Source organism: Aristolochia californica, unplaced genomic scaffold (assembly GCF_029961685.1).
Source record: "Aristolochia californica isolate CCGP_79_NKW_82.1479 unplaced genomic scaffold, dmAriCali1.0.hap1 SCAF_9, whole genome shotgun sequence".
NCBI lineage: Eukaryota > Viridiplantae > Streptophyta > Magnoliopsida > Piperales > Aristolochiaceae > Aristolochia > Aristolochia californica.
The window spans coordinates 4235706-4306290 of NW_027182290.1; the positions used below are offsets into that span (position 1 = coordinate 4235706).

A 70585-nucleotide genomic window follows, 5' to 3' on the forward strand; every position below is an offset into this window, starting at 1 on the left:
TTAAATGGCAAACTGAAGGCAATAACTGCCTACTTCACTGAGGTCCGGAACCAGGAAGCAAGAAGTGAAAGTTGATGCTCATGTAAGCATCTGTCCTCAACCACTAATATGTAATATCTCTATTCGACATGATTTATAATGTATGATGTGGTCATTAAGTTATTTGATTTTTTTCTTCATCAGATCAGAGAATCTAGTGGAAGAGCTAAAGTACTGGTATTTAATATTCTTAAAATAACAATAGTAATAATAATTAAATAATAAGCATAAAAAGGTAAAAAAATCACTGTAATATCTATACATTTGATTAAACAGTGAAGATGAAATTTAATTGAAATACTAAACCCAAAATAGATAAATCATGGATAGAAATTGAATTTAATTAGAAGATAAACCATTTAAATCAGAAAATCGATCTTCTTCTTTTAAAAAAAACAATTATTTTGTTTTCTTTTTCAATCAGAATTAGATTCTTCACTAAATAGAATACTTGGTTAGTCTGGTTGGCATTTCACCTTCCTCCCAACAGTAGAGAACTCAGGCGGGAAGACAACCCACCATGCCTCACATGAGAGTCACACTGGTTATTTTCATTTAACTTTAATTTTTTTTAGTTTAATATATATTTAAATATTTATTATTTAATATTTTTATTTTAATGTTTGGGCACACTAAAAAAAATTAATATTACATTTTGATGGTTGTCCCATAAATTGGGCCTACTACAAAAAAAAGACTTCAAAACTTGTCTCCAAGGGGGTACATGTAGACATGGAAACTTGATTGTCAAATTTTTTTACATCGATGGCTAAAACACGGAGGAATTCGCCAAATTCTTGCCTCGAAATCACAACAAGCAAATGGTTCTTGTCGTCATTTTGTCGTAACTCGAGCTTGCCATATGTAAGTAGGAGACTAAAATTCTCTTCTAATTGCTAAATGAAAATTACTCAAAGAACCTGACCCAAGTTAGACAAAAGTTTTCCAAATTTGCAATGGAGATCACTAAAGACAAGACCAAAAAATCACTTAGTAAATTTTTTTTGTGCAATCTTATCGTAAACGATTGCATCGGTTTCATAGACTGACCTATTTTATTGTTTACATATATTATTGTGGTCTTGGGTTAAGTACATATGCCTTCCGCTCCTAATAGGCTAGTCTTTTAGATAGTATTAACTAGGTGTTTAACATTTGGTATAAGAGAGGGGCCTACGTCACGAGTTCCACTCCCAATAGGCGCGAGATATCGCACTGCCCGGATGCAAAGGATTATGTCCACATCGCCATTGTTAGGCCATTGTGGTCGTTGGCTTGTGACGTTGGGTGTCTTGTTGTGGTCCTGGGTTAAGTACTTACGTCTTTCGTTCCTAATAGGCCGGTTTTTTAGATAATATTGACTACATGCTTAACATATATATATATACGACTATATGCCTTTATATTGAACTATTGATGTTATATATTTATTTAGAATGTAAAGATGTTTCCACGTTTTTAGAATTTTTATATTATATATGCATATCAAATTAAAATCTTATTACTGGACCCGGTCTAGTCACCAGGTCAGTGACCGGGTCGGGTTTCTAACCTTTCAGAAGAAACTAGTTATTTATTTATTATTATTATTTTAAATGACCATCAACCCAGTCTGACCGGGTTAGACCGAAATAGGCCATCCATGTGATTGATTTAATGGCCGACTCGGTTCCAACAACATAAATCCCCAGCCACCGCTTTCTTCTTGTGCTAGGGTTTTTGTTAGCGACGCTGCTACTGTTTTTGCTCGGTAATGGCATCTCAAGAAGCAGTGCCCACGATCTCCATGGAGATTGAAACAGGATCCCAAACCGGTACTGCACTGCCGCCAGCAAAGCCTAAGTTCGAGCCCCTTAAAGCTCACGATATCTCCGATGGGAAAGTTCAGTTTCGGAAAGTTTCAGTCCCTCCTCACCGTTTTACGCCACTGAAGAAAGCCTGGATGGAAATCTATACTCCTGTGTACGAGCAGATGAAAATTGATATACGTATGAATCTCAAGGTATTGACATTACTGTTCTTCTTTTGCTTCTCTATTGCCATTACACTTTTCTTCATGCTTCCTTTTATTGTTCCCCTTAATTTTTCTTTTTAGGTGTTTGAAATTCGGGTTGGTTCGTTTTTACTTTGTGCAGAAGAGTCAGGGTCTTTTTTAAACTTGGATTTTAGTATCAGAATCTCTGGTAGCAGGAACTACTAGGTTATTTGGTGGTTAGAAACTGGACTTCAGCTTCTAGAGTGTTTTACTAAGTTTGCAATACAAAAGCATGTCCTGCAAGTTGCAATGTTATATCTGCGACTGATGGAGGCTATAACTTGTTATCTATTTTTTCACTTGAAAAGATTTAGTCAAGTCCACTTAATACTTGTATAATATCAGCTGGGGGAAGCTTTACCTAGATTCGTTCATACTGTATAGGCCCATTAACTTGTTGGTTTTGCATACCTACTTTGTAGCAGATGGTTCTTAAGCATGTTAGACATGCTATTGTCTAGGATTCAACTAACCAGCTGTAACAAGGAGGGAATTAGTGTGGATTGGGTTTTTGGCTCAATGGTCACATTGGATGGTTTATAGTGTGAGATTTCAGTTCAAGTCTCACAAGGGAAAAGGGGTGTAGTGTGTGTGGAATCAGCAATAAAAAAGAAGAGGGAATTAGTGTGTTTGGAAGTGAAATCTGTAAAATTCTATTACCTGCCATAGTGCCAATGTTTTTATGTGAGTGGAAGTTATATAACAAGTATTTTTTATTCCATGTGGGATACAAAATCCATTATATGTGATAGAAAATGGGCTTCCAGAATATAGGGAGGACTTCTCTGATTCCATTTTCTTTTGTTCTCTTACTCTTTTTCCCATCATTTTGATTTTCTTTATTTTCTCTTTTTTTTATCTCTGTCCATCAATTTCTGAGAACACACTTTCACTGGAATTCGTGAGAAGTAAAATTCTACATCTTGGTGTTGAAGTCCAAAATCTATATCTCAGTGTCAGAATTTCAAGATAAGTGAGCCAATGTGAATGAGTCAATCTTTGAAAATGATTTAGTCAATTTAACATTTCTATAATGTCAACTGTATTAGCTTATTTGTGTCAGAGAAGTTCAACCTAGATCTAAGCCTATTAACTTGTTGATCTTGTATACCTACTTGTAGCAGATGCTTCTTAAGCCTGTCAGACATGCTTCTATCTAGTTCAACCTAGATCAGTGCTTAGGCCTATTAACGTGTTGGTCTTATTTACCTACTTGTAGCAGATGGTTCTTAAGCCTGTCAGACATGCTTCTATCTAGGATCCAACTAATCAACTGTAATAAAGAGGGAATTAAGTGTAGATTGGGTGTTTGGCTGAATGGTCACATGGGAGGGTTCAGAATTTGAGGTTCCATGTGCAAGTCTCTACAGGGGAAAGGGGTGTAGTGCACTGGGCTCAACATTAAAAAAGAAGAGGGGGATTAGTGTGATAGGAATTGGAATTCTCAAAAGTTCTTTTACCTGCCATAGTGCTAATGTTTAGGTGAGTGAAGTTATATAACACACATTTTTTTATTACATGTGGAATACAATTTCCATTCTATGTGAAAGAAAATAGACTTCCAGAATATAGGGAGGGCTTCTCTTATTTTATATCTTTGTTTTTTCTTTTTCTTTTTATCTTTTTCCATCATGAATGGTAATTTCTGTGAACACAGTGTCACTGGAATTTGTGAAAAATAAAATGCTAAATCCTGGTATTAAAGTCCAAAAGCTATATCTGAGTGTCAGAATTCGAGACATGCATAATGTGAATGAGTCTAATTTTAGGAGCATTTAGGCTGGTTTGGCAGCCTAAAGTTCAAAAGTCCAAAATGGTATTCACTGGGGATTGCGGATTCTCTGTGACTTCTGTATGTACACCTTTACTTGACGGATGAACCTTTTATGTACACTATGCTAGTATCGTAGAGAAGTCCAGCTAATTTTAGTCAGGAATTTGTAGGAAGATTTGCTGGAGTATACAAGAGTTCAGAGCATTGCATGTTGACTTTTTTTATTTTTATTTTTTGAGTTTTGATTACACATGCACGTGTGCTTGTTCAAGACTTGAACCCAAGACCTGCTGGATTATGTTACCGACTTTGGTTCATAATCTTTTCTTACTTGGTCCTTGCTGTATAAGAGAAAAGATTTATTTTTGAGTGAGCCATGGTTAAAATAGTGATAGAAAGAGGTTCTAAGAGCTTAAGTGTGTAAACTCATGTACTACACAAGGGACTTGAAGGACTAAACAGTTGCTACCGTGAAGCTATTGTTGGATGTTGCATTACAGGGCGTGTATGTGCCAATAGGAAACCTTAAAAATGACTAGAGGAAAAATTTCTGTTTGAGCAAAATTTCCTAGCGCTTGTGCCATTTTTGGGGATGAGAAATTTTTTCACCTGATTCGTCTTTGACTTATGAAAATGTTAAAAAAATAGGGAAATGAGTTTTCTATTGTGCAATAGGAAACAATGGGAAAAGTAAACTAAGAAGCACTAATGTGGTTCTAGGTCACTCAGCTCTGACCCTAATATTTTATTTTATCATATTTCTAAATTATTTATTTTCTTCTAGTGTAGACACAAATACCATAATTAATTCTGATGCTGTTTCTTATGGTAGAACAAATGCAAGAAAACTGGTTAAAGGAGTTTTTTCCATTAAGAAAAATTTCCAGTGAGAAAATTGGTCAAAGTAAAATAATTTTCCCCATTATTTTGATTCCCTATAACGGCATAAATGGTCCCTTGATTGCAAAAGTAGCTGTTTAATCTGTTTAATGTCTTGACACTTAGTTTCTTTAGTTTGTGCTTGCAACTTGGCATCTGTACTGGTGTCCTTCTCGAACATTGTTATTGTTAATACTATATTTGATGTATATCGTGGTGGATGAAAGAACGAAAGACTTGTAGCTTGAAGTACAATTTTTGACATTATCGTAGTCATTTCTTCTCAAAGTACCATTTTGCTTTCAATCTGCATTTTTACTTTTTATCTAAATTCTCATTGTGTTTCGAAATTTCGGAAAACCAGGCTAGAAAGGTGGAACTAAAGACTAAATCAGACACACCTGACATCAGTAACCTGCAGAAAAGTGCCGACTTTGTCCATGCATTCATGCTTGGTTTTGATATCATTGACGCAGTTGCACTTCTACGTTTGGACGACCTCTATGTGGATTCTTTTGAGATCAAAGATGTGAAGACACTTAAAGGCGAACATCTCTCTCGCGCAATTGGCAGGCTATCTGGCAAAGGTGGAAAGACCAAGTTTGCTATAGAGAACTCCACAAGAACCCGAATTGTGATAGCGGATACAAAGATTCACATACTAGGTTCTTTCTTGAATATCAAGGTAGCTAGAGATTCTCTCTGTAGCCTCATCCTTGGATCGCCAGCAGGTAAGGTCTATTCAAAACTCAGGGCTGTTACTGCTAGATTGGCGGAAAATTTTTGATTTTCCAATTTTTTTACACTTTCGTTAAGTTTTTTGTTATATGTTTGATTTACTATGAACGAGAATTCAGGTTAAATTACTGCAAGTGAAAAAAAAAGATTTGTCTCTGTCTATACCAATTACTAAAGCAATGGAACAATCTCATGAAAAAAGTTGGGTCTTATTTACCATGAGAATGATGCTCCTAGTGAAGCTAAGTCGGTATGCTCTTACTAAAAAACCTTAATTGGACCTCAGTTGAGAAAAACTAAAAATAGTTAAAATTCTTTCTCTGTGATTTTCCTCTAAGAGCCTATTTGTGCATTGAATAAGTAAAAGTGGCTTCGAAAGTGTTAGTGTGTTGTGTAAGTGGAGAGTGAAAGTATACAGGAAATTCACTTTCACTCACTAACTGAAAAACTGAGTGGTCGTTTGACGTTCAATTTGATTTTAATAAAAATATTCATATTTATTTATTATATTCATGATTTTTAATAATATATTAAATTATTAATTTAAAAGTAATAATTAAGATATCGTAAAAGTAAGAATTTAATTAAGTATACATTATAAAAGTAACCATGTTTGATTAGGTATATTATTTTTTATTTTTAATTAATTTATTTTTTATTAAAAAATTAAATAAATATCTTAATAAATTTAAATACATTAAAGTATTTTATTAATAAACTCATTCTCTATTTTCCACTAAATTTTTCATCATGCACATTAATACAAAAAAATATTTTACAATACATTTTATATTAAATACACTAATGCAAAAAATATAATTTATTTTTTACTAAATAATTTCACTTTCATTTTCACTTTACACTAACCCCTCCTAATATAAATGTGACAATTAATAATACAAGTGAACCCCCGAGGTTTTTCAAAGGCTTGACAACCTCTGGGCCATGATATCATTAGAATGTTATCATAAGTAACCAGTAATCAAACACCCTAACACACTGACAAATTGACTCTATTGACTATTACTCATGCTGAGGCAAGTCATCTGACCATTGAGATGATTGGTCTTCTTCCCATGTGCCCTCCATGACTGGGGCTTTGCGCGGACAATGCGTCGTGCTCCTGCGAATTACTCGCGTGCTGTCCCCAGTCAAATACTCTAGCAGAGGCTGTCCTGTTTTTTTAATGGATCACTCCGGCTACAATTAGTTATTCCTCTCTTAATAATATATACAAGTCAAACTTATTATGGTTCAACGTAACATCATTGGCGGGCAGTTGACCTAATCCCCATCATTAAGCATGGAGTTATCTCTTCATTAGATTACGACTCGTGACCCAGCGACTGTCACAACTCGCAGGGAATCCGAGGTCTGGTGAGTGGTGACTCGCTTAAGGCGGGTCCCACCTGCAAAATACTGGATAATTGAACTTTTTTTGTCATTACTCTAAAGACAAGTGACCGGTCAATGTGGGCCCTGTACTGGTCTATACGTTAGAAAATTATTAGTCCGCCAGCTGTCCTTATCTGGAGACCCCTCACATGCCAAAACAAAATCAGCTGTAACTGTTGCACAACCGAAGCGAACTAATTTTTGTGACTAAATTACCCTCATAAAGGTTTTTTCTCTTTACGAAGTATAAGGACATTTTTGGCAAATTCTCAAAAGCTGATGAAGGAGAGAAGATGAGCGGTGGATGCTACAAGACACAAAGAGAAGCGTCTGATTGAGACGCCCTACCATTGAGTTTGCGGGGCCGTAGCGACGTGGCGGTAGCGGAGACATCCCCGCGAAATCCGCAGCGTTCTCTGACGGCTGACGCCGACACGACCCACGGGTTCGAGGTGTCTTTTCATTTCAATGCGCTACATATGGTGGGCCAGGTGCTCTCGACGGTCGTCCGAGTCGGTTTTTGATAAACCTGACCCAGCCTCGAATATTTTGGAACTTATTCACATGGTTAATTTCTTTTTAATTTAAATTATTTCAAAAAATGATTTTAAAATACCATACTATAATTCTTTCATTTATACTCTTATTTATTATCATAGGAGGTTCAAATTAGATAAATTTTTATTATTTATAATTATAAAATAAATAACATAGTATAATTAACAATACTGAAATAATTGGTAATTATTTTATATAATGTTTTTATAAGAAAAATTAGATACTTGCTTGATTGGTTCAGCTTCCAATCCCTCTATGGAAGTGGTTGAACCGGTTCAGAATTGGGTTGGTTCTCTCAAACATTGAACCCGACTACGTTACCGAGAAGCAATTAGTAAACCAACTTTACAGGTTTTGGGCGGTGATGGCCGTACAGCGTCTGGGTGAGACGTATGTCATTAGACCAACAGCCGGTCATCCAAATCTATCACCCGCCATTGCAGCTGGCTTTCGGTGCTTAAAAGGAAGCAAACCGCTTTCTGCAAAGGGAACGCGAATCGCTTTCTCCATATGTGATCGCTGTAAATGCGAAGAACCCGAGGATGCGAGGTTATAGTGGCATTCCAGAACAAAAGTTGTCGAGACCGGGTTTTAGAGCTCGAGACGACAGCCCGGATTCTGTCATCTTCGCGCAGGGATCGACTTTTAGCCTCTTCTCCTCTGCTTCCGGAAGTGGCGGTCGCTGCTCCTTCGGATCCGACCTCCATGACCATGAATCTCTCGTTTCGGAGCTTTCCAAGGTAATCTTTCTCAAGGCTGAAGATGCGTTGGCTCTACGGCTGGTGACGCATGCAGAGAGAGTTTGGCTTTCTTTTCTTGAGAGGGAAGGATTTTTAATCACAACATTTTTCGGGAACGGAATCTGCATTATCTGAGATAATGAGGTATTCTCGGTTTCAGTCGCTTGAAATGGATTAAGTTTGAGGAAGTCTATTGTCAAGTTTTGAAGGAGCCCTTCTTAGAGGTTTTACCCATAAAAGTCACTCTTTGTGTATTTTTGGTCGTTTTGTTGGCTCAGTAGTCAGTACTTCGGCTCCGGACGCTAGACATTTTTCTAGCTTCTGAAATTTCTTGCTTATCCAATGTGTTGATGCTTTACTCGAGCATTACGAGCTTTATCAGTTTTACCTTGACCTTTTGAGGTCGTCCTACCTTTGCAATTTTGGTCGTGCAATCCTACACAAAGAAGTTTTTGCTGGCCCTGATTGAGCTGAAGGAAAATTAACTGTCCTTGCAAATGTAGTTTTACAGATTCATGTTTCTTGGTAGGAATTCTCCGATCTAAATGCATTTCCCAGTTCACCATTCGGACGTGGAGACAATGCCTGGGATTTGTAATTTTCAATAATTTGTAGTTTTGTGCTTTTGACATTTGACGTTTTAAGCGAAATCGCGTGCATGTTGCTGGAGCAGAATTTCTATTTTGTGTATTTTCCAAAAGAAAAGAGAAACTTGATTCTTGCAGATGGGCAGCGACAAATCGTGTTTTGGCCGGGACGGTCCATCCAAATCTCTCTGCATAGCTAGCACTTTCGACCTTTCTTTCTATGGATTCCGTATGGTTCAGTTTTTTAACTGATTCTAATGCTGTAACATCTCAACGATCTAAAGTCTCTCGATTTGATTCAGCATTTGTCAGGACGTGATCTCCCGGGTTCATGTGGTCCAGATCTAGATCCCAGAAGAGCCTCAACGCATAGCAATAGCAACCCTATCAAGAATCAGGAGAAAAGACAAGGTACGGTGTTGCAATGAAAATGAAGAAGCTTTTAAATTTCTTTCAGGTTTCATTCCCGTTGGTATTTTAGTTCATTCACTTTTCTTGTCAAATGTCTTCAGAAGAAGACGAAGAAGACAAAGATTCGGCGACAAATACATTTTCTGATGCTCTTAAAGGTACCGAATGCGAAAGCCTAAATTTCGAGATTTCCATCTCTAACCCTGACTCTTCATTCTTCTTCAGAATGCAAAAACAGGCGACAGAAATCTGAATCTCAACCTCCTAAGAAACATGAGAGGCGAAGACCCGCTTCACTAGATCTTAATGGTCGAGTTGTTGATGCCCCGATTTCTTCTCCAAGGTTCACATTCATGAAGAAAACATCCGGGAATTCGCGTAGATCTGGGACTTTTCCAAGCCCTGGAACACCTAATTACCGTGGCAGTGGAGCACTTCAGAAAGGTTGGAGCTCAGAACGTGTGCCGTTACCAGCGAACTATAACCGTCGTTATGCAAGCTTTGCGCCATTGCCATTCAACAATGGAAAGAGCTTACCATCAAAATGGGAAGATGCAGAGAAGTGGATTTTTAGTCCAGCAACTGGAGATGGAGGCAGTAGGCCTTCTATGGCTCCACCACCTCAGCGACGTCCCAAGTCAAAGAGTGGACCACTTGGCCCACCAGGCTATGCTTATTATGCAGCGGCATCTCCTTTAATGATGCCAGTATTTGATGGTGGGAGGGTTGGAAACTTTCTGGGCAACTCGCCTTTCTCTGCTGGTGTTTTGAGCATGGAACCAATGGCCGGGAGGGTCTGTTGTGGGACTGGTGGAGAGGGAGTATCATATGGTGGGCTTGCAGAGCCTTCTATAGCACGTTCAGCCAGTGTGCATGGGTGGTCGGATCTATCAACTCCAGCATCTCTGCCTAGTTCACAAGGTACATGGTTCTTCCTTTTGTTTTTTACATCTGCCCCTATGTTTTCAGATGTTTAAGAAATAAAAAAGTGGATATTGCACAGTCATCCTCTTATATTCGCTGCTCTTGTTATATGTTCTTTTTTGTTTATTTTATAATACGGGTAAAACAATCACTGTAGAGTTTGTTATTCTCTTTTTTTTTTTTTTCAGTTTTTGGTATTTCTTTTTTGGCCATTGTGAGCTCCAATAGGATTGTGAATAGGTCCAACCAATTCAAAGTCTTTATCAGCTTTTTCCATTTTCAAATACAAGCGAGAAGGTAACAGCTGAACATGAATTTGATATGTAAAGTTTGAACTCTCACTTGATCATGGGAGGGACAGTTTTTTTTTTTTATTAATTTTTTTTATTTGGGGCATGGATGACAAATTAAGCTGTTATGGAGGACAGAGTAAGCTGTTATTGTCACTTGAGACATAATTTTCAGTAGCTTCATAAATATTCTAATAATTGTGTTTGAAAGATATGGGCAACTTCTTGAACAGCCAGGCGTGGTTGATGGCTTGCTTGGAAATGGAAGGGTTTAGGGTTTAGTTGCCCACGACACTTTAGTGCAAGGGCAGGTACCGAAGTGCCATGTTGAGGATCTTTTTGGTTTTTTCTCCTGCTCCACATAGGGGTGTTGTGGACCAGACACTGCTATGATGCTTGATGTTGCTGTAGGAGATTCTCTTGTGAGAAGTAGAAAAAGTTTAGTTGTATTATTTCCTTGGCTATGTCTCTCATTTAGGCAAGGGCAGCTTAGACATCCTTACTGTGGGCCCTTCACATGGTTTATGTTAAGCAACAATAGATTTGAGGTAAAACATTTTTCTCATTCTTGCAACTGAAGAGAGATAGGTCTCCCTTTTCTGTTGGCTCCTGGAGGCATGAAGAATATAATGTGTTTCCTAGATAAATCTAGTATTCATTAATGTGCTTTTTGCTTTCTTTCATTTGATCTTTTTTTTTTTCTTTTCTAATCTCTTGTATGCATAACCACTTGTTGTTTTCTTTCCCCTGTAAACGAAATATTCTTCTTATTGAGCTTCAAAGGAAAAAAGTGATTTCTGTCACACTGGTATACCTTTGGTTTGTTCTTTAACTTCAAACGGTTACTCCTAGAACAAAACAAAGGTATGCCTGTGATGACATAAAACACTTTTTTCCTTTGAAGCTCGATGAGAAGGATATTTCATACATTCTGACCCATGAAGAATTGCTATGACAAACACAATTTGCAACTGATGTGGTTTTTCTGAAAAAGGAGAACAGTTTTTATGCATGACACAGATGTACATAGTTTTCTTGTCTGTCTTACCTGTTTTATTTGTTACTATGATATCTTTGACACAGATGAGAAATTTGATGGGACGAGAGATGCTGCGACCATGATCTCTCCTGCTGTCTCAAGAAGGGACATGGCGACTCAAATGAGCCCTGAGGGGAGTGGGCATTCATCTCCCAAAGAAGCTCTTCATTCTCCTTCACCTTCCTCGGCATTCCCCATCACAGAGTTGCAGAATCATAACTCGTTAAAATTGGAAGTTAGGGATGTGCAGGTCGATGATTGTGTCACCATGACTAGGTGGTCTAAGAAAAATGTGTCACGCAGGCTGGATAAGAGCTTATCCAACATTGGGGAGTGGAGGAGGAAGGTTGCAGAGACTCGCTGTTCTGCTTGGGATGTTTCAGAAACAGCTAAATCAATCTCCAAGTAAGTGATATCTCAGTGTTTTTCTATTTTTTAAATTTAACTTAAATGAGCAGGAAATTAGGGATTCATGTATTGATGAAGTGGAAGGGAACTCCGCTATTGTCATCTGCTGGTTCTGAAAGAAATCATTTCCTCGCTGAAGGCTTATTTGATCAAATCTTGGACCTCCCTCTGTCTTGGACAGTACAGTGGAAACATACCCCAAGAATGGGTGATATCCTATCAGATGCATCTCTCTCCTTTGAGCATCTTTCTCTCCATCAATCCCTGCCATTGTAAAGGAGAGCATCTTGCTATCCTTTATGTGTGTATTTTATACCTTGTGATCAGCTTCAGCCTATAGCAGTAAAAGCTTACACTATTCTCAAACAAGAAGTTAGCTGTTCCCAACTGAATTCTACGGATTTATTGGGTTTTTCTGCTTCGTTAAGGTTCAAGAGGGAGGAAGCAAAGATCACAGCTTGGGAGAACTTACAGAAAGCAAAAGCAGAAGCTGAGATACGGAAACTGGAGGTTCTTTCTAGGCTTCACGATATCATTTACCTGTACCTTTTTTGTAGTTGTCCACTGATTTATTTTGGTGTAACTCGTCCAGATGAAACTAGAGAAGATCAGAACTTCGTCAATGGATAAGATCATGAACAAGCTTAGATCTGCTCAAAGAAAAGCACAAGAGATGCGTACTTCCGCATCAGCTACTCAGGCAAATCAGGTCGCCAGGTCTGAGAGGGTTATATCTTTCCGCAAAGCTGGCCAGATTGGTTCGTTAAGTGGATGCTTCACTTGCCATGCATTTTAGTGCCAATCCTCACCTTGCGCCATCTTGATCTAGTAAGTAGCACGATTTCATGGCTTCTGATGTTTGGATCTGTCCAATTCAGATATGTTTTTTTTCCTAAAGACCTGTGCTTTGCATGCCCATGGCAAAAAGGGGCTGGATATGAATGATCAGACGTCCGATCATGTGAATCTCAGGCTTTTCTTGCGCACTGGATGCAAGGCGTAAAAAATTACGGCGAGAATCTGGGTCAGGACGAGTGAAATCAGAGTTTCTTGATATCAACGATCCAGTTTTTGGTTTGTGGAGATTTAGATAGGGTTTAGGCCTCTTGAATACAGGCGTGAGAATTTCAATAATGTACAGCGGCGTCTTGAAGGGCCATTTCAAATAAATGATGATCGTCTTACCTCTTATGGTGTTTGAGCTACTCTTCGTTCCTGAAAAAAAATGCCGGCGAGCAGTGCCTGCCTTCGACAAGCGCTACATGGGGACAGCGCTCCAATGAGAATTTCACTCTGCCTTGTTGATTTGTACCTCAAAAGGAATCCCTCCTGTTGGGTAGCTGTTTGATTGGGTATGATTGCGTCAGGTTAAACTCGAGTTATTGAGTTGTTGGCATTATTTATGTTTTTTCTGAAAATAATTACAGAATGAAAAAAATTAATGTTAGGTAAGGGCGCACCATCAAAATGGTGTTTTCAAGGTGGTATGACATCGAAGTCATCAGAGAGATCTGGTGGCAACAACACTCACAAGGCCTAAAAACACGAACCTGGTACGAAACAACCAAAGCAGCTGTTGTGGCCCAGGTCAGTGCACACAGGTGAGCAGCAATGTGTTGTTTATCTCTAGGTTTCTATACATAGGATCAAGTTCTTGAAAGTGAAAAGTGATTATGGGATTCTCAAGATCTAAAACATAAGTACATTAATTCTATGGTAATGTTACCTAAGTAATAATACTTATATGCATTTACTCAAGTATTGTGCTTTTTAACTCACCTATTAGCTCTTACGATATAAGTAAGGCTAATGACAATATGAGTCTGATTTGTCCAAACCAAGAGATTTTCAAGAATGCATCTAAAGTAGCCAACCGTCTGAGATATGATAATAAATCCAATTTCGGGATATAAGGGATCTGATTTTGAATTTGAATAAGAGAGGATTTGTCTTACTTATGTGGCAAATTCTTATTGGTTCATATAAGATTGGGATAATGGTGGCTTATCCTTTATTTGCTTATAAATATGCCTTGAAAATTAGATGTATTCATTTTCAAATTCGTATAAAAAATACCCCATTTCTGGCAAAGCTCTTTTCTCTTCATTTTGGTTTGATTTCTAGTTGAAACTAGTTCGTATGCTGAAGCTTTAGTATCAGATCTTAGCCCAATTGGTATCATAGAATCGAGTTAACCATGGTCACTTGACATTGAAAGTTACTCCCAAAAAATATAAAAAAGTCTCTAAAAAGAATCCCATTCAACTTCTTTTGAATCTAAGCTCGATAAAAAGTGGAATTTCAATGTTCGAGTTCGGAGGAGAAGATTCAAGAGGTGGTGGATGTTTGACAATATAGCTTTGAGGTAATTCAAGGGCTAGAAGAAGATGTTTGTAGTACCGTTGTCGTGCTAAAAGCGACAAGAACGGTGATTCTTGAGTGAACCAACCATTCCAAATGGAGAAAAAGGCTTCTACATGAATGAAGATCAAAGTTCTAGAGCCCAAGTCATATAGGGGTATACAAGATTCGAAGGCGATTGGAGAATTTTTTATAGCAAGTTGAGTAGTATTTCAAAGCTCTAAGTTTAAAAAATAATGAAGTAAAAGTTAATACCGCATCTAGGTTTCTCGTTGATGATGTTATCTTGTGGTAAAGAAGAAGAATTGGTGATGCCGAGAACGGGGAAAACTCAATTGAAGATTTCAAATGTGACCTCTTTAATGTTAAGCATTTTCAACATGATCGATGAAAATCAGTTGTTATCTTTTCTTGTGGGACTTCGTCTTTGGGCTGAACAAGAGTTGAGGTGTCGGGAAGTGAAGACACTTGCAACTGTCGAGAAGTTGACAGATTTTGAGAGAAAATTCGATGAAAATGCTGCCACGTTCACGGAGAATAATGAGAATAATGAGAACAATGAGAACAGTAAGAAGTTCTTGGAGACGAACTTCCAAGAAAGACGAACAAAACCATACAAATGGGAAAAAAAAAGAACTACAAAGAAAAAGGTAATCCTAAAAACCGAAAGATTACTTGTTTTCTTTGTGAGAGAGAACAGTTAGTGAAAGACTGTCCAAATAAAAAGAAATTATCAAATACTATCAAAGTGGATGATAAAGTCGGGCAATCAGGTCATGATCATCATGTTGAAGAATGTCGAGTTGGTTCGTTGATGTTGCTCAACTCAATCCAAACAATCGTCGAGAAATCGATAAAAGTTGCTAAATGATGGCAAAACAAAGACTCTTGTTAATATGGGAGCAACCCACAACTTCATTTCAAAGGAAAAACTAAGACAATTGTGCTTAAAGGTAGGAAGTGGAGGATAATCGAATAAACACTGTTTGGGGTGGCAAATCATGTTCGTGTTGTCATTGTCATTGGGAAGTAGGTTGGATTTAGAGTTTTGTTGTAGCTTTTTGGACAATTTTAATGTAATATTTGGGGTGGATATTCTTTGTAAAAATAAGATCTTTGTAATACCCGAAATTATAAGGATTATGGATGAGGATGGACTTTCTATAATTTCTAATGTAGGGGACTATGTAAAGGGGAAAACAACTATATTTTTAGCCTTCCAACTTAAGAAGGGAAACAAACGTTAAATCGCTGATTAAAATATGTTAAATCGGTGATTAAATTTCATATATTTCTTGGAAACATGATTCTTAAAAACCAAACAAGAAAATATGACTTTCTACATACCATATAACATACATCATGCCCATCATGGTACTCAGAACTACGTCAGAAATTACCTTAAGTCGACCATGCACCAGTGCTTTCTGCTAATTTTGGCCAAGTTATAAATGTGGATACTTTTTAATTTGAACAAGCATTTATAACTAATTTTAAGGTACAAGGCAATTAATCTTTGCACCGGACTTTTTAACCTCAAAACTTTTGATAGAAACTAGCATGACATTTCGACACCAGACGTCTCTCTTGAAAACGTTCAGTTTTAGTAATGTTAAATCCAAGTATCATTAGTATTCACATGAGCTCCTACCCACAGAAAAACTAACATCAGCACAGCAAAACCAAAAGAAGAAGAAACAAATCATCCATGAATTGCATTGGCTTTCCGTGCCTGGTCACCCTCGCATAAGCTTTTAAATAGGTATTTCTCATAAACAGTTTTTCTCCAGAGTTACCATAAATCATATAAAATATTTCCAATACTTCAGGAAAAAACTGCAAAAGTAATTCAAATGTTACACTAATCGCCTGTCCACATCAGTCCTAGTGAAGATACAAGAAAATTCAGTAGGCAGATTTGACAGTCACGGGGCCTCAATTAATATGGTCTATACCTCCAATCCATTCTTGAAGGCCTTCCACCTCCAGCACTCCCATACCCAGCTCCCCACTGTCAAAGGAAACAGAAATATTGATCGATCAATTGTGAGGTAGAAAAATGAAAAAAGCAAATGAATAACAATAGTTCAACAGCAGTCTTGATCTGGAAGACATCAAATCGTTTTAGCATGAATATGTTATCAAGTGGAAAACTTTGCTTGAGAGAGTTTCTTGCTAATGTCACATCCATAGAGAAGCCAAATTTACCCACATGGTAAATAATATACTCACATCATCAAAATCTAAGCCCCCATAGAGTCTTCCATAAGTGCGCATTGGACCATATCCTCCGAATGATTCAGTAGCATCCATCATGTAACCCCCACTTGGACCAGGTTCATCCAGTGGTGTAGCTGAATCTATTGCAACCTACATCAGAAAAGAGTCACATCATTTAAGAAACCGTGCCAATAGGAATAAGAATGCAAAATCAAATTAATCTGTAAAAGTGGATGGCAGACAATCTCAAACAATTGGCCTAGTGGCCACATTCTCTGTGGTTGAAGTCTTGTTCATGGTTTCCTGACTCTTGGCTCCTGCACCAACTGAGGCTCTCCAAATTCTGAGTTGGATTGGATTGACAAGTGTAGTGGTGGGGGGTGGGGGGGTGGGGGGGTGGGGGGGCAGTTAATCATAAAACTTAAAAAGTCTTAAAACAGATTTATTAATCTTATGTGCTCAAATGCATCACAACATGTTTTAAAAGTGATTGATTATTAAAACAGTAAAATTTGCAGAGCATGAGCAATTTTTTGCTAAATCACTCAAACAATGAAAGATCGCACACACTTGTTTAAGATGCACAAATGAAGAAATAAACACTGGAAAGGCCCCAACCAAGAGCTTCCAACAGTGACGTAGTGCTGCATCATGCAAATCAAAACCAGTGAAATCAATTCAAGTGTTACATATACTTCAAAGAGGTGGTTCAACAAGACAATGTCAATAACTCCCTTCCTAGTAGGCTACAACTTAAAAATATTTTATGCAGAAACTTTCTCAGACCACTAAATATTAAATGTCATTTCTTTACTTGGGGGAGAATTATTAGGCAGTCTTTCTTAAGCAAAACTTCAGAATGTCATGTGTGATATGATCAAATCATAAACAAATAAATAAAAGCTAATTTGGTAATACAAACCTGCTGTCCACAGATTTCATGAGATCTTCGAGAAACACGATCTGCCACACCATCCTCAGCAAAAGTTACAAAACCAAAACCCCTATGGCCAGTTCTCTTTGGATCCTGATTTAGAAAATCAAACAAAGAACACAAAGAACCATCTCAAAACAAAAGTGTATTATAGGTTCTCCAAGAACCCTTTTTAATGCATATCCATATTTGTATGATTTACCTTTGGAACATACACATCTAAGATGCGACCAAACCTTCCAAAATACTGGCGTAGCTCTTCCACGGTTGCCTCCTGGGGAAGCCTACCAATAAAGATCTTTTTGCCCATTCCACGCATTGGCTCAGAGAGTCCTCCTCCTATACCATAAAATCAATGAAAAACGATTTAATCTCATATACCATAATATAAAATAAAAACTATACCATCTCGCATACCATAAAATCAACAAAAAGTATATACTTTTCTGAAAAAACTTCATGGCATTTCTAAGAAGTATACATTAATAAGGACTTCATAGTGGAGCAATCTTACTTGTAAAAGTGGATCCTGCATGGTCATAGAGGGTGGGAGCACCTACTGCTGCATATCTGGTAGCTGCTGAAATATATGCATTATATGCCCCATAACCACCATGTGAAAATTTGCTAGGCGGCCTCAACTCTTCCTCCTGACATATGTCACATCTTTGTATTAGTTCCCAGCAGTAATATGCTTTAAGCATATTACAGAATCTTTCTCACCGTTGTTCTTTTAAAAAAAACTTTCAAGAAAGGAAGTACTATTTAGCACCAAGTTCAAAATTCACAACAAAATTTTCTTGTATCAGATAAAAATCCTTTTAAAAATTAGGAAAAGATAAAGGATAGACGTTTGTTGCCTTAGGAGTTGCTCTGTCAACAACAATAGTAGAACCTCCCAATTCATGAGTTTCTGACATAATCGAGTCAACAGAATCTGTGACATAAAAAAATAAACATAAATTCCTTCTATGTAACCAAAAGACCAAAGGCAACTATGCCAGATATTAAAACTTGCTATTGTCCATTGCATAGTTAATGTAGCAGAATATTCAGATCCCTACCATGAGAGAGACATACTAAAGCAGATTCAATCCCATCTGGGGTCATAAGAGATGATTTCAGTGATTACTGGCCATGAGAGAGAATCAAGGGTTTTGTTTTAAATAGCTATGAGGCTTGGAATCCCTACCATGAGAGAGACATACTAAAGCAGATTCAATCCCATCTGGATCATAAGAGATGATTTCAGTGATTATTGGCCATGAGAGAGAATCAAGGGTTTTGTTTTAAATAGCTATGAGGCTTGGAAATGTGTCTGTCTCTTCATTGTGCATCTTTCGAAAAAAAAACTCTGCCAATGACTTTTTATATTAAAGATGTCTAGGTCAATGTTCAGGCTCCACCCTGTAAGATGCAATAATAAAAGATTACCACTTTATGTTTCTTTTTCTTTTTCTTTTTCAACTGTACCAGACACCATTGCAGCACTAATCCATTATGATGATCATCATTTTTTGTTCCAACTTCTAGTCCTTTGTATGCTACTAGTCATTTGTATGCTAGATGCATTTATGATATTCATTATAACTTCGACAGTTATGTGTTGAATCCATTATAAGTGGTGGTCAGTGAAGTCTCCGAAAGTTTTTCAGTTAAGTAGTAGAGGAGTTGCCATCTAAACAAAGAAGAAGAGAGATCCAGAAAAATGGTCTAACCAGCAATTTCAAAAGTGATAAACCCAATTCCTCGGTGTGCTTTTGAACCTTGGTCCTGAAAAGCATAGAGCAAATAAAGGCAAATCAGTTGCATCAAATATACACATATATGTGAGTAAAGTTTTACATAAAAAATATTCCACCGGGAACAGTATCAATTTTTTAAGATGATACAACGTCATATATGAGTACAAATTTGTTTTCACATATTTTAGTGAGAGGCATCTTCTACAGACTCTCCCGCACAATCGGACATTTCTATAGTGCCACCCGAACATGGAAATTTACAAACATCCTTTTGAAAAAATTAACAAAAAAAGCACATGTTAGTTCTCCCTCCATAAGTTCAAATAACCCAGGATGTTTACAAGAACCCAAAGCCCAAGCGGAGAAAGCCAGAGGATTTCCGGCCTATCAATCTCGTCACAAGTGCTTACAAGATTATAGCCAGAATATTGGTTCATCGTCAAAAAGTTCTTCTCCCAATAGTTATCCATAGAGGGCAAGGCGCTTTCCTCAAAGGAAGAGAAATTCTAGACTCAACTATGGCTGCTCATGAACTAATTGACCATTTCCGACGCAATAAAGATCCTAGAATTGCTCTGAAGCTAGATCTTGAAAAAGATTTCGACAAAGTGAATTGGATCCTGCTAGATGAGATAATGGAAAAATTGGGTTTTGGCGATCGATGGAGATTCTGGATCAGAAGTTGCGTGGGCTCGGCCTCATATTCTCTTCTCCTTAATGGCTCAGTATGTGGATATTTCAAAGGGACCAAAGGAATTAGACATGGTGATTTGCTCTCCCCACTTCTATTCAATATGATTGGTGAATTCCTATCCGCTATATTTTACTCGGCAAGAAATCTTGGGTGGCTCCCTCCTACTAGTACCAATCAGGCTTTTAATATTCTCATCCTTCAGTATACAGACGATACCATCATATTTGGAATCGGCAACACTGACTGTGGACGAAAGATTAAAGCGGTTTTGGGTCTCTTTGAATTAGCTTCTGGCCAGAAAGTTAATTTGGAAAAAACTTCTCTCATGGGCTTCAATGTTAGCCCTAAGCAACTTACAGAGATGACAAATATATTTGGGTGCACAACAAGCCACCTACCATCAACCTACCTTGGTCTGCCATTATTCAATGGCCGTATATGCAAGAGTCTTTGGAATCCGGTGGTTGAGAAAATTGAATCCCGGCTTGCATCCTAGAAGGGGCGTCTGCTTAAAAGAAGATTTCTATGGAGGGGATCGAGCGATGCCTTCAAATATCATTTGGTCATATGGGATAATGTATGTTTGCCAAAGAATATGGGTGGCTTGGGAATTCAGAAATCTAAGGATATGAATCAAGCGCTGCTTCTAAAATGGCTATGGAAGTTCAATACCCATTCTTCAAATCTTTGGAAGGAAATGGTTCTTGCTAAGCTTGGTGGGGACACTCATCGGTTGATGTCAGGTGGTAATTGAAGAGTTCTAACCTCAAAAAATTTCCAAAATTTTATTCCGCAAGTAGATTCTATGTTGGCAATGGCAAATCACTCAAGTTTTGGGAAGATTTGTGGATGGGGCAAGTGCCATTATAGGTTGCCTTCAGAAGTCTTTTTCTCCTCACATCTCGTAGAGACATATCAATAGCAAAAGCTTTTGAGGGGGGTGGTATGAACCTTCATCCTAGAAGGGGTTTTTCGGATAGTGAGGCACTGGAGGCCAGTCGTTTGATGGACTCAGTTACCTCGGTATCAATGCGTCCTTTGGAGGCAGACAAACTCATTTGGTGGCCAAACAAAAGTGGCACATTCACTATATCATCTGCATATGGCTTCGTAAATGGCTGAAATTCATCTTGGAGGGAGCATGAGATCAATTTCCTATGACATCTATGTACCCCTCCAAAGATAAAATTCTTCATGTGGAGCGCCTGTCAAGGCAGGATTCTCTCGGCAGACGTGCTTAGAAGAAGAGGTCACACCTCAATTGACCCCATGTGCCCATTTTGCAACTCTGAAGTTGAAACCACAAGCCACATTCTACTGCAATGCATATTCTCTTGGAAGGTGTGGAGTTCCATTCTTAGTAGGTTTGGGTTACAATTTTGTATAGCAGCTGATCTACTCTCGTTCAGTAAGTCGCTCACTGGTACCCTTCTGCCTGACCTTGGAAAAATGATACTCTCTGCTTGTGTTAGTGTTAGTTTCATCTCGTGGGGGTTTCAGAATGAGCTCAATCGAAGACGATTTGATGCAAAAAATAAATATGCAGATTGCGTTGCGGACCAAGTGGGGGTCATATATCTACTTGGCTTCTGACTAAGAAATCCTTATCTTCTTTTTTGGGCACCCCTATCCGTGAAAACTGGAGAAATTTGGCTATGATGCACTCTGGGACAAAGATCCCGGTTTTGCAAGAATGGACTCCTCCTGAACCCGATTACCTTAAGTTAAACTTTGATGGCTCGTCTCTTGGTAATCCTGGGATTTCTGGTTTCGGATGAATTATTTCAGATCATTCCGACAATCAGTTTTTATCTTATGCCGGCCCTCTAGACATATCCGACTCTACGTTTGCAGAGCTTCATGGCCTCCTCTCCGATCTCTGCATTTTCAGATACAAATGCAGCTGTCCTCTTCATATCGAAGGAAACTCAAAAGTGGTTATTGGATGGTGTGAGTGTGCATCCATTCCCCCGTGGCGGCATTGAGATACCTTTTGAGAGATTTTAGAAATTACCTCAATTGTATCTTGTATTTGGTCTCACATTCTGAGATCCGCAAATTCGGCAGCAAATGTGCTTGCCAAGCTGGTAGCTACCCTACAATCGCTAGTTGTAAGGGACTTGCTCCCTCAAATCTTGTAATTTTTCTCGTTTTATTAATACATCTTCAAAAAAAAAAAAAAAACCATAACCCATGGAAAAACTTATTATCTCTTAGTCACAACAACATGATCTTTTGGACCTGCTTTTCAACGTAAGCAATTCATCTTAGTTGTAACCCCTACTCGGACAATGGGATAACCTAATAGATCAGTTAACAAGAGTATCCACACAGAAAAGATAGGGCAGTGCAAATATTAAAGAAAAGGCAAATAACTGTTTTAAAGGCATATTACTATTTCTTGACATTCTGCTTTAGGTTAACTAACAGAAAAATATGAAAAAGGAGTTTGCATCATTGTATGTCTCTTGATTATCACAGGGAGAAAACAGTAAATAGCCAAGTTGAAGGATGTGAGCTAATATGATATTCACTATGGGTGTTTTATAAAGGCCAATGATCAAATGTTGCTGGCAAGTAAGAACTTGCTTTGCTTTTCATTGGGACGAGACCATTTCAATAATATTCTTGTTTTCCATCCAGTCAATAAAAAAAAATAACTATAAAACATTGAAGCAACCATGTAAATGACAAATCTTATGATCCTTCCTAACATCCCTGCTGAAGGAGATCCATAGTAATGATTTGGATATCGAGAAGGGATCAGAAATTCTGCAAGAGAACAAGTAACATGAGCATGGGTGACTTTTTTTGAAGTAGTATTGCAGAATTATCAACAGCGTCATTCCATACATCCTCTACCTCTCAAACAACAGGACACATCATACATTACTTGAATATTTAATATCAAAGTTATTGAAGTGCATGTGTGCACAACCCCAAACCTTAGTGAGACCCCAAGTCCAGACACTACAAACCCATGACGTGGCCCTTGAGCTAAAGCATTATGGTGGACTTGTAGCAGCAACCATGCAGTCATACTTTTCCCTCCACTTAGCCAACATTTGATATAAAGAAGGTGCAATCAAAATATATTATGTTGCCAACATGTTTCTCTGCCCTTAAGTTCCTCTAATTCATCTGTTTCCATGTCCTCGCCAAAGTCAACAAGAATTTTCAAACGTAACTCCACATATAGTTGCTTGATACATGAGGTTAGTTAGATGGTGCCCAAAGTATAAACTAAACAAGTACAGAGGAAAGAAACTCAGGTCATGATAATCATAGCAAGGGAACAGCATACAGCTATGATGCAAATGACGGGCACATATAATATTTCACCTTTGGCATATATAGATCTGTAATCTCCCCATATGTCTCGAAATAACTGCACACATTCCAAGATACTGAATTGGTACTTGTCTAACAAGAACTAATGCAACCAAGCACAATAATGTTCTGTTGAATTTTTCACTAATATCACTCAATTACCTTCGGAATGCTGCTTCAGTTATTGAAGGAGGAATTCTAGCAACAAAAATACGAGTGACTTTCTTTGCAGACGACCTCATTTCTTCCTAATTAAATGTAGAAAAGAATATCAATTGTAACTCATAACTGAAAAATAAAAAATGAAAAAATAACAGCACCCCTGCCCTTTAGAGATATACCCTGGGCGTGGCAATTTTCACTTCTAGCATCCTGCTGCCAAGAACATGCTCAGTAGCCAGACAGTTCTGCATAATCAAAATATCAACATTTGTTATGAACAAGTACTTAAAGAGATTCTGTTTGGTAGATTATCTCTTGAAAAAAAGGAATTATTTAAATGGATACTAGAACAAGAATCTTTAAGTTGTCTGCATCATATGTTTCTCAAGGAAGACTCTATCACCACAATAAGCGTTGGACAAGATAACAAAGTTGATGAAATCTTTAACTAAAACAGATACACAAGTTCAGGAATTTAAGCAAGTAATTAAACCTGAAATGAGATAAGAAAGAAAGTGAAAAGAAAAAGGGACAGTAATATCGCATTGGAAAAGTGAGCAAGTGGAAGAAAGCATAATTAGGAAAGAGTGAAGTTCAAGAACACACAAATAGAAAAAAAGGGAGCATTAGAAAAAGTAGGGGCAACAGCATAATCAGAGCACATCGGCAAGTGAAGCAACAGGCACAGCCTCACTGAATAGTGCCATTGAATTTCTCAACCTTTTGACCTAGGATTAGTTGGTTCTACTTCTTCATGAGGGCCTAGAAAGGGGTTGATATCACTCAAAGTTATAACATCATCTTGGCATGGTGGAAGGCATCAGTTACATGCTCATTATTGATAAACCATCGTGAGTTTTTATATTTTTGTTTCCTCCCCGGCCTTGATGGACACACCGTGATTGAATAAGAATAGATATAGGATTGACACGACATGAATGACTACATTTTGGGAGGAAAGTCAAGGCTAAGATACTGTGCATGAATACAAGTTGTGCCTAGGAACAAAAGATAATGCCAACCATTTCGCTTATGAACGAGGAAGCCATAAATAATGCTACTATGAATATTTTGAGAGTTAAATCCTGGCACAAGATGTTAGCAAGAGGCATGCTTAACACATCCAAGTCAGCTGGCCAGTGGAGTTTCTAGTCATAACGGGTGAGTAACACAGAAGAACCAGCTCTACTTCTCGCATATTGTTTATATAACCTTCTCTATTTCAACTACAACATCTGACAACAGCTGGTATAAATAATTTTCGTCATATGACCTAGCTACTTCTGAACTTCCATGAATAGCTGGATAGGATACTTGCACAATCAGGTACATCAACTATTACCTAGAAGTATCACTTTGTAATACACAAGAATAAGTTTACAGGAACAATAATACCTGTGCCAGTTAATAGGCAACAGATGCAAACTGCAACACAGCTTTGTATTACTAGTAATTGTCAAAGGCACAATAACATAAGCATGAGTCACCTTTGCATCCTCAGATGATGAGAATGTTACATAGCCAAAACCTCGAGATCGACCAGTAGAACGATCCTGAAATAACATAATCAATTCAAAAGATCAGTCCCAATAAGTAATGGAAAGACAAATGACAACAAAAAATAAATAAATACAGGTGCAACACAAAGATGGAACAGCATAGACCATAAGCAGTTTGAAAGGTTAAGAGCTCATCATAAAGTTCTTAAAACAGCGAAATATTACCATTCCACGGAAAAAAATTAAGCAAGAAATTTTATTAAAAGAGAAAAACACAAAGAAGAAACTACCTAGTATACAGGAAAGAAGGGCGCCACTACCAAAGCAAGAACTAAATAGGAAGGAAATCTACAACAAATATGAAGACCCATTGGAAGAGACTGGATCTCCACTTCTGCAGATTCCACTCACAGCAAGAAACCGTGAGTATGAGAAAAATGTCGTGCCACCAAATCCATACTTAGCCCTAGGCTACCTTTGGAGCTACCAATGAAATTTAAATTGAGGCACCCACTGAAAGTGGGCACACAACAATAGTAACTAAGATATAACTGGATAACAAAGCCATGTTGGTCCATTACGCCTAAAGATAGTACTTAAATATTTTATAAATCCCAAACAGAAAGCCGCATGCACAATAGTGTGACAAATGACATTCACAATGATCCCTTCAATGGATTTTTACCTGCAAGAGAAAGGTCCTACCGTTTCTTTCCAACGGCAACCACCAACAGAAACCAACAAAGATCACCTGATTCACCCACTCACATATTTCCACTGGAAAAGCATGCATGGAAAAATTCCTACCTTGAGCTTGTCCTACCATAAGACAAATTTGTTATCAATTTAACCCTAATCTACCCACTTCTAGCCTTATGCTAAGCTTCTATGACATTAATTTTTTTATATCATGTGTAGATTACCTTGTGGGCGTTTGGACCTGATTACATGATTAAAATTACTTCCATGTTATAATTTTTTTATAATAGCATGTTATGAAATTTTAACAATGGAAAATCATGAAATTTTAGGGTTCAAGTTTTGGTCAGCTTCGACTTCGTATATCTAAGATATTGAATAAGGTTCACTAAACCCTACCACCTAACTCGGAAAGCATAAAAAAGATATAGGGAAATGGAATAACTTTTCTTTTTTTCTTTTATTGCAATAATGCGTTTGGCGGAGAACGATAATAGAAGAAAATGTTTCCTACGGAAGACATAGAAACATGTCATAAAAATCTCGAAAATGGATACCAATAACAGAAAATTTCAGGATGAGAAATTAAAAATCGAGCATATTGCTACAGAAGAGCAAAAGAATAGGCTATCTTAAGAGTCGACAAATAAAAGGTAGACTTTCATGACCTTCATGACAATACAATCATCCAACTCTCCGAACTTGCTCATATACTCTCTTAAGCCGTCCGTGTCTACATCCCAAGGGATCCCGAGCACCTGAATAACACACGACAAAGAGGGAGAAATTGACAATAGAAAACAATACTCGTATCGGTCCGTACGAAAAGAAGAGGAAAACCAACAGATTTGATGCGATACTTACCACCAACTTTGTCGTCATGCCGCGTCTGACAATAAGTGAGAATGAAACGAAGAGAAAAAAGCTCACCTCACCTCGTCTAACAAATTGAGACACTCTCGGCTCCTCTTTTTCTCTCTCCTCTCTCTCCTCTTCCTATTAATATACCCACTCTCCCTCACTAGCCCCTGCACATGAGCATACATCTCTTTCTCACACACACAACAAAAAAACATCTCATTAACTCGATTGCAGCATCTGCGAATCGAAGGCATGTGTATCTTTTTTGGACTACACACTGTTTGATGATATGCCGGAATGAAAAACAACAAGAGAAAGAAGAATAAGAACAAGTAATGGGGCATATTCGTCGACAACGCGCTCACTGACCTTTCCGGTTTCTGATTCAAAACCCTCGCAGCTCAAGCTCTCGTTCTCTCTCCTCTCTCTACAAACCTCTCCGCCTCTTCCCTCTGGCCTCTCCCGCTCGTTCGCGAGATGCTCCGCCTCCCTGGGACCTGAGATCGCTAACGCTATGTCGTTCTTCGGGCACTTTGCCCGTTTATATAGTGGAGGTTTTCGCCCCGGAGTGGTTGCGGCTAGTGTGCTTGATGACGTGGGGGAGCGCCACACCCTCAGGCCTCAACCCTGTAAGGATAAGCATTGGCATTGCCACTTCGTGGGCCGGCCCTCCTCAAGTTGGACCGGAATTGGGCCCATGTTTGAAGTTTCAATTTCACCTTAAGTATAAGAAAGAGCAAAAGAAAAAAAAAGAATCCGACAATTATTATTCCAAAAAATAGTTAGTAAAAAAAATTAATCATTATCTTATTTTTCACTTACTATTTTTAAAAATAATAATGATCAAATTCTCATTTTTTTTCTAGAAGTTCCAAATAGACCCGTTAGGAAACCGGAAAAAAGGATTTAGAACGAGCAAAAGACCCCAATAAAGTGAAACTAGATTCTTGTAAAGTTCTAAAATTAGAACCATAATATTTTAATCATTACATTGATAGACAATATAGAAATTCAAACTCTCGTTCTTGCTCTTGGACCTCATTTTACCTCCTATGAATTCATGCTTCAATTTTTCTTTAAAATGATTCAATCATTCAATAATTAAGATGAAGACATTGGAAAGTTACCAATTTTTGTTTGCTTTATTCAATCATAGATGAATGCTATTTTAAAAAAAATTTACTTATTTACCATTTATAAAACAGAATGGGATGAGTAATAGTCATTATATACCTATTTTCCATTTAATTTAAAGGTATTTATATATTTCTATATTATTTATGTAAACTAATAACACTGATTTCTCTCGCTCTTTGATAGTTCAAGTAATTCCTAACAAGCTTTTGTATAGGGTTTGGGGTTTAGGGTTTATGTTACTTGAGGTTTTGGCAGGTATATTATGTGTGCTCTCTCTATCTTTCTTGATAAATCTATTATTGATTCGCTCTTAACTTTTTTCATTAACCTATATTGAACAATAAGAACATATAACTCATTGAATGGAGAATACATAGTTCTCACGATTTACACCGTTTTAGGTCCTTCAAATCATCTTATGGAGACTGCAAGATCCTCCAGATGTTTTTAGGTTCCTTTCAAATCCTAAAAATCTGAACATTCTTTTAATAAATATATTATCTATTATCTTTCTTAATTTTTTTTTTGTCTCATTTAAGATAAACATAAATTTAACTCATTCAATAGGGTGTGTAAGATCCTCAAAATCTTTACTAAATATTTTCTTTTTAAGTCCTATATAATTGAACTTATTAGTGAGACATATTATAATGAGTTTTGATGGAGATTCACTAACTTCATTTTATATAAATTTTTAAACATAATATGCAAAGTTTGTTGCTTGGCTCATATTGACTAAAACCTCTTTCAATACATTTATTGTTCATCTCTCTTTTCACTTTCTATTTTTCTTACTTTGAGCAATGTGAAGGTTTAACTCATTCATAAGTGTACAAGATCTTCATCACATAAAGGCATTGGGTATTGATGGAGACTTGTCAACTTCATACAATATGTTTACCACCAATTATGACAATATTATTTCAAACTAGTTAAATAGTATGAATTAACCATAAAATATAGAATCTATTACTAATGGATATTGCAAAATTTGGCGTAATTTGAGTGATATGAAGATATAAACTATCTAATAGAGTGTGCAAGATTGTAAACATTCTACAATAGAAGAGGTCATTAACAAGGTTTTTGGTGCCATTGAGGCATGGGTTAGTTTAAGGAGGAATTTACTAACTTATGTGGGGTGGTTTCTTAGAGAAATTAGAAGTTAATTGTTAATACATCCATTTTGAAAAGGGTTTTCATGGCTGAATGGATGTTTGCCCCAAAGGTGTCATCAAGCTCAATTTTGATAGATGTGCATTAGTCGACCGTAGCCCATCTGGAATTGGGGGTGTTTTTTGAGATCACGAAAGTGTCACCCATGCCACCTACTATGGCCCTCTTAGGTCCTCCAATCCTACCAACATTGAACTCCAAGCTCTTCAGTATGGGTGGAAGGGGATTCCGAAGTTGTTATTAGTTGATGTTCATAGAATTTTGAGCCTCTTTGGTGGCTTTGTTCGTTTTCATGAGATTGTCGATGCATCTCCTCAGTTTGATTGCACTTGGATTCATGTGTCAAGATCAACAAATTCTTTGACCGACTCTTTTGCTAAGGAAGGGTCTCCCAACAATCACTCTTTGTAATGAGCCTCCCTCTTGCTTTGTCTGTGTTTTTGTTGGTTGGTTTTTGCCTTCAATAAAAATGACCTATTACAATGTAAGCAATCTTTGTTATTATATTAATTATAGAGTTTTAGTTATCAATTACAGTTGCCACTAATGTAAGGTGAAATTTTTCACAAATTCCTAGAGATATAAAAATATAACTCATCAAATGGAGAGTAAGATCATCACAAAATTTTCATACACCTTCAGGTCCTATAAATTCGAGCACTCTTATAATTCAACAACAGTTGCATTTATCTCATATAAACCTTCAACAAAAGCATCATACTTCCCAGCTATTCAACTCATTGGGGATCTAACTTGTAGTATACTGTAGATCAGCACTTTGTATTCTAGTGAGTTTCTACCCTAAACCCTCTTGTATTCCAGTTCTTGACATAAGAATTTAAATAAATCAATTCTCAAAACCCTCCAGAACAAATAAATAACATTCATAGTTATTAGCCAGATAGGGCTTTAGTTACGGCAGTCTGCACTGATGCAATCGAGTCTATGGCAGATTTTGTAAGCCAGCTGATTCCTACCTTTACCTTGTGTTCATCTGTGGGTAATCTAAACAAATATGCAATTTTCCTAGCTGAAGCAGATAAAACATAAATCCGGTTAGCCACATAAATATGGTAAGACTTTATAGGATAAAATAGTTTAAAAATCAAGACTGTTACCAGCATGGCCAATGGAACCATCCAAGGTTAGGCCGTCGATGAAACTGGGAGTGATCGCTGCATCACTTGTCCCAAGAGCCATCATCTCACCTAAATTCTGGAATCTGAATTCCGAATGTACATGCACAAATTAGATACCAATCAAGTTGAACAGCTTTTCTTCTCGTATATGGCACTTGAAAACTACTGCAGACAATATCCATTTATGTACACAAAGAAATCACATAGAGAACAGATATATGTTACTAGTGTTTCTCTCTTTATCTATCAGTATGGTGGGTAACCCTCTCGTCTGAGACAGATAAACCTGTGACTGTAGGAATCTTGTCCTGGGAAGAGAAGAACCCACCACTAAGTCGAATATAATTTGGTTCGGTTCCTCTGAACACACAAATAGGCTCAAACAACATTACGACAACACAAATAAATGGTTTCCAAACCTGAATGGCAGTAGAGGCCTATCATTTATTGCAGCCCAAAGATTCCAACCTGCAAAGTCTGCTTGTTGGAATGCTACCTGCGAAGAATTGATATCACTTGTGAACTTCTTAATTTTTTGGTGGTTCACATTAGGCTTTGGCTTTGATATTCATAAATCTTCAACTTTTTTGGCAATATTAGATCTTTTATACCTGAGCAGTGGCTGGGAGAAGCCTGCCAGAGGAATCCCTCAAAGCAGCGGAGTCACCTATGGCAAATATTCGAGGATGGCCTTTAACCTGGAGAGTTTCATCAGTTTCTGCTTGCCCTCTTCCATTTAATGGTAAAATGTGGGGCTGGTCACAGGGTTCCAAATCTGGGACCAAGGGCTTGGACCCAACCGTCCACAGAACCAAATCAGCTTCCAAATTTAGGCTCTGCAAACCCCTTTCAGCAGGTTGAAGTTCCAAACTAAATTTGTCTTCTAGTTGTTCACTGGCACTATTGCGTCCGATTTTAGGTTCCTCAAATCTGTCCTGAACTTCCTGGTCATGAGATTTTCTTATGCAGCGAACAAAATAACCCAAGAAAAGCTGAACATTTCTGGATTGGAGTACCTGATGACACCAATAACATAGTTTCCTGAGTAACCCAGAAAGAGAAAATCAAAGGGTTCAAGAAGTCGCTTATCTGTGGAAAAATAGCACTTTTACAGAAATATAAAAGGACACGGAAAAGGATATCATAAAATAGAGCACTGCTTCCCCTTTGAAACACATGTAAAAAACATAAAATTGCATGTATGTCAATTCAACAAAGTTTCTGCAAATAAGTTGCATACTTTTAGAGCAGCTTCTCTGTTTCCAGGTGGAGCTGCTGGACAAATGGTAGTTGCAACATTAATTGCTTGAACTCTTCCCTTGCTCTTCAGGCGCTCTGAAATTGTAGCAGCCAACTCGACTCCAGAATAACCACATCCAACCACAGCCACATGTATAGGAGTTGTAACATTGCCGAACCGTGCCCTCTCCAACTTCTTTAACTTATTATCAACTCTCTGCATCACAATGATATTTCTTGTAAATACAGTATTCAGAAACAAGAAATACAAAGCCACATGAAAGCATGAATAGAGGGAACCTACAAGATTATACAAAATAAATAAACCAGAAGAAAAATATAAACATTAAAGCCTGCATATAAATGAATGTTTACAAAGAAGATATAATAGTGTCATATAAAACGACTTGAAGACTGTTATTAGTTGGTGTTCCAAAGATAGCTCCCCCCCTTGGAGCCACTGGCCCATCACTGATAGTATTGCTGACATTGTATCTTCTACTCATTGTAATTGGAACCTCATTCTTAGATCAGCCAACTCTTTGGCTGATAAATTGGCAAAATTCGGAACTTCCCAGCAATCTCTCATTGTTTGGGAAGGCTTCCTTCCTTTGTAAATTGCTCTTTTGAGCTTTTGTCTTAATAAAAATCAAAATCATTGCAAAAAAAAAAAAACAGTGTCATATATAAGCCCAACAAGGACAACTGGAAAGCTGGTTTATTTTGGAGAAACATGGCCCACTGCAGATTAATCTTTTTTTAGGGGAAAAAATGCATACAAGTGCATCTTCCAAGGTTGAAAATGGCAATGCAAACTCTGCAGCACCAGGTACTACGTCGACTTTGGCTTCAGCTCCCAAAGATAGAACCAACCTGGCTGCCCAGCAAAAGAAAGTTTAACATCAAGAAAAGGGATAGGAAACTGACTAGTTAATCCATATGAGTAATACACATTTTCTTTTTAAAAAATGATGCAGATTGTTCTGATTTTTTCTTCTAAAACACAGAAACAAATTGTTCTGACTTCTTCTCCTGCACCTTACTAAAAACATTTAACTTCGAATAGTTTCTGTGATTCAAAAATCTACAGCATTGAACTGAATTTGACAACCCTCTGTACCTAAAAATAATCAGAGCCAATGAACAAAATGAAACAGAAGTGCTTGCTACAAGATAACTATTTGGACCTACTTATTATTGTATTTAAAAAAAAAAATTGAATGATATCAATGTCAAACCTTGACTGTAAGTTTACAACATTCAAACCCTATGTAATTTCATCACAGCTCTTCTGAACTGATAAGTTTTGGCCTTGCAACATAAATGATTAGCAATTATATACAAGCAAGACATTAGATGATACCAGGAAATAGCAGACATGTGTTGGACTTCTCAGAAATTCTTGGTCCAGACCAAGTACTGGAAAGACAGAAGATTATGGCATACTCAACAAGACTACAGTGAATGAACCATCAGACTCGCTTCCTTTCACTTCAGACAAATTTAATTGAGTTCCAACCTCTCCAATGCTGTTATTGACCATGCATGCACCATGCTTCCATTCTGAAATAAAATGTACCTAACTGCAATAAAGAGCTATGTCATGGAATATTACCAGTCATACTCGATAACAGTCCCACTCTCTAGCTGCACTGTCCCCCCACAACCCGATTTTTTAAGCTCATTCATTCTCAACTTATCAAAGGGGTGTAAAAGCTTCACTTTGTCCTGAAAAAATTTTACACTAGTGTTTGCCAGCAGGTCTGAGAAGCGTGGAGCAATTTCCCAGACATCCACTTCTGAACAGAGCAACTCAAAGGATAAGAGCAATTAAAGTATGGTCAAATGTGTGCTCAGTATTTCATGATTCCTATAAGCTGAAGAAAATCAAACCTCCTGAGAGAAGCTCATACAGCATGGGCTTGAATACAAAACGATCAGACTGATCAACAAGAAGCACCTGAACCCATCAAAGACATCAAAGATATGATTTCTTTTTCAAAAAAAAAATAGAATCTTATTACATTTTTTTTAAATAGATCTTATCACATTATTAACCATTTTTGTTGGCTAGTGGAGAAAATGAGAATCACAGATTCTACCTGAGGCTTCTTCCCTTCAGGCCATGTAAGAGATTCCAATCTCAGAGCAGTGTAAAGGCCACCAAACCCACCACCTAGTATACAAACTCGTGGTTTCTGGAAAGTAGGAGGAAGCTGATAAGTTTAACAAAGTTTCCATATCTCGTTCCACTTGACTGATGGTTCACCAAAACAGTGATTTCAATACATGAGCAAGATTCAGCAGGTAAACATCCAGCCCCACAAATCGGGTGAAACAGTTTTTTTTTTTCTTTAAAAAAATGTTATAGTTGTTCTTTTGAGGATTGAGGAGGACCTAAGATAACATGTTCCACAAGCCTGCATTTCTGAAGGATGATACCAAAATCTGTTCTTGAGAATGGTGATCAAACACAAACTGAAATGAACTCAGGTTTGAAAGCCAAGGTGGACTGCAACCATGGATTATGATGAAGGTGAAATTTCAATCATCCTTGATTCCAAACTATATTTACAGTTAAACTCTGAGAACAAGCTATTAAAAGAAGGTGAATATGATTCATTTCATGGATGATAACCTTTTGCCATCTATACAGGCATAAGCTATAAGTCTTTGTGCATTAGACATATTCTACTGGTTGTGCTAGAAGGCTGCATTGGCATCAGTTATAAGTCCATGTCATTTTCTGAGCTCTAATTTCCACTGGCCCATCCATTGTCCTCACAGAAAGTGCAATGTGAAGGAGAGAATAAATATAAATTGATAAAGTTGAGAAAACAGCACAGGGTGTGGTGCAGATTAAACCAAGAAATTCTACTACTGCAAGTTCCCATTGGATGGCTTAAAGATACACGGACTTTCGCAATCACTTGCCCATCCATTTTGCTGACTCTGCAAACTGATCATCCCTCCTATTACTGGTTTCTTCCTTCATTTGTACCTGACTTGGAGCATGGCCTCCGTCTGCAGTCAAGACCAGCCAGTTAACCTTGTCAAGGCCTTTGCAGATGTATGGCATCATCCTTTCTTCACACAAATGTTAAGTTCAGCTCTAGATCTTGGCTGTTCTGACTGAGTTATTCACCATTTTTTTTCTTCAAGTTTTACTTGCTACATTGCTAGAATAGAAGGACAAATAAACCATGAAACAATTTTGGGAGGTCCATACTGTGAAATTCATGAAGATTTAAAGTGATTATGATTCTAAACAACTGCCCCAGAACGATCAATCATGAAGCCACACGAGTGATAATGATTCTTCTAAAACAATAATTTGGTGTTACTCGCTCCAGAACGGTAAAAAAGGGTAAAAAAAACAAAGGTCCAAATTAAAGAAAAGCAAAAAGCCTAACCTGTTTTTCAGACCATACATATTTCAGGGGTTTAAAGAAAAGCAAGAAGCCCAACCTGCTTTTCAGGCCATACATATTTCAGGGGTTCTCTTTCCTCTTCAAGGATTTGCAAATTCCACTCATTTCTGCCATTAGTACTCGACTGAATAGTGGAAAAACGTCTCCTACGAAGTCCTGTAGCCATCAACGAGCAAGCAATATCTCCTCTTCGTGACGTAAAGAAAAACAGCTTCCTCCAATCCTTCAGCCCTGAAATAATGTTAAGGGAGGCAATAGAGAAGATCATTATCAGCATATTGTTTTCCATTTTCTATTTTCGGCGGTCGAACACCGATAGTCAGTTCATAAAGGAAAAAAAAAGCATAAAGAGGACATCAGAAGCCGGTAGCGAACTCCATAAACAAACGGAAACTTTTAGTATTGAAAAAGTCATGAACTGGAAACCAGAAATAAGAACGGAAAAGATTCACAGTTCCTCTAATGAAAGCTGGAGCTGCTGTTTTCCTCTGAAATGATCTTAAACAATAGACTCATTCCCATTATATTAAATGAAAGCGAGAAAGGAACAACCGAATAGAGAGAGAGCACAAAAAAATCAGATACTCTGCACATGAAGCTTTGGAAATTGAGGCTATTGAGTATGATCAAGGATGTCCGAACAAGCGCAGGATAAATAAAGCTAGTACATAAAAAAAAACTCACGACAGAAAGGAGCTATTCTCGCGGATGCCACCATCACCAGAGGAGCCATCTCTAAGAGACGAAGGGTCGAGAGAGAGAGAAAGCGAGAGAGAACAGGCGACTGGCGAGAGCTGGGCCACGGATACGATGTGCCCGTTTGTAAATTGAAGAGATATGAAATTGGAAAAAAACAATAAACTTTGGAGCATGTACTCAAATAAAAAATAACCAAAATTGGAACAGATATAATAAATAAATAAATAAATTATTTTATTAATAATATAAGGTAGACTTTAATATAGTATAAATTAATAATATAATTACGTAAAATTAAAATTTATTAGTTTAATTAATTATAAAAGTAGAATAATTAAAAAAATACTCGATCAAATGCTTACTTTTACAATATTTTAATTATCACTCTTAAATCACTAATTTAATATAGGGAGGGGGTTGGTCAACTTGAAGGACAAGATGATCTTCAACCGCATAACGCCCTTCAACACTTGAAGTCGTCAGTGGAGCACAGATGAAGCTTCATCTCGATGCAGGGGATGAAGGGGTCCTTCATCTCTACGGTTTAATTTCGATCATGTGGAAGAAGGCCTTGTTTGATCTTCTTTGAATTGAAGGATGGGTGACGCTCCGTTTTTCCCCTCTTTCTCCTCGTACCCCCCCCCCCCCCCCCCCCCCCCCCCCCCCAATCGTGCGTCGTCATTTCTCATTTTTTCTTCCTCTCTCCCGCACTCCCTCTCTAGTCTCCCTGTGCCCCCGACGTCGTTGCTGCCAAAATCGATCTCGTCTTTCGTCTCCGGCCACCATCTCAATTCCCTCTCGCCGCTGGCCTCATCTCTCGGTGTCGCCCTCTCTCTCGTCTCCGTGACTCCCTCTCTTCTCTCAGACTCGTTGTCTCTCGCTTCTCTCTCTCTATTCCCTCCCGACCTCCCTTTCTTCTCTATCTTCACCCTGTCTTCTCCCTTTCAGCCTCCCACTCCCTTCTCTCTCTAGCTAGTCTCTTTTCCCCCGAAAATACTTTCCGATTTCGTTTGATTTCCCCATTTCCATTTCGATTTTCTTCGATTTTGGACATTTGGGCATCGATTGCTTAATATCTACTTCGATTAAGCATCGATTTCACCCTTCAGCTTCGGATTTCCCCAAATTTCAGAAGGTATGCCTAAACCCTAATTTTTTTCATTAAATTAGTGTTTTATTTTATTTAAATTTATTTTCAGTGCGTAATTGGGGGTTATTTGTGCATTATTTTGGGATTTAGGGTTACGGTTTATAGTCTAAATTCTTGATTCGTGTATGGATTATTTTTAGGGTTTGCTGCTCGGTATTTAAGGGTCCAGTAATTAGGGTTTAGGGTTTAGGGTTAAGGATTTAGGGTATTTTAGGGATTAGGGCTTTTAAGGTCTAGGGGGTTTAGGGTTTTTAAGGTTTTGGGAGTTTTGTGTTTTTAACCTATAAGGTTTTTTGGGTTTAGGGTTTGGAATTAGGGTGTAGGGTTTAGGGCTTTTAATGTATTAAGTTATGGAATTAGTGTTTAGGGTTTAGAGTTTAGTAGGTGATAGGGTTTTTAAGGTTTTGGGGGGGTTTTGTGTTTTTAAGCTCTAGGGTTTTTTGGGTTTAGATTCTGGAATTATGGTGTAGGATTCAGGGTTTAGGGCTTCTAAGGTTTAGGGTACTGTGTTATGGAATTAGTGTTTAGGGTTTAGAATTTAGTAGGTGATAGGGTTTGACTTTAGGGTTTGATGGTTTATGGTTTAGGTTTTATTAGGGGTGTTTTAGTCCAATTCAAACAAGGTTGAGTCGCCTACACGAGCGTCCATTAGCCAACGAAACCCGACCCCCATCACTGACGAGGTACAGTTCGTAGTGACTGCAAAGTTATATGGGGCTCTACCAGGGGTGTTCGGTGAATTTGGACTTGATGTGTATGTTTTCTCATTGTTTAGTGTATATGCAGTAGTGAAAATAGTTTAATTAATTTTGAAATGTTTCAAAATGTTGTTGAGGATTTTTGAAGTGCTATGGAATGTTTTTGCCATGTGGTGAGGAGATTCGGGTGTTATACATATCCACCACATGGTATTTTCTTTTTTTTTTGTGGTTTCGATTTAACCCTTCGGCTTTGATTTTTCTCAAATTTCATAAGTTAAGTCTAAACTCTATTTTTTTTATTAATTTAGTGTTGTATTTTATTTGCCTTATAGACAGCTACTTGTGATTGATATATCATACTTTTGATGTTGTTGAGAACTTGTTGACCAATGCCATTTCAACCATTGTTCTAAGATTTTGTTTTCCAATCTTATTTTTTTGGAGTAGGAGACTTTTGAGTCTGGAGGCCTGCTTGAGAATGTCTCATCAAGGCAATATTTATATCCCTATTCAAAATTTTTAGATTGTTAAAAGTAAACTAGTAAAGAATTGGCCCTTTTTTTTACCATAATCACGGATTTATTCTGGATGTTCTTACTTGCATGTCAGGGCAATGCGAATGATGTAACAATTGCAGTATTGAAGGAGTTGCCTCCTCTACAAGAGAAAGATCAATCAAAGGGAAGATTTGGAGATCAGTTCATAGGGGGAAATGGGCGAGGAACAACTAGCATGAAGAAAAACAATTATAGTTTGTAAATTTATAATGGATTTATAGTTTTTATTTGGGTTGTAAATTGATAGTGATATTTCATTTAATTTTGTTGTGTTTGAGTATTGTATGGAGTTTATTTATAATGTTATGCAGTGTATGGAGTGTTTAGACTATTTTATAGAGTGTATATAAACAATTGCATGGAGTGTTTAGGGAATGTATAGACAATTTTATGGAGTATTTATGCAGGTATTGTATATTGATTATGTCCAATTTTAAGTAGAGGTCATGCCGAATTTTATATAGGTATTATATACATAGATTATGCTCAATTATAAGAAGAGGTTATGCCCAATCTTATACATGTATTATATATATATAGGTTATGCCTAATTTTATGTAGAGGTCATATCCAATTTTATGTAAAATATATACAGACAATGACAATTGCGATGGTCTTGAGGATGTGGGTAGCCAAGTAACATACTTTCGGAGGTAGAGTGCATTAGAATCCACAAGAGCTGCACAATTTCGAGATGCCATATCGTCTTCCATGTGGAACGATAAATGATGGTTTTATCTTATTACTTTTGAACATGCATCGTTTATATGTTATAAACTTGTAACTTGATGATTTTAATATTAAAGGCACGAACTCGTTATTAGAATAATCTTTTTTTTAGGTTATTAATAAAGTTGTATATGTATTTATTTATTATTTTTGTTCAATTTTATTACTATATTAAACTTCATATTTAAGTCTCTGGTAAATAAAATATAATTAAAATATGCATTTGATTAATTAATTACTTTTAATTTTGTCAAAATATATTATTAATTAATACCATATAAAAAATCTATCTTATGTTATTAATATAATACTTTTTTATTCATTAATCATATTTATTTTTTATTTACTCTATTGTATTAGTGATTTAATAGTGGTAATTAAAATATTGTTAACTCAAACACTTGGTTTAATTAACTTATTTTTATAATTAATAAAATCAATGGTTTTAAATTTCGAAGATGAAGATGAAGATGAACTTATCCACACTAACACCCTATTTCGAAGATTTTGAAAATGAACTTGTCCACACTAACACCTATTTCGAATATGAAGATCATGTAGATGCATAAGATGAAGATGAAGATCAAATTTCCAATTTGTTGACTAACCCCCCTAATAATAGTAATGAATGTAATAAATAAATAAATATATTATTTTATTAATAACATGAGATAAATTTTAATATAGTATAGTATAAATTAATAATATAATTACATAAAAAATAAAAGTATTATTTTAATTAACTACAAAAAATAAAAAATTCTTAGAAAAATAAAAATAAAAATATTAGTTTAATTAACTATAAAAATAAAAATATTATTTTAGAAATTACACCCTAAATCCCGAAATTACCTTCTAAAATTTGGGGGAAATTGAAGGAAATCGAAGCATAATGGGACAAATCGAAGTAAAAAATGGGAAAAATCAGAAGAAATTAGGGTAATCGAAGTCTAAATGGGAAAATCAAAGCCAAAATGGGGGAAATCGAAAGAAGTTTGAGATGAGAGAGGTACGAGAGGGGGAAACAGAGAGTGAGAGGTGTGAGAGAGGTCGAAACACAAAGACGATAGAGAGGGCCGAGAGGCGAGAGAGAGAGAGTATTGGACAGAGAGAGCAGGGGAGGCGAGAGGGAAGCTCGAGAGAGAGGGCCAAGAGAGCATGGGATGCATAAGCGTATAATATTTTAAATTCTTTACATCAAAATTTTATTTTATTCATTTTTTCGTAGATAATTGGGCCACAAGTATTCTAATATACTTACCCTTGGCCTCCTAACTAAGATAAATTATTCGGTTTTTTAAATTCTTAGAATTTGAAATTGATTTTAAAGATCAAGGATTCTTATGATTTCAAACATATTATCAAAAAATTGCACAACACTTAAGCTTTGAATATCCAAATAATAAGTTTTAACTTCTTGTCCCTTACAATTCAATCTAGAACTAATCAATCTTAAATGTCTCAACCCCAGTTGATGTTATAAGAGTCGTACCCTGTCTGGTCAAATTAACATAATCTTGAGGGTTATGATCCAATAATCCCGGGAAAATCAACCCTAACACCCTTAAAAACCTCAAAAACCAACCTTCTCTATAATCTGAACCCCATCTGTATCTGATAATGAAGCTTCTGATGAGCTCCCATACTGCATTAATGTGCCTTGGCAGCATGGACCAAGGAGCAAAGTAGTTCTTGTTGGGTTCCTCTATGACAATCTGTTCCCAAATAAACAACCCTTTATTAGAGAGGTCTAAAGATTTGTAGAGAAAAGTTTTCAGCAAAATCTCAAACATATATCATATTAGACAGGAATGACTATTTTTTTCCTCCAGTTATCGGATAAGATCTCATTGGATTTATCTCATGTTGTATTTATCTCAATTCGCCCGAAATCCATTCAACAGGGGAGAGGATTTACCTGCCCATCGTAGTGACTGTTATAGTAGAGGCAAGTTCCAAAGTGCTTGAAGAGAAGGGCTTTGTCGTCGTAAGGCAACCTTGGCACAATGTCATTGCAGTAAACAAACCTGTAGTATGCCTGATTTCGGTTGAAGCAATGCTGCATCACAAACTCCCCAAACTTCTCATCTCCAACTCTTGGTTGCCCAAATGTGTACACACCTGCCATTCTCCTCAACATCCATTCGTCTCCATGAATGGCCAAGATTGTTGGAAAAAGGATCGCCAATGCCCCTCCAAGACTGTGTCCAGTCAGTACAAACTGAGCTTGCTTATGTCTCCCCAAAATCTCTTTCAGCTTCTCCTTAATGGCATAGTAGGCGAATGTACGAGGGGGGCTGCGCTGCTGGATCTCCTTGGGCCATCCAACTTGTTTTTGTAAGCCAAGAGCTTTCATGAATCCTCCGTGAACCTTGCCGATTCCCGGCAACTCATACCAAGAGAAGTCAATGTCGGTGCACCAGGCGTTTGCGTCGAATGGCTCTGTGCCTCTAAAGGCTACAACTATCAAACCAGGTTCCACAAGCTTGTCGCAGAACATGAAGGCCTGTGTGGATAGTGCCTCTTGGTAATCTACAGAAGTGACAAACACCAGATTAGTTTTCTACTTGAGTTTGATGATGCACTTCTTTTGGAGACGAGATCTACTAGAAATCCTTGATACTAAAGAAGCATTAACAATCTCCTGAAACTTACCGTCCCAGCAATCGTAAAACTCTATAAACTCCATCTGCACCAGAATAAGACTAACTTCAGTTTCATACTCTCCCTGCATAATCGACTTGTAAAGTTACTGTTTCAGAGGGATAGAAAGGACATCATGTTACCTTCCAATGCTCATTAACTGTTTGTTTAGTGAAGGCTTCGTTCTCATAAGCCAGTTTTGCAGCCATGACAGAGAGTGCTGCCAAGTATCTTGCATCTCCAGACTTAATCGTTTTATCAAGCTGCAGTCTATGATCTACATGCCCAATAAGCGATCTGAATGTTGGCGATTTTTTATCCGGCAGCTTCAGCTTTCCTACGTCAGTGTCAAGCTCGTGAAATCAAAGGGGATCCCTTGTAGAAAATACTATTTATTTCAAATAATTTTGATTTAAAATAAAAATATGCTTAAAGGCTACTACTCTACAATAGAAATGTGTTTTTTTTTATAAAAGATTCTCTCTTTTTGAAACAAAAGCAACGTTGTTCTTTGTCAGACGGAAGCTTACTCTACAATTATTTTGCCAGTTCGTGGAACACACGACTCCAACATCATCAGCACTTAGCCAGACTTGACCAGACTTTCTATATTTATATTAATTTGGAGAAGGATAAAGGATCGGCAATCTTTCTGTAGTTAAATGTAGTTAAATTAATCTGAATCCTCTAACAGAAACGCTTCAGATTTTCCGGCGACACCAGTTCCGGTGCCTGAGCCGGCGAAGTCATCGCCTCCCACATGATCAAAAGAAAGATATCGAAGGAGGGTGGAAACCCTTGAATGATTGATGCAGGTTTTTCAGCTCTTAATGCCGTTCAAAAATGTGAAATAAAACGATGCTTCACGTAGAATAGTTTCTACTTAACAGACATTGCGAAGGGAATGAGCTTTCCAGTTACCTCGTATCATGTTTAAGACAAGTGTGAGCAAATTCTTGTTCTCCGACACAAGATTCAGCAAGAACTCGATGCAGTATCCAACCCAAAACATGGGTTTCTTCGTAAATAGAATAGTTCTTTGCAAGACGATGGAGATGAACAGAAGCATCCTCCGCTTGGCTCCCTCTAGCGTTGCTCCTTCTGGGCTTTCTATGTAGTCGTTTTTGCTGATATTTGATGAGAATAGGAGTTGGAAGAGATCGCGCAGCCCTCCATCTCTTGGCTTCAGAACCAGGTAATCGTCCCAGCAGTCAGCCATCAAAGAGAGAAAAAAAAAAAGACGTCTCCTGTTGAGATGAAGAAGAACCTCCTTGAAGGGTGAGCAGATCAAACGACAAAACTCTTTAAATGGGCTCTTTCAAACGTGTTTATTTCCTGCTCTGGTTTTGCTGAATATGATTTCATGTGTTTCAGAAACAGCGAAAGGGTTATTCTATGTTTGTTTCATACTTCTAAAAAACCTAAACGAGCAGAGAGACTTTGGCACATTCACATTGGTCATCCTGATAAGCCGAAGAGCCATGGTCTCTGCTATCAATTGGTGCTTTTATTAGTCCTAAAAAGCCATTTTGAGGAGAAAAAATGAAATATTAAGAGGTTGAATATAAGATAGAGAGATGGAAGGAGAGTTACGTACAGTTATCAAATTCAGAACACGGTTGACCTAACCAAGCCCTCCATATCATCTCTGTTAACTTCTACAGGTAAGCAACTGATGGAATCAATAACAAATGTCCCCTTGTCATTTTCTCTAAGCAAAGTGCCAATAAACTAGCTTAAAGCAATCGTTTGTTTATTTTATAGCTGGAGACAAGCGTTGAGTAGGCCAGGATGGGAAACATATTTTATATGTGAACATGAGACTATGCTGGAGAGAGAGCCAGACAGATGCGTATGGGTGGCATCGAGCCGAGCCGAGCCCGAACCTGCTTATGTTCGAGCCGAGCTTCGAGCCGAGCCGAACCTCGAGCCTAAAATTGTTATTGAGCTCGAGTCCAACGAGTTTGAGCCGAGCTCAAGCCTCAACATACATTTAAAACTTTTCAAAAAATATATATCGAATAAAATGTATATAAAATTATGCATACATTTTACATAAAATTGGGCATAACCTATATATATATAATACATGTATAAGATTGGGCATAACCTCTACTTAAAATTGAGCATAACCTATATATATAATACATATATAAAATTCGGCATGACCTCTACTTACAATTGGGCATAATCAATATACATAATACCTGCATAAACACTCCATAAACACTCCATTAAATTGTCTATACATTCCATAAACACTCCATGAAATTGTTTATACACTCCATAAAATAGTTTAAACACTCCATACATTGCATAACATTATAAATAAACTCCATACAATAATCAAACACGACAAAATTAAATGAAATATCACTATCAATTTACAATCACCCAAATAAAAACTATAAATCCTTTAAATAAAATTCTATTACTATTAGAGACTTACTAGAAAATTACAAGAAAATATTTTAAATTTTTCTTAGGAAAGTTAATGGACCTCTTATTGCCTTTTCTAAGGAAATAAATAAAAATTAATAATTAATCTAATATATTATTATACTTATCAATAAATTTTTAATCACATAAAATGTCAAACACAAAATTGCTATGAAAATTGCCTCATGCTCAAAGTATTATAACATCAACTTATCAAATACTTATTCAACAATTTTCTATATGATTTTCTAACCCATCTTGGCAAGAAAATCTTACTTAGAAAATTATATGATTTTTTTAAAAGAATTTATAATTAAAAAATATTTTGAAAAAACATGAGGCACTAATGGTCCCTATATTTCTACTAAAAATGTTTTTTCAACATTTATTGAAAAAACCACTAATAGTCTCTAGAAATGTATTTCTACTAAAATATCTTTTCAATTTCTTTAAGAGCCATGAGGAAGGGACAAAGAGTTTTTTTTTCATTGTTTATGATCTCGGACGTAGGGGTGGCTTTGAATAAATTATATATAAAATTATGTACACATTTTTAAAAAATATTATGACAGGGGAGGTTCAAGATTGAATTTCAATAATGGATTAAAATGCACCAATATTAAATTTTTTTACTCCAATTGTTGTTTAGCTTATTTTGTAATTTTTGAATCTGGCCATAATTTATTACGGCCTCCTTAGTGCCCCTAGATGAAAATTTATATTCTAGGAAAAACTAAAAATATTTTTCCTATGATATATATTCCCAAAAAACCTTTAAATAAAATCTTATTACTATTAGTGACTTATTAGAAAATTACAAGAAATATTTTAAAATTTTCTTAAGAAAGTTAAATGGACCTTTTATTGTCTCTTCTAGGGAAATAAATAAAAATTAATAATCAATCTAATATATTATTATACTTATTGATAAATTTTTAATTAAATAAAATATCAAACACAAAATTGCAATGAAAATTGCTTCATGCTAAAAGTATTACAACATCAATTGTTAAATACTTATTCAAAAATTTTCTATACAGTTTTCTACCCCATCTTGGTACGAAAAATCTTTCTTAGAAAATTATATGATTTTTAATAAAAAATTTCAATTAGAAAAATGTTTAAAAAAAATGAGACACTAATAGTTTATAGAAACTTATTTCTAATTAAATTTATTTTTAATTTTTTCCAGAGGAAAAAAGTTTTTTTTTTTACTTTATGATCTCACATGTGCGAAATCGCACGTGCGAGATGATCTTCGTGCGGGGGAGGGGGGAGATTATTTCTCCCCTAAACTTAGGTTCTGCTTTTCTGCCGAGACGATGCGGAAGGAAGGGGGTTACGGCACCGGGGAGGACCTATCGTCGGGGATGACGATTGCGACGGAGGCGGCGGCGACAGAAACAGAGGCGACGACAAGGAGAGGAAGAAATTGAACGGACGGCCACAGAGTCGGTCGGCGAGCAGCTACGACGATGGTAGAGACAGCCAGCGAACAGCTACAACAGTGGTAGAGGCGGCGACAACAACCGACGGGAGGGGCTTGGCGGTGATGAGGGGAGGAAGAATTCCCCCCCCCCCCCCCTCTCGATCCCGTTCCCGCTCCCGATCCAAATCACCTCGAGCCGGCTCGTCAGCCGACGAACCGAACCTAGCTTCGGTCGGGCTCGGCTCGTTAAGGTAAACGAGCCGATTTCGGTGCTCAAGCTCGATAGATAACGAATCAAACCAAGCCGGCTTGGTTCGAAGCCACCCCTAGAAATGCGTGAGCAAGACTAGGGGGTGGCATCGAACCAAGCAGGTTCACGAGCTGCTAGCACTTGGCTCGGTTACGGCTCAATTCGATACGATTTTTATGGATCTCGAATCGAGTTCGAGATCCAGATGATACTCGTTTAAGTTATCAAGCTGAGCACGACCAAAGCATGGTTTGGTTCGAAAGCTCATGAGTCGGTTCATTAACTTAACGAAACCTACCAAGCAAGAGCCGAGAATGGGACGGGATGTCCTTGCGAGTCGAAACCCATCACCGATTCACCCCATCTAGGTAAGCATGTTTTGCCTTCTAGCTACGCTTTTATTAGTCTTCTTTTTACCTATGTGAGACTAATAAACCTCTAGTGAAGAGAGGAAGGAAAAAAGAAAAGGAAAATGAAAGGGAATAAAGAAAAAACAAGGGAAGAAAAAAAGGAAAAAATGGGAGAATAAGGAAAAAAAAGGAAAATGAAAAAAATGGAGGAGAGGGATAAAGGAAAATAAAAATAAATATGAGTTGAAGGATCAAATGAAAAGCAAACAAATAGCAAGAAGAGGAGAAGAGAGAAGGAAAAAATAAAAATAAAAATATATATCTAAAATTTTAAAATGAATTAAAATTATAATTAATGTGAAAAATAAGGAAATAAATAAATTTTTTTATAAAAATAAAAAGTAAAAAGGAAAAAAAGGAAAAAATAAATAAATAAAGACAAAAGGAAAAATGAAACAAATAGCAGGAAGAGGAGAAGAGTGAAGGAAAAAAATTTAAAAATTAAATATATATTTAAAATTTTAAAATGACTTAAAATTATAATTAAAGTGAAAAATGAAAAAAATAAATTATAAACTATTTTATAAAAATATAAATAAAAAAGGGAAGAAAAAAAGGAAAATTAGGAGAATAAGAAAAAAAGGAAAAAAAATGGAGGACAGGGGAAAAGGAAAAGAAAAATAAATAAGAGTTGAAGGATAAAAGAAAAAGGAAACAAATAGCAACAAGAGGAGAAGAGTGAAAGAAACAATAAAAAATAAAACTATATATTTAAAATTTTTAAATGAATTAAAATTATAATTAATGTGAAAATGAGGAAATAAATATAAAATATTTTATAAAAATATAAAAAAAGAGAAGAAAAAAAGGAAAAAAAAGGCTGAGAGAGAAAAAAGAAAATAAAAATAAATAAGAGTTGAAAGACAAAAGAAAAAAGGAAACAAATAGCAGAAAGAGGAGAAGAGTGAAGGAAAAAATTAAAATATTAAAAAATATATTTAAAATTTTAAAATAAATTAAAATTATAAATGAAGTGAAATTGAGGAAAATAAATATAAACTATTTTATAAAAATATAAAGAAAAAAGGAAAATGAAAAAAATTAAGGAGAGGGAAAAAGGAAAAGAAAAATAAATAAGAGTTGAAGGACAAAAGGGAAAGGAAACAAATAGCAAGAAGAGGAGAAGAGTGAAGAAAAAAATCAAAATATATATTTAAAAGTTTTAAATGAATTAAAAATATAATTAAAGTTTAAATTGAGGAAAATAAATATAAACTATTTTATAAAAAATATATTTTTATACATGAGAAATATTCTGTAAATATTTTCTTGTACAATTGAGTCATGTACTTAAATCATTGTACTTAAATCTTGTTATCAGTTTAAAAGTTTTTCATGTTCATAACTTAGAGTGTATTTCAAGTCTTTGTGAGGGTTGAAAGGTTGAAACCAGATGAAAGTAGGGAGCAGTAGGTAAAGGAGATGAACTTGATCCTATTATTTGAGACTCAGTTATTAATATGGATTGTCAAGTAAATAAGACCCATCTAGAATACCCTTTCAATTTAATTGACCCATCACAAAGATAAATTTCATGACATACAAAATCATTTGTAATATTGGTAATAAAAAAATATTAAAATCAAAGCCATATTAGTGGTTTTTTAAAGACATGTTGAAAAGATATTTTTACTACAAATACGTTTCTAGGGACTCTTAGTGCTTCATGTTTTTTGGAAACATTTTTCTAACTGGAAATTCTTATTAAAAAATCATATAATTCTGTAAGTAAGATTTTCCTACCAAGATGGGCTAGAAAAATATAAGTATTTGATAGTTGATGTTGTAATACTTTTAGCATGAGGCAATTTTCATAGCAATTTTGCATTTGATATTTTATTTGATTAAAATTTTATCAATAAGTACAGTAATATATTAGATTGATCATTTATTTTTATTTATTTCCCTGGAAGAGGCAATAAGAAGTCCATTTAACTTTCCTAAGAAAATTTTAAAATATTTTTTGTAATTTTAAAATATTTTCTAGTAATTTTCTAGGATTTTATTTAAAGTTTTTTTTTGGAAATATGTATCCTAGGAAAAACATTTATAGTTTTTCCTAGAATATAAATTTTCAACCAGGGGCACTAAGGAGGCCATAATAAATTTGTGGCCATATTCAGAAATTACAAAAATAAGCTAGACAAAATTTGGGGTAAAAAAGATTAATTTTGGTGCGTTATAATCCATTATCGAGATTCAATCCCAAACTTTCATTATCATTCTTTTTTAAATGTATGTATAATTTTATATATAATTTATTTGACATATACTTTATGCAGAGAATTAAATGTAAGTTGAAACTCGAACTCGATTAAAATTATTAGGCTCGGACGCGATTAAAATTTTAGGCTCGAGGCTAGGGTTGGCTCGAGTTCGAGTTCGAAATATTTAAATCAAGCTCGGCTCAAACATAGGAAGGTTCAGGCTCAGCTCAATTCGATGTCACCCTTGTACCCAATTTTAAGTACAGGTCATGCCCAATTTTATGTAGAGGTCATGCCAAATTTTATGTAAAATGTTTGCATAACTTTATATACAATTTATTTGATATGTATTTTTTGAAAAGTTTTAAATGTATGTTGAAGCTTGAACTCGAGACATGTATTTTTTGAAAAGTTTTAAATGAATGTTGAAGCTCGACCTTAGCTTGAGCTCGATTAAAATTATTGGGCTTCAGCTCGATAAAAATTTTAGGCTCGAAACTGGGCTGGGCTCTAGTTCGAGTTTGAAATATTTAAATCAAGCTCGGCTCGAACATAGGCAAGTCCAGGCTCAGCTCGAATCGGCTCGATGCCACCCCTAAGCAAGAAAAGGTTGGTTGTAGAGTGGTAGTTTGTGCTTCCTTCTGAAATTTGAAGAAGGCCAAATGATAAGTTCACTAGAGATTAGAGAACTGGGGAACTTTGTGTTATGATTTATCTCTAATTCAATCACTAGTTATCTTTATCTCTATCATTATCTTATATATATCACTATGATTATCTTTATCTCTATCATTATCTTATATATATCACTATGATTATCTTTATCTCTATTATACCCCCACATGATGGAGTTCCAAGAGGAGAGTCCAATCTTGATCTTCAAAAGAGGAAACATGTTCTTAGAAGTGGTTTGGAGAGGGCAGCGACACTTGTAGCGGCTAAATAGAGCAGTGGCATTGGAAGCTGCTAGGGCAGACAGAAGCGCATCATCTAGAGGAAGAGCAACGACACTAGAAGCGGCTGGGGTGGATGGTATCACATCAACTGGTGGAAGAGCAGCGGCACTGGAGGCAGCTGGTGTTGATGGACTTACATCATCCGGTGGAAGAGCAACAACACTGGAGGCAGCTGGTGCGAAAGTAATTGCATCATCCGGTGGAAGAGCAGTGGTACTGGAGGCGGCTAGTGCAAACAGAATTGCATCGTTCGGTGGAAGAGCAACGACACTGGAGGCGGCTCAGGCAAATGGAATCGCATCATCTGAAGGAAGGGCAGCGGCTGGGGTGGACGGACTCGCATCTTCCGGATAGGATAAAGTGGTTCTTCATTGAGTTTCTTTTTTTTTTAAATAAAAAATGCCACACGTGCGAATTCGCACATTGTGCACATACGAGCGCGGGACGATGCGTCCAAGGGGGGAAATAATTTTTTCCCTTGACCTTAGGTCATTTCGGTCCTACTGAGACGAGCGCGGGGGGTGTTGTTGGCACTATGGTCGGAGGGGTGACAACGGTGATGGTGAGTGGCAGTGGGGTCGATTGAGAGAGAGATTATGGTGCAACGCTAGCAAGGGAGTTCTCGGCAGATCAGACGATGGCAGCAGTGGGGTGACAACGACGAGGATGTCAGGCAAAACGACGACAATAGTGGCAACGATGGCAGCAATTTTTTTTTCAAAAATACCTCCGACGAGATTGCACGGAAAAGGGGAAGAGAAAAGTACCAGGTATGGGCAACGACAATGGGCTAAAACTACGAGGGCTGCTTTCGATAAGGATTTCCAATGACGATAGATTGGTTTTGATTAATCGATTAGAAGCTTTGATACCATGTAGAATATAGGATTGAATAATAATATTACCATGATTATTATTGATCAGGTGTAAACTATTTATAGAATTACACAGAGACTGTAGGTGATTAGGACTCTACAATTTGAGTCTATCTCTAATTCAATCACTAATTATCTTTATCTATATCATTATCTTTATATATGTGAAGAATATAAGAATGAAGAATAATATTGCCATGATTATTATTGATCAAATATAAACTATGTATAGAATTACACAGAGACAACAGATGATTACAACTGTACAATTTTAGTTTATTTTTAATTCAATCACTAGTTATCTTTATCTCTATCATTATCTTTATTATCTATCACCATGTTTATCTTTATATCTATCAGCATATGTGATTGGTATTGCAACAACCTATAGTTTTGCCGTTTTAGTGTAGGATTCTACCCGAAGGAGAAACTGAAAGTCGACTATCACGCAATTTAATCTGGAGAAAAGGAACTAATGGACTGCTTCCACCATTATTTCAATTTTTCTTTTCTTGTGTGTTGACCAGGAAAGCCTGAAAGTTTTTAAAAAAGGGGCAGAACATATTGGGACAAGGAGAGGGTACTTATTTTATGGGAAAATGGAAATCTTATGGGGAGGGTAATCATGAACAAAATTAGGAGAAAATAAATTAACTTTCAATATTTTTGGGAGGCAATTGTGTTGGGGTCCTTCAAGGATAAACCTAAAGGAGGAGAATGGGTGAATAAGTTTAATTAAATTTTATGGTTAATTTAAGAATTACTTACATGTGTAACAATAAAACTTATAACAAGTTAAGTAACCACAACATCAAGGATTTTTGTAGTGAGTTATAATCAATATTTTCGATTACTACTCTACTCACAAGGAGCTCTTGTCCTGCAGGTTAAAATTCTACTAAGATTGGCCAAACAATATCTACAACTTAGTGTCTCAAGAGACTCAATTACAACACCAGCCCAAACACCTAGGAACTCAACAACTCCTAATTACAAGCATCTACGCCCCAATTAAGGGATTTAATAACACAATAGAAATTGAAGGTTTTGCAATGATTAGTTGTTTTCAATGTTCAATACACCTATTATAAGGTGATATAGAAATAGAGTACCAATTATTTACACCATTCCTATGGCAAATCTGCCAACAATTCCAACAATAATACAAGTTTTAAAAATTAGTACTCTTAATGTTTCAAAAGATAGACAATATGGAAGGATTTTTAAAATCAAGTCAAATGCTATGAAAGTAAAGATCAATGATGAAATAACTTCCATAAGTCAAACAACAAGTATGTAATGCTGTTTCAAAACTTAATGCACATAAATATATGGCTCTCAATGGCAAACTTCTCTTTAAACGCCCTTTCTTGGTTTTTTATGATACTAATACTTTGAAAAATCACTTAGGAGTACTTGGGAGCTTTTAAATTCATGTGAACAAGTTATTTTTGAAGTTTGGCTTAAAACATATACACATTACCAACGTCCAAAAAACTACTTGTTGGAGTGGATAAGGTTGATTTTGGTATATTATAAAAATGGGTGAAAATATACTCCAAAAAAAAATCCTATTTTTTCCACTTAATATGTTAGTCACTTAAAAAATTTGGAGATTAGCATCTAACATTCTGATAGTTTGAAAATCTATACCATGAGGTCAACTTCATTGCATCAGGGTCGAATCCATTAGCTCCAATGATTGTTTTTGAGGTTGAATCTTTCTATAAGAACTCGAATATATCTATAGTTTTTGTGTCGGGGTCGACTCTATCTAGAAATGGTCGAATCCACTGACTTCAATAGGACATTTGAGGTCGAATCCATCTACATCTTTTGTATAAGAGTTGATTCCACTTTTTTATCCATTGCATATTGTATGTCGGTGTCAACTCCATTTTCCTTTTACCATTATAAGGGGTTGACTCCATCTAAGTGTGAACGACTCCATGTTTTGCAATACTGGGGTCGACTCCAACTTTTGAACCAAAGCTTACTGTAAATCGGTGTTGACTCCATTTCCCTTTTCACCAACTATAAGGGGTTGACTCCATCTGATTGTGCTCAACTCCTTCATTTTTCACAATGTTGGGGTTGATTCTAAAACTTAAGCAAAAAATTACTATAAGTTGGTGTTGACTCCTTTTTGTTTTATTGAGATTATGAGGTTGACTCCATTTAGGTGTGCTCGACTCCTTTAATTTCTTCAGCTCAAGGTTCAACTCCATCTGGTAAGGGGTCGACTCCACTTCTTGAAATGTTTTTTATATTATAGTTTTATGCACAAAATCCACTCATACACTATAATCGATTTACTTAGTTTGTTATCATCAAGGCGTTTGATTATTGAAGGAGCCAAATCATCAACTCCAAAAAATCGCCCCGAATCTGCCCTTAATATCTACAAATTAAGGTTTCTCATATATATGTTTCCATAGCATAGGAAATAATAATCGTATTTAGAATTTTATTTATCAATAAATGGATTTGTTTCCATGAGATTTTGTATATCCATTTCCATGTAAACTATGATCACACAAATCACTGATTATTGATATATTGTTTATCTATCCTAGAATCACATACATCTGCTTCAAATGTAGAATTATCCAACACATAGACTCTTGTTAATTGTTCTTATATAAGAACAATTTAAAATTATTGTAATCAATAATTTTAAAGTGTACACTAAATGAAAATAGTTTCTTCTAGCTATAAGTAGCTAGCCAAGTTAACCGTTGTAAAGGTCCAACTCCTGACAATAGTGGTTTTATTGGCTCCTAATGGAAGCATGTTGGTTAGATATTTTCAAACATATCTAAATAATTTCTCATTTCTCATTTTTAATCATTTTACATTTTTTTAGCAAGAAACTAGTGGAAATTAGGGAAGAAGATGTTTTTCAAATAAAGCATTGGCTGATTCCACTACAAAAAATTTAACATCTCATTTAAGAGAAAAAAAATAGAGGAGAAATAAAAAAGAGGAAGTTGTAGATTTTATAAAGAAGATAATACTATATTCAATTTAATTGCCAAGTTTCAAGAAAATAAAATGTAGAATATAAATGTTTTAAACTAAAAGAACTGAAACTTTAACATGCATTTGTGAGGAGTTTAATGTAACTTAGGCCTTTGTTTGGATATGGGTAAAAACCTGGCTGACCAGGTTGGAATGTGGCTAATTGGGCTTAATCAGCTAGTCACTCGTGATTGGGGAGAATTTCTCACCATGCAACACAAAAAGAGGAGAGAACAACCACTCTCCTTCCCTCTCCTTTGTCAGCAATAGGGGAGAAACCCTCACCATCCTCTTCATCACCCCAACAAAGTAAAGTGGGAGAAGGTTATTGTTGTCCCCCTCAACATGTAGAACTTTTCATAAAATAAAAAGGAATTGCTAGTCATGAATGTAGGGAGAAGTTTGGCATGGAAGAGTAATAGTTTGCTTAAAGTTGTTGCTAGAAAATATGAAACATGAATAATAAAATAAGGAAGAAAACTCTCAACTAGAATTGTGGCATGACTTGACCAAATTGTTGGGAAGTTTGGACAAGGGTTAACCAAAAATCTCTCAACTTTTTACTAAACGTTTTCTTCCTCATTTTTTTTCAAAGACATGACGTGCCTCTTGTTGTTAGGAACTTCACAAAATAAGGAAGAACAATAGAGGAATTCAATAACTTGAAGTGCTCGAAAGAAAAAGACACATATGTTTCCAAAACAAAAAACAAAAAAAAAGAACAAGAAAAAGAAGAAGAAGAAGAAGAAGAAGAAGAAGAAGATGTAAGCAACCAAATAAAATTTGATTCAACAACAAGTTTAAGAAGAAAAACTTTAACATATGGTGAGATCTCCTTCTTCTTTAACATAAAGCTTTAGCCACCTAGGAAAGCTATAACAAAAGGAAACTAAAATATGAAATAAAATACTCACAACTTCCTAGAATATTACTTAACTACCGTTAAAAAAGAAGAAGCTAAAACGAGCATCAATCATCAATACGTAAAAAAATGAAATAAATGTACAACAAGAAAAATTAATTTTAAATAATTCAATTCAAATTTAATAATTAAAATAAAATTTAGTTCAACTAACTTAGATGGTTTAAGGTCCAAACTCTTTTTAGCTCTTACTTTTCTATGTACCAACACATGCTATAAATTGATCATGTCTTTTAATGGAAAAGAGAGAACAAATAAGACTTGGGATGTAGTTCAATGGTCTCATTAGAGGATTTTCTAGCTAAATGGAGATCTTGAGTTAGTTTGAGTCTCTTCAAACTTGGACGATAATAAGGTATAAACATATTATACTACATATGTGACGCCGGAAAGGATAGCAATTATCCTGCAGGCGAATTCAATTGATAATCTACGGGAGGAAATGCAAAAGGTTCGCCCCAAAACACAGAGAAAACACTCTCTGGTAGGGGTGGCATCGAGCCCAGCCGAGCCCGAACCTGCCTATGTTCGAGTCGAGTTTGATTTAAATATCTCGAGCCAAGCTTCGAGCCGAGCCTTATCTCTAGCCTAAAATTGTTATCGACCTCGAGCCCACCGAGTTCGAGCCGAACTCGAGCCTCAACATACATTTAAAATTTTTAAAAAAATATATATCAAATAAAATATATATAAAATTATGCATACATTTTACATAAAATTGGGCATGACCTCTACATAAAATTTGACATAACCTATATATATAATACATGCATAACATCGGGCATAACCTCTACTTAAAATTAAGCATAATCTATATATATAATACATGTATAAAATTTGACATGACCTCTATTTAAAATTGGGCATAATCAACATACATAATAACTACATAAATATTCCATAAAATTATTTATACATTTCATAAACACTCCAATAAATTGTTTATACACCCCATAAAATAGTCTATACACTTCATACACTGCATAATATTATAAATAAATTCCATACAATAATCAAACACAACAAAATTAAATGAAATATCACTATCAATTTACAATCACCCAAATAAAAACTATAAATCCATTATAAATTTACAAACTATAGTTATTTCTCTTCATGCTAGAAATAATATACGTCCTTGCTTGAGCAAAATCTCCACCTATGACAAAAAAAAAAATTAGTTATTGTCAGATAAAAAAATACTCTTCCACTACTAGTTACTTAATGTCGTTAAAAATATTAAAATTACCATGATAAGAAAAACATGAAAAATCATGCAGCCGGTAGCATTATCTCTGCACTCTTCTTCTCAGGCTGTAATCATAAAACAAAATTTTAATAAATAAAACTAAAAAATATACTAAAAAATATCGTAATAAATAATTAATCAAAGAAATTCACCTTTTGATTTTTCTTTATACCATGAAGAGTCCGAACCCAATCACTGCCACAAATCAAAGTTTGAAATGTATTTGGTACCAAGGAAGAACGATACGAGTCTATTACTCTACCACCAGCACTAAAAAATGACTCTGAAGCTACTGTGGATATGAGAATTATAAGGGGGGTTAGTCAACAAATTTAAAATTTGAAGTTCATCTTCATCTCCTACTTCAAATTCATTTAATTCCTCTACATGAAATTCAATTTCAAACTTGGTGTTAGTGTGGACAAGTTCATATACATTGGAAAACAGTTTCCAGTGTTAGTGCCCCAAAATAAGAAAAATATAAAAAACAAGAAAATGAGTAACTTATAATAGTATATTTAATTAAAATATAATATTTAAACCCCAAATTAGGTAAAACAAACATGATTACAACACAAATAAGTAATTTAATGTATAATTAAAATAAATTAATATATTAAATAATTAAATTAGATATTATATTATTTAATGATTGCAGTTTATTATACATTAATACAACAATTACGTGAGCCAATTAATTGTGTACATGATTAATTATAAAAAACAAAAAAATAAATAGGAAAATTTGATCAAATGCTAACTTTAACACACTATATTTTTACGTATTATTGCATCGTCAGAGGAAAAATAGGCTGAGAATAGGATTTGCAAGTTTTTTTTTTATATAAAAAACACATGTGCGAAACTCGCATGTGTGAACTGCACGTGCGAGTTTGCACGTTGTGCAGGACAGAGCGTCCCGGGGGGAAAATAATCTCCCCCCCTTAACTTAGGTATTCGGTGGTTCTGTGTCGTTCTGGCAAGAGCAATGGTCGGCTAATTTGACGGCGGCAGTAGGCGGTGGTAGGGGGGTGATGACGACGGGAGGGTCCAAAGCAGCCGCTCTAGTTGGGGTACGACGAGGCGAGGGCAACGCTACGGGAGTCGACAACGACAACGATGAGAGGCAGTGAAGGCGATGAGCGGGGGGAAGGATTAGGTGCGGCGGCGGCGGAAGGGGCACCAACGGCGAGTGGGAGAAGAGAGATGGAGGTTGAGAGAGGGAATTTCGGAGGAAGAAGAGAGAAGGGAAGGAGGAGACGAAGAGAGCGAGGGCGGAAGAGAGACCGATTTATTTTTTTTTGGGAGAGAGTGCGAGACTCCTGAAAATTTGCCCCATCCCGCCACTCATTAAATTAACGAGTTGGCTTGCGAGCCGACAAGCCGAACCTGGCTCTGCTCGAGCTCAGCTCGTTAACCTAAACGAGCCCATTTCTGAGTTCGAGTTTGGCTCGAGCTCGATATATAACGAGTCGAATTGAGCCGCGCACGAGCCGGCTCTATTCAAAGCCACCCCTACTCTCTGGTGTTCGATTCAAAATAGCTCACTCAATAATAATCTGCCTTGTTCACAAATAAGAGCCTTAAACAAAAAAAAACCACTCCCCCGACAAGCCCGGGTTGCATAGCTTAAAGAAAGAAGGCAAACCCCAAACCCTCAAAATTCTGGCCCAACCTGGGTTCAGAGGTGACATATTGCATAGCTCTTGGCGTATGTGTGTTGATAGCAGAGCAATCAACAGGATTACAGTGAAATACTGATTTCCCATTCCTCGCCTGGATGATATGTTAGACCAGTTGTTTGGTTCTAAGGTCTTCTCCAAAAAAGAGCTACATGGGCTGTATGAGTGGATGGTCATGCCTTTTGGGTTGTCCAATGCGCCGAGCACATTTATGAGATTTATGCATCAAGTTTTACAACCTTTCATGGGGAAATTTGTTGTCATTTATTTCGACGATATCCTTATTTATAGTTCGATGTGGGCATCACATTTTGATCACCTCCGTGCTTTTTTTATATGTTGCGGACGGAGCGCCTGTTCGTGACTCGGATGAAGTGTTCTTTCTTCACTAATTTTGTGACTTTTCTTGGTTTTGTTGGGTCTACTGATGTTGTTTATGCAGAACAATCGAAGATAGATGCGGTCTTTGAGTGGCCCACCCCAAAGACCTTGCACAATGTCAAAAGTTTCCACGACTTGGAGTCTTTCTACCATTGGTTCATTAGACACTTCAGCACTCTGATTGTTTCTATCACAAAGTGCCTCAAAGGACGTGATTTCTAGTGGTTTGAGGAGGTGGATGCCAATTTTCAACTGGTCAAGCAAAAGATGACAGATGCACCAGTTTTGGCACCTCCTGATTTTGGGAAGGTGCTTGAGGAAAACTGTGATGCATCTGGGGTTGGCATTGGTGGTGTTCTAAGTCAGGAGGGGCGACCCATAGCTTTTTCTCAGTGAGAAGCTATCAAGATCCAAGAAAAATTATTCCACCTATGAACTGGAGTTTTATGCCATAGTTTAGTCCCTGAAGCATTGGTGTCACTACCTAGTACAGAAAGAGTTTATTTTATTCACTGATCATGAGGCCCTGAAGTACATCAATAGCCAACACAAGCAGAGTAGACGGCATGCCAAGTGGGTGGTGTACTTGCAAGAGTTCACGTTTGCACTGAGACACCAAGCAGGGAGTCTGAATTGTGTCGCATATGCCTTAAGCCGTCGTACATTACTCCTCACCACCATGAACGCCAAAGTTGCAAGATTTGAGGCTTTCTCTGATATGTATGTTGCAGATCCTTCATTCGAGAGGATACTTCGGGAGGTAATTGATGGTCAACGCCATGATTTTATTATACATAATAGTTATCTGTTTCGTGGATTACAGTTGTGCATTCCAGAGTGTTCACTACGGCAGTTGATTATTAGTGAACTTCACTTTGGGCGAGATAAGACATTGGCTTTGATCATTTTTCACTATTATTGGCCCAAACTGACCAGTGATGTGGCTCATTATGTGGAGTGATGTTATGTGTGCCAGCGGTCCAAGGGAGTTCTCACTAATGCGGGCCTGTACACATTGTTACCGATACTTGAAGCCCCTTCGGTTTATGTCAGTATGGATTTTGTGTTGGGCTCACCTCGTACCCAGAGGGCCTTGGATTCTATTTTGGTTGTGGTTGACAGGTTTTCCAAAATGACCCATTTTGTAGCTTGTAGAAAAACAATTGATGTTACACGGATCACCCATCTTTACTTCTAGGAGATTGTGTGTTTACATGGTGTTCCCCGATCCATTACTTCATATCGTGACACCAAGTTCACGAGTCATTTCTGGAGGAGTTTATGGGAAACATTGGCGACGAAGTTGAATTTTAGTAGCGCCTACCTCCCCCAGATGGATGGTCAGACTGAGGTGGTGAACCGAAGTTTGGGGAACCTTTTGAGGAGTTTGGCAGGAACTAAACCGAAGCAGTGGGATTTGGCATTACCTCAAGCAAAATTTGCCTATTACAGGTCGAAACACAAAACCACAGATATGAGCCCATTTGAGATTGTTTATGGACAAAATCCATCCGGGGTGCTTGACTTAGCCCGTATTCCACGTGTGGGTCGCCTGAGTCACAAGGCAGATGAGATGGCAAAACATCTTCAAGGTATCCATGAGCAGGTGAAGCTGGCTATTCACGAGAGTAATGCCAAGTACAAGGTTAAGGCCAACAGTCGCAATCGTCAGGTACTTTTTTATGTTGGTGATTTTGTTTGGGCAGTCTTAATTCGTGATCGTTTTCCTATTGGAGAGTATACTAAGCTTAAGGCGCGGAAGATTGGCCCCTGTGAGGTCCTGCAGGGGATCAATGATAACGCCTACAGATTGCACCTCCCCAGTCATTTGAGGACTTCTGATGTCTTTAATGTTAAACACTTGAGTCCTTGTTTTGTAGATTCCGATGAAGCTATTGTGAACTCGAGGGCGAGTGTTTTCCAACCCGAGGTGACTGATGCAGGAGAAGCCGAGTCAGATGATGCTGAGTTGTCAGATAGCATGTTGCTGGCATTGAAATACCTCAAGTTGACAAATCAACGCAAAGAGGGCAGGTAATCGGATCTTTTCCCTGAACCCGAGTTGGGCCAGAATTTTGAGGGTTTGGGGTTTGCCTTCTTTCTTTGAGCTATGCAGCTTGGGCTTGTCGGGGGCGTGAATTTTTTTGTTTAAGGCTCTGTTATGTGAACAGGGTAGATTATTATTGACTGAAATATTTTGAATCGAACACCAGAGTGGGTTTTCTTTGTGATTTGGGGCGAATCTCTTGCATTTCTTCCCGTAAGATTATCAGTTGGATTTGCCTGTAGGATAATCGCTATCCTGTCCGGCATCGATATGTTATATAAACCAATGTTATATAAATTAGTGATCAGGTTAATTGGGTTTGACTATTGATTGGCTTAAATAACATCATCATGCATGGTATTAATTTTTTTAAAAAAAAAAAAACTTCCTTCGATTTAGTTTGGTGACCTCTCAAACATGAGGCCAGAAGGGTGGTGACTTGTCCCTACCAATGGTAAAAGGGAGGGAAGGGGCAATGGACCCCATATTTTGAACTTTCTTGTACTAGAGACCATAACTTGGTTGGGTTAGCCTATTCACCGCTTGAACTAACAAACCCGACCTCGAAAACTAGGTTTTGACCCAATCTTATGTCTTATACAATACTGAACCAAATTAGAGACCGAACTTAGTTAAGCTGAGTTCAATTAAATGGTCTAGTCGGGGTTTTATTGCACTAGGTAACCTTAAGTTTGAACCTACAATTTACCTATTCGTTTGTCTGTTTACTTGTATATGGACAATTGGGTAAATACATAGATAATCAAATACCTCTACCGTGGATGAAACAGCATTCCTAACCTGATAATTTAGGATAATTAGAACAAATATGGCAAATCCAGTTCTGGGTTGGGTAAGACAAAGAGCTTGATTTGAACACCTTACCCAAGGTATAGTTTTAGAAAGAAACGTCCCAATTGAAGGAACTCATGCATGATGCAACGTACAGGATATTGCAATAAAAGCAGTTCATTTTCGATATAAAAGGGTCAAGTGTCATTCTATAAAGAAATTATAGTCAATTCTCACACGAGGAATGACACCCATCAAAGGTAAAAAGGTTCAAAGTTTCACATGACCTGTTGCTGCTACTCAACCTCCCATCTGCACTTGTCTTTCCATCCATTCCCATCATTTTTTTACTGTTCTTACTTTCTTTCTCCTGAGATGAGTATTCATTGCAGACCTTCTCTCTCCAAGGCTTCCATGAGGATCTCCTCTGGATCCTTCAAATCTTATACATCCCTCCTAGCAAAATGGACAAATTCAGGAGAGAGAGAGAGAGATATGAGTTCTGTCTACATCCCACCAACCACCAAAAAATGATCCAACTGAACTCATGTTAATGTTCTTTTCCTGCCCATACTTCTTGGATGCTTCTATCTTTTATTCCTTTTGGTGAAATGGTGAAATCTATCTTTCTTACAGACTGAATGCTCACTTGAATGGATACAACGAACATGAAGTCCCCTGATCGATGACAAAAAGGGGTAACCCCCCCTTCCTATAAAAAATATTTCAAAAAAAAAAAAAAAACTGAAGTGGGCATGTTGGGATCTAAGAAATTAGGAGGGAGAGTCATGTTCTGAGACTCCCACATGGAGTCATGGAGGGTTGACCAGTGTTTATCTCCATCCTAGATCCGGACGTGGGGCTGAAATGGCCTTTACTGTGGCATGATCCCTGGACATGAACAATCATGTCTTGGGAGGCACCAACCTTATGTGATGCATGTCTCTGGGGAACTCCCCTTTCATTGGATTTACTCTAGGTCAGGTCCCACACGGTTTACTCTTTCTTTACCAGTTTCTCCATCTCAAAGGGACCCAACCCACTACTCCTCCCATCTTTAAAACACAATTTGGTAAAAAACGATTTCACTTCTCCATAATGGTTCAAATGTTCCTCATCTAAGACCCTTATAATGTTCTAAAGAATATTATAATTATGCACATAGGAGAATTGGTTCTTTTATCTGATCTAATTCATATCAAAATGCATTTTGTACAAGAAAGACCTGTCTAAGAACCCAAAAGCATTTGCTTTCCAATGTCCTTGTCTATGGGAAGCCCTTTGCTTGGTGGGTCGGTTCCAAAATGTACTACCATGTATTGCTGGTTGCACTTGAAGACAACCTTTCCCCTTTCATAATTGAAGTCCTTAGGTACTGAGGATGGAACATTGTGCCGACACATTATTTTTTCTTGAATTAAAAGCCAAATCCAAATGATTCGCCCCGATTTTTCTACAAGAAAACGAGAATTTGGCCATTATTATTCCTAAAAAATAGTTAGTGAAAATGAGATAAAGATCAAATTCTCTTTTTAGGTAACTATTTTTTAGAATAATAACTGTTTTGAAGCATGGAAACCTAGTCTGAATGAAGAGAGGTCATCCTCACAGCATGGTCGATCGAGGAGAGCTGTAGAAACTAGAAAGTCAAGATACCTCTTTTCCAAGGTCTGATAAAGTGGCTGAGAGCTATAACAGATTAGCAACAAAATCACTGGACAACCAGGGCCTCGCCAGGAATCATTGCCATGGAAAAATTAGCCTCTTTGCTTCTATTGCAACAAAGGACTCTTCTCACTCTTTATATTTTTGCTGCCATTTTTGGCTACATCAAGCTTCTGATTGATTCCGGGGTCCATTTCTCTGCGGGGCAAAGCGGTTTTTTACCTTAAGTGTCGAGTGTTCGACGTGAGTCCTCAAAGAAGGAATCGTGGCTGGGAAACCGCAAATGCGACTAGTCTTTCTGGTTTTGAATTTCCCCTTGGCCGAGGATGCGAGTTTATGTCACTTGCAGTCGGTATCAAACACAGAGAAGCATTTTAATCCGTGCCGAGAAAAGGACCCAACAAAAGTTCCCTTTCTCTACCGAGCCGAGCTTCATGTGAGGTGTTGGGTGATGAAACGCTTGCCATGAGAGGGAAATAATTCAGTCTGTGTTCGCCTATGAGAAGATGGTGTCATTTTGTTTTTACTTTTTTCAATCCTCGTAGAAACCATCGTTCTTTCAGTAGGTAATCTTTCAACTGAAAACTCGGATCAATCGGTCTCTGTGAAAGTTTCTGGAGATGATGAAGAGGCCTATAGACGATCTGATTGAAAAATTGGGTCTGCAAAAATGTCTCCCTTGGCGCCACTTAGACTGATAATGAATGCCGTCTTTGGGATATGGTTATAAAGAGATGAAATATATGATCAATTCAAACTACTCAATCAAAAGAACAAGGCACATCCAAGAGAATGTGGAGCTGTTTAAATCCTTTGTAAACAGTGGCTAGCAACATGTTCGATCAAATGCCTGAGAGTGAATAAGAAATTTGAAGCGTTTGTAAGAGGAAGAGATGAAAAAACAAAAATGGATAGACTGTGTTCACGTGGGATGGGTTAGAGAACAGGGATTATAAAATCACCGGCAGGTCAGAACTTCTCGTGGAATTCCCATGCATTTCTATGACAACCGTATCATGAATGACATGGAACCTCCTTCCAAATCCTTCCAAACTCGATCTATTCCCTTTAATACGCGTTACGACAGATATTAATCCAAGCTCTCACCCCGGCTCCTATAGATCAAACACTGCGATGAGATATGAGGTAAACTTCGATTCTGAGTAGTGGAAAGGAGTGATAATTGAGAAGTAGAAAAATGGGTATTTTGCATGTCAGAGAGAATTCTCTCTCAGCTGAAGGTGGAAAAGGCTTCAACAAAATGCACAAATTTACCCACGAATAGAAACGATGAATTAATGAACAAATGGAGACGATAAGGAGAACAGTTTTAAAGAGCGCAGAAGTGAAGAAATCAGAGAAACAGTAACTGGGTACTTTCATGGATGTAGAGTAAAGATCAGAAAAACCTTTCGGTGAAAGAGAGAGAGTTTCATTTTCTTCAATCCGTAAATAACATAAGATTTTGGGACGATGCTGGTCGCATAAAATTGAGTTGACGCATCACTGTATAAACCGTGGTAAAGAGATAGAAAATTCGGATTCTTTCACCAAGTGGATACATATCTAGTTTAATCATGTGAAATATTCTCTGCTACTGCATGAAGTAAGACAGAAAACCTATCCAGAAAGCACTAAGAGAGGCAGCGGGCCCAATTTATCTTTACAGAAGGTCAATCAATTTATCTCTTTCAACAGTAAAATTATAACAGTCGTTATCTCACACAGCAGAAATGAAACCACGGAAAGAAACTAAAATGACGGAATTGGAGACCCTTTACAACCTGCTTCCACTTGCAGATAATGGTAGACTATCTAGTTGGATATCTCATGAACTGATAAATATCAGCTCAGCAACTGGGTGGGGCTGAATATCTGTGTTGGCTGGTAAGCTTTCCCTACGGACAAGTAGCTGCCGTTGGATACGCCGGCCGGAAACCCGAGTCCAGTGGTGTTCCAGTTGGCTGCTGCCCGCTCAAGGGATTGCACTTGAGTCTTCAAAAACTTGACATAGTGAATCGCTTCATCCAACATGGAGGCTGTATCCATCTTCGTCCCGCCAGGGACTAATCTCTGAAGAATTCTGATCCTTTCACTGATTCTCTCCCTGCGATGCCTCGCTGCGACGCTTTGTGGGTCTTTGGAGATCTTCACGTTCCTCCTCTTGGGCGGCTTAACCGATTCAGGGTCTATGTGGATTGGCTGCATGGCCGCAATGCGGAATATCATCTCTCTCATGGCTGCCACGGAGCTCCGTTTTTGCCCCGACGACAAGTCCCCACTTGCACCTGGCAATTCACCCACATTTCGTAGTCTCCCCACCGTTGGGTCGGAGAAGATCGGGGGCATTGCAGACTCTTGAACCGGGGCAGCGCCCACGAACGAAATCGAACAAGGGTGGTTGATGAGTGACGGCACTGTGGTGGTTGTGACAGGGATGGAGTCGTAGAGTGTAGGGGCATTGAAGTCCACAGATGGCATCTCAGTGACTTCGGAGAAGGCAGCCCCGGAGCAGAACTCAGGGAGCTTGTCCATCTCCATCATCATCAGCATCTCCATCTGATCTCCTCTTGCAGACTTTACGAGGTCACCATCCATGGATTTCACCTTCTCTCTCAGACAAGACCCACAACAAAAGAGAAACAAAGAAAAATGAAAAGTTGAGGGATGGAAGAACAAAAGGCGGAGAGAGAGAGAGCTGTAAAGCTCTGAAAAAACTGAAGACAGAGGGATGGGAAGGTGAGGGGAAGAGAAGTGGACTCGGAGTTTAATCAGAGACAGCAGCTGAGAAGAAAGATAGAAGAGAAGGAAATAAATAAAATAGGAATAGCTAGGGTTATCGGGAACCGACTACCAATCTAGTAGGCAGCCTATATATAACCCCAAGCTCCCCAATATCAATTCTACATGTTTTCTCTCTTCCAACCTTTTATAATGATCAACAAGCCCACTGGCCTTTCCCACCTTGGGGTACCCTACACTGACAAGGACCTCCTACGAGAGACCTCCTTAGAAGCCCTGAAACTTCGAGATTTTGATCAACTCGTGATATCACCATGACACAGAGAATCCCACACCTGTTGTTGGCCCATGATATCTGGACATCCTAATCCTTTACGATTTTCTATCGAGTTTGATCACATGGTTGCGATTGTCCGATGGGTTCTAATGGTATGATCGTCCGACCGGGATTGTTGGATGGATGCAATGTCGGAGGAAGAGAGGGGCTCACTGCTGGAGCCTTTGAATGCAGCGAATCTCAGGATAAACAGAGGAAGGAGATGAAACCTGAAGGGTGAAATTCAGATGCTTGAAGGGGGGGGAACGTATTACAGGTCTTCTTTTAATCCGATGAGCCCCACACTCACATGACCGGAGTCAGAAGGAGAACAACCAAGTCTTCTTTTGATCCGATACATTGGAGAACATGACCGGAGCCTGCAGTCTTTACTGAACGCGTCCATTAAATAAGATATCCCTGAACCCGGTGGGTCCGTGCCGGAAAACCACACGTGTCGAGCATCCAAGGTGGCCGATTTCGTCGATTGTTCCCCGGTCGTCCCGCTGCTGCAGCTACACAGCTCCTGTCCCTGCAGGGGAACGCTTTTCTAGAAGGTCCAGGAGCTGATGCAACTGCTGCTCTTCCTCCAACTTTTTAGTTCTGGGGGTAACTTATTACCAGCCCTAGCGATATGGGTAAACTCAGACAAGCTTCAAGATGGGAAAAGTGATGTTCATTCCCACGAGCACTGTAACTCTGGTTCAATCTCTGCTGTGAATGTGGCATGTTGTGTGGGCGGGGGCCACTCCGCAGTGGGCCAGAGCGGGAATGAAGAATCACAGCTATGGAGGTTCATTGAGTGCTCTGATCAAACAGTTTCGGGCAGAAAACAGATAAATAAATGTTCTGTAATCTACAGTATATCTGGAAATATGGGTTTCTCCAGTAGTTAATGTTTCCAGATTTTTGACCTGGGAATTGGGTTGGAACTGAGGGATTCTAACCAATCTATCGTTGCCTTCAAATTGCAGGAATCAACTTGATGAAAAGCGAAGAGAGAAAAGAAAAAGGTAAAGAAAAAATTCTTCACCGCCGGAGGCATCTGCTACGCATTTGTCAGTTGCAATGGACAAAAAACAGTAAAGGCAGTGGAGGCTTCATATCATTTTTCTTCTTATTATCTTCTTTAAATTTACTGTCTGTTTCATCTTATTGCTGCCACCTTTCAGTCCTAACAGGAGGTCGATCATCTCCTCTGTCATATATTGACCGCTATCCAAGCATCCCATACACATCGAATACCCTTGCAGGATAACTTAGCTTGCGATAAAACCATGTATAGCTGAAAGATGAAAATCTCAGAACCATTCTGTATTGTTTCAGCAGACTAATTTGCGTTGAAGCTTTACTAACGCTTTGTTTCTTCTCTTTTTGTAGAATTTTTTTTCAGAGAAGGAGAAATAACATGCTGGTATGTGATTCTGGTCAAGAATGGCATCTGAGTTGTTATTGCAAGTTTAATCAATCTGATTATAGATACTCGAACTTGGTAGCAAACATATATGAAGAAATAACTCTGAGAACCCTCTTAACTTGACCACCTTAGGAAGTAATAAAATAGAAGTTTGAGCTTGAAACTGAATGACATCAAGCAACACGAAGAGAAATTAGACTGAAAATTATTCTGGAAAAATGATGAAAGGAGTGGTAAAAGATTGAAGATTGTGGTCGCATGTGGGTGAGTTTTGGGTTGTTAAGGAATAACCCAATGGAGGAAGATGGAGATGTTGGAGCCCCAAAGACTGAAAGACAGCTTTTTTACTGGCAACGAGGAAAAGGAGCTCATATTTTACATGAGAATCACATTGAGACAACGATCCACATATCATGTTATTAATAAGGTCAGAGATGCATCCTCCAACATATCAGTCTTCCATATGTTTTGCTTTTGTCTGCATTTCATAAATCCAATTTGTTAGGATTACAATGGGAGCCTTAAGAAATTTTCCATGGCTATCAAACACATTAAAACTGGCCTCTCTTTCATTTTGTGGTTGATTTCTTTGGACACCCAGAAGGTTTAGGAGTTCCATGCTACCTAAGCTTTTTCCTTACATGAAATAGTCTCAGTTTAGAGTCCAAAGCAAGTTTTAATGGCGTCAAGACATCAACTACATTGAAATGATTCCAAGTTCTTGTGCCTTTGAGAATGTCATGTAGTAGCCTGTTAAGTCATTTTTTAAGTGAGTCTTTGGTCCAGTTGTAGTTGGCAGAAGAAAAAGATAGCATATGTTGAGTGCTCAATGTTTCCTGCAACACCCAATCCAGAGCAGAAATCCTTCCAGCTTTCAGAGCACAATACAGAGAAAGCGCTCTCTCTCTCTCTCTCTCTCTCTCTCTCTTTCTTTCTCTTTCTCGTTGTGTCTGCATTGGATTACAATAATATATCAAGACAGAAAAAGCGACAGGTTCTCTGTGGAAGAATAGAGAGGATTTGATAAAAAGGAATCCAAAATGAGGAGATTTTGCTGTTGGGCTTTTACTTTGCATTATCACGGGAGCACACCTTATCTTCTCTCTCAGGTCACTGCAGTGGAGAAAATAAAGAAGAAGAAAAAAAGAAAAAAAATTGGTACCACCACCTTCCTTTCACTCTTTCCTTTCATTGGGAATTGCAGCGTCAGAGATAATAAGATAAAATATTCGGATAAATGGATGAATACATTAAAGAAAGGAAGGAACAGGTATAGAAGTGTAAGAAAACAAAAGCAGGTCTCCCACCTTCCATGATCACCCCCTTTCATTCCTTCTGTTTTTTTACATGGAAAGGTTTGACATTTATTTACTGGTTTTCTACTCTTTGGAAATATATACAGATCCTCATCATTTACATCCCTTTTCTTCTTAAATTTTCTCCCGGCTTCACCTAAGGTTTATCAATTCGTTACTTTCAAATGGATGCATGTCCCCCCTTCTACTGTTCACCTAACCTGTAGTAATTTTGTACTTTCAATTGAGAATATACTGACGTACATATTCATTTCTGCCTTTGCATCTGATCGTATTCTTTTTCACTCCGACCAACTTCTGCTTTCAAATCTCTCTCTCTCTCTCTAAAGTTCATCTGAGCTGTAGTAATTTTGTACTTTCATGCAGAGAATATAACATCTGGCCATATTCTTTTCACTCTCACACACGCAGACTCATGATATACACTTATCTTCCATGAATTTCATTACTCTCTCTCTCTCTCTCTCTCTCTCTCTCAAGTTCATCTGAGCTGTAGTGATTTTGTACTTTCGTGCAGAGAATATACATAGACAACATCTGGCCATATTCTTTTCACTCTGAGCACACACACACAGAGACTCATGATTTACTCTCTCATCCATGAATTTCATTAGAATAAACGGGTCACTTTCCTGCAACACAGATCAGCAAAAGCTCTATCTAGCCAAATAAAGGCTCTTCAACAGTTTGCCGGGTACCATCTCTCAAAAGTCTGCTTTGACAAAGTACGTTATCAGTTCTTTTGCCTTGTTCTTTATTGATTTCTTCCACGTTACTTAGATTACCAACCTCTTTCTCTCTCTACTCCATTGGATACAGTATCCATTAAAGAGCTGCGGAAGATCACGCAAATAACCTAGAAAATTTAAGGAAATAAAGAAATGGGTGTTCCCTAATTCTTGACAGATGAAATCATGCTTGGAAGACAGTTGTTTGCTTAACTTTTAGGATCAATACTAATCAATTCCCACTTTGAGATAACTTCTTTTTTCAAGTATCCATTCTTGTATTAGTTTAATCCTCTGGGAGGCAGACTGGTGCATGCTCGTATGCAAAAAACAAAAAATTGATAATGTATTATGTAAAGAAAAGATAATGCAGGAAGTGGGTGTGAAGGCTAACAAGCCCTTCCTATTACCGGAAACAAGGCCGATGACCACCTCAATTTGTGGTGATTACAAGGAACCCCTCTTTTGCCATTCATCACCGCTGTTGCAGCGTTGACAGCGCCATCGCGCTCCTCCTGCTCTTTTGTCTAAAAGCTAAATAAGTCTGTGATTAATTGAAGGTCTGAATGTGATTTTATCCTCCAGCCTATCCTTTTTAAAAAAAAAATAAGAAAGGGGATTCTCCGAATGAGGGAAATCAAGTTTTTGTGAATCTTAGAGACGGTGGCAGAGCCCACCCTTGAAAGAAGACAAGATTTTACAGGCAACGGCCAAGAGTATTGATTTATGTCTGATTGTAGCCCTGCTAGATCAAGTAATAAGCCAACTTTTATTCCATTATCTCGCATGCCCTAAATAATATCTAGAGATGGCATGTCCTACAAAGTTATAAGAAACCTTATTGACTCTTGTGATAGCTGTTTTGCATGTTTCGCACCAAATGGTTAATTTCTATGACTTGGCACAACCACAAGACTCTAAAAAGCTATGTTTGGCTGGGTTAGTTGTGCACTCAACTTTGGTCATGCCGCAACTTCGGTTGTTAACTATGCCGCATCAGTCTTCGGCTATCTTCAGTTGACGCAACTCCGGGTCCAATTCTAGCAACACAATGTAACAGTCGAAGTCAAAATTCATTTTTACGATCATAGAAACTCTCAGGAACGAGTTCAATCTTTGGTCCCCAGTTACAGCTCACAATTGAGAAGCGTCAAGCCAATGGATAAGGCTCATTCATAGACCTGATGTAACCATACTCTTGTCCAGTTGTGACTTACTAAAGGGACCATTTCTGTCAGTAAACGCCCAGGATTCTAAATTCAACAAGCAAGGTAACATTACCAAGGGACCTCCCAATGTCAAATGGTTGAGACCATCTATGACCATCTCTTCTTAAGGTTTTGACAAGATGACAAAATCGTGGGCTCCCATTTCCAAACAGAGTAAACTACGAATAGTCGCTTTCGAAACGGAGAGAGGTGACAGAGAAAGAAAGCAGCTGCTGTGCTGCATGGGCAAACTCCTGGTTCATGAAATGATTTTCTAATCTGGTTTTCACCTTAGAAAAATTTTAAAGGACAGTCATCCATCCAAAGCCAGTCAGTCCTAGGCGTATAATACTTGAGGCCTCATGTACACATAAGATGTATTTAACACAGTAATTTTACTAAAAAAGGAGAAAAACAGTAATGGAATACTTATTTACAGAAACATTAGATATTCCCAATGATCATGGCTGATCCAATACGAAAAACCATTTGGTGTAAAATGGCTATCTCAACCGTCTGATCATGTCTAAACATGATCAGATAAATGAGATAACCATTAATCGCACAGTTGATATAACCGTTGATCGAATAACTGAGATAGCCGTTGATCATGATAGGAGTTGAGATAAATGTTTCATATATTTTACACCAAATAGATTTTCATATTGGATCAACCCTCCCCAAGATAATCAGTTAATTTGACGCATAAGGAAAAAGCATATCACATCCTAAAATATATATCTGACGTGGCAACTCGAAACATATTAACCATGATATGATAAATAAGACCACCACAAGAAATAAGAAACGACCACGGGGCCAAAAAAAAAAAAAAAAGACACTTTTAAAGGCCCTAAAACAATCCATTACTCACTTAAGATTGTAGCTGCCGACTTTGCATCTATTTCACGATGAGCCAGCGCAGGATGTTCCTCAGGGTTTTTCATTAACATCCCTAGAATGGGCTGCGTCCAACAGATCATCTAAGCTGAGGTCAACAATGCTTTGATACATTTTTTTCCACTTTTCTGTCATTTGCATAGATCTTTTACAATCCAGCCGTAATCTTTCCAACTCCATCTCTGCAGCAGCAGCAGAACCCTGGTGCTGAAAAACACGTCAATATCCAAATTTCAGCTTTCTTGTCAACTATAACAAACCCTTCTGTGTCAATTTCATGCAAGAGGATCTTCCTCCACAAATTGATAATACATGCACCACATACAAGACAACTGAAACGCAACAAATGATTTTTTTTTTTTGCAATGTACTCTATATGTACAAAGACGGTTTCAGCATTAACGTGGAGCTGAACAATACAATTCCCATGCAAAATCATACAAAAAGATTAGGTGTTCAGAAGATCATCATTGAGGATTTCTCTGATATACAGTTTGGAAGCTCAAGACTTTCTTTAATAAAGAAAACAATAACAATTAAAGATTTTCATTAGATGGCTTGAAATAGAGCAAAGAATAATACATAGGATAGATGAATGCAAAAATGAAATGATACAAAAAGTTCAAGCAATTTGAGTTATTTGAATACAAGAATCTAAGTCATCATAGCCAAGTTTTCCCAAAATGCACATAAAAGTTCAAAAAGAACAT

General features: G+C 37.3%; 8 protein-coding genes across 13 annotated transcripts in view; 3 read left to right on the forward strand and 5 right to left on the reverse strand.

Annotated features, from left to right (window-relative positions):
* LOC137941579 (uncharacterized) overlaps positions 1–276 on the forward strand; it is an 18839-nt gene extending 18563 nt beyond the window's left edge. For all 4 annotated transcript variants that reach the window (XM_068787049.1, XM_068787051.1, XM_068787050.1 and 1 more), the window contains one exon: positions 1–276. This exon is cut by the window's left edge and continues 15 nt beyond it. In XM_068787049.1, the coding sequence (XP_068643150.1) occupies positions 1–75 (75 nt within the window). In that variant the 3' untranslated portion in view covers positions 76–276.
* A 1460-nt stretch (positions 277–1736) lies between these two features.
* LOC137941895 (uncharacterized) lies at positions 1737–5627 on the forward strand. The gene is made up of 2 exons (XM_068787506.1): positions 1737–2041; positions 5092–5627. Exons 1-2 carry the CDS (start codon positions 1793–1795, stop codon positions 5512–5514), a joined length of 672 nt encoding a protein of 223 aa, XP_068643607.1. The 5' UTR covers positions 1737–1792; the 3' UTR covers positions 5515–5627.
* Positions 5628–7922: 2295 nt separating this feature from the next.
* LOC137941284 (uncharacterized) lies at positions 7923–13527 on the forward strand. Of its 3 annotated transcripts, XR_011110379.1 has the most exons (9): positions 7923–8158; positions 9048–9156; positions 9258–9314; positions 9382–10077; positions 11454–11814; positions 12246–12327; positions 12410–12645; positions 12790–13169; positions 13266–13527. XR_011110379.1 is itself a non-coding variant. In XM_068786622.1 (8 exons), the coding sequence occupies exons 1-7, from the start codon at positions 7961–7963 to the stop codon at positions 12611–12613; spliced, it is 1707 nt and encodes a 568-aa protein (XP_068642723.1). In that variant the 5' UTR covers positions 7923–7960; the 3' UTR covers positions 12614–12645; positions 12790–13259. The 3 variants fall into 3 exon arrangements, 2 of the variants coding, with proteins under 2 accessions (XP_068642723.1, XP_068642725.1); XM_068786622.1 differs by lacking the exon at positions 13266–13527 and having other exon boundaries at positions 12790–13259; XM_068786624.1 differs by lacking the exon at positions 13266–13527 and having other exon boundaries at positions 9261–9314; positions 12790–13259.
* Positions 13528–15925: 2398 nt separating this feature from the next.
* LOC137941097 (heterogeneous nuclear ribonucleoprotein 1-like) lies at positions 15926–26970 on the reverse strand. The gene is made up of 14 exons (XM_068786349.1): positions 26692–26970; positions 26326–26489; positions 26130–26219; positions 24751–24816; positions 23443–23508; positions 23264–23349; positions 23114–23159; positions 19051–19105; positions 18193–18269; positions 17847–17982; positions 17535–17671; positions 17321–17425; positions 16411–16548; positions 15926–16189 (listed from the first exon to the last, which is right to left on the reverse strand). Exons 2-14 carry the CDS (start codon positions 26341–26343, stop codon positions 16118–16120), a joined length of 1092 nt encoding a protein of 363 aa, XP_068642450.1. The 5' UTR covers positions 26344–26489; positions 26692–26970; the 3' UTR covers positions 15926–16117.
* A 2283-nt stretch (positions 26971–29253) lies between these two features.
* On the reverse strand, positions 29254–35218 carry LOC137941485 (alternative NAD(P)H-ubiquinone oxidoreductase C1, chloroplastic/mitochondrial). Its single transcript, XM_068786922.1, has 11 exons — positions 35129–35218; positions 34482–34675; positions 33116–33211; positions 32907–32973; positions 32629–32812; positions 31793–31886; positions 31015–31230; positions 30386–30790; positions 30194–30270; positions 29754–29857; positions 29254–29665 (listed from the first exon to the last, which is right to left on the reverse strand). Exons 1-11 carry the CDS (start codon positions 35175–35177, stop codon positions 29529–29531), a joined length of 1623 nt encoding a protein of 540 aa, XP_068643023.1. The 5' UTR covers positions 35178–35218; the 3' UTR covers positions 29254–29528.
* A 4504-nt stretch (positions 35219–39722) lies between these two features.
* LOC137940232 (triacylglycerol lipase OBL1-like) lies at positions 39723–42142 on the reverse strand. The gene is made up of 5 exons (XM_068785177.1): positions 41845–42142; positions 41067–41260; positions 40936–40969; positions 40199–40812; positions 39723–39995 (listed from the first exon to the last, which is right to left on the reverse strand). Exons 1-5 carry the CDS (start codon positions 42140–42142, stop codon positions 39723–39725), a joined length of 1413 nt encoding a protein of 470 aa, XP_068641278.1.
* Positions 42143–63093: 20951 nt separating this feature from the next.
* LOC137942190 (transcription factor HEC1-like) lies at positions 63094–63846 on the reverse strand. Its single transcript, XM_068787886.1, has one exon. The coding sequence runs from the start codon at positions 63844–63846 to the stop codon at positions 63094–63096; it is 753 nt and encodes a 250-aa protein (XP_068643987.1).
* Positions 63847–69678: 5832 nt separating this feature from the next.
* LOC137941770 (protein ROOT INITIATION DEFECTIVE 3-like) overlaps positions 69679–70585 on the reverse strand; it is a 7501-nt gene continuing 6594 nt past the window's right edge. Inside the window, exon 8 of the mRNA XM_068787345.1 lies at positions 69679–70082. Within this exon, the coding sequence (XP_068643446.1) occupies positions 69909–70082 (174 nt within the window). The 3' untranslated portion in view covers positions 69679–69908. The remainder of the gene's footprint in view (positions 70083–70585) is intronic.

Bases quoted from the DNA above. Each gene is read 5' to 3' on its own strand.
- LOC137941097 (XM_068786349.1), bottom strand. The intron at 23,350-23,442 runs GTATATCTCTAA...ACATTTAATTAG, and splicing joins TGAAAATTGCCACGCCCAGG to GAAGAAATGAGGTCGTCTGC. The intron at 17,983-18,192 runs GCAACAAACGTC...GACATATGTCAG, and splicing joins TTGACAGAGCAACTCCTAAG to GAGGAAGAGTTGAGGCCGCC.
- LOC137941284 (XM_068786622.1), top strand. From the start codon at position 7,961: ATGCGAGGTTATAGTGGCATTCCAGAACAAAAGTTGTCGAGACCGGGT. The intron at 10,078-11,453 runs GTACATGGTTCT...TCTTTGACACAG, and splicing joins ATCTCTGCCTAGTTCACAAG to ATGAGAAATTTGATGGGACG. The intron at 12,328-12,409 runs GTTCTTTCTAGG...TAACTCGTCCAG, and splicing joins CTGAGATACGGAAACTGGAG to ATGAAACTAGAGAAGATCAG.
- LOC137941485 (XM_068786922.1), bottom strand. From the start codon at position 35,177: ATGGCTCCTCTGGTGATGGTGGCATCCGCGAGAATAGCTCCTTTCTGT. The intron at 32,974-33,115 runs GTAGAATCTGTG...TGATGGGTTCAG, and splicing joins CTGAAGGGAAGAAGCCTCAG to GTGCTTCTTGTTGATCAGTC. The intron at 29,666-29,753 runs GTAACAGTCTTG...TATCTGCTTCAG, and splicing joins TGGTTCCATTGGCCATGCTG to CTAGGAAAATTGCATATTTG.
- LOC137942190 (XM_068787886.1), bottom strand. From the start codon at position 63,846: ATGGATGGTGACCTCGTAAAGTCTGCAAGAGGAGATCAGATGGAGATG.
- LOC137941895 (XM_068787506.1), top strand. From the start codon at position 1,793: ATGGCATCTCAAGAAGCAGTGCCCACGATCTCCATGGAGATTGAAACA. The intron at 2,042-5,091 runs GTATTGACATTA...TCGGAAAACCAG, and splicing joins ATATACGTATGAATCTCAAG to GCTAGAAAGGTGGAACTAAA.
- LOC137940232 (XM_068785177.1), bottom strand. From the start codon at position 42,142: ATGGCTGACTGCTGGGACGATTACCTGGTTCTGAAGCCAAGAGATGGA. The intron at 40,970-41,066 runs GTAACATGATGT...ATTCTGGTGCAG, and splicing joins CAGTTAATGAGCATTGGAAG to ATGGAGTTTATAGAGTTTTA. The intron at 40,813-40,935 runs GTAAGTTTCAGG...TCACTTCTGTAG, and splicing joins GTTTTACGATTGCTGGGACG to ATTACCAAGAGGCACTATCC.